At 39.1% G+C, this 72089-nt stretch overlaps 1 long non-coding RNA gene across 1 annotated transcript, besides 2 other annotated features; it reads left to right on the top strand.

Annotated features, from left to right (window-relative positions):
- The first annotated feature begins 8282 nt into the window (after nucleotides 1–8282).
- LINC01920 (long intergenic non-protein coding RNA 1920) lies at nucleotides 8283–27972 on the top strand. The gene is made up of 6 exons (NR_110241.1): nucleotides 8283–8341; nucleotides 9411–9440; nucleotides 9613–9688; nucleotides 10370–10922; nucleotides 23824–24838; nucleotides 27178–27972. It is a non-coding gene; the product is annotated as a long intergenic non-protein coding RNA 1920 (long non-coding RNA).
- Nucleotides 51284–51343: an enhancer, noted in NCBI's record as "active region_16628". NCBI's record gives its function as "activates an Ori minimal core promoter by ATAC-STARR-seq in GM12878 lymphoblastoid cells {active_cell/tissue: GM12878}" and the evidence as "EXISTENCE:reporter gene assay evidence [ECO:0000049][PMID:35858748]".
- Nucleotides 51354–51433: an enhancer, noted in NCBI's record as "active region_16627". NCBI's record gives its function as "activates an Ori minimal core promoter by ATAC-STARR-seq in GM12878 lymphoblastoid cells {active_cell/tissue: GM12878}" and the evidence as "EXISTENCE:reporter gene assay evidence [ECO:0000049][PMID:35858748]".

Here is a 72089-nt window from a genome sequence, read left to right as displayed (position 1 = left end):
GATTGTTACCTTTATTGTTATTGATTTTTAGGATTTGGCAATTTTTTTTGTGGCCAAGATTTGTGATAGTTCCATGGTTACCTGAAAATATGTTCTGCCTTCAGAGTAGAAAATCAAGTAGAAGAGCCTTGTTAATTATATTATTTAGGTCTCCTACATTCTTATTTTCAAAACTTGATTAAACATAAAATGGGCCAGGCACGGTGGCTCACGCCTGTAATCCGAGCACTTTGGGAGGCCGAGGCGGGCGGATCATGAGGTCAGGAGATGGAGACCATCCTGGCTAACACGGTGAAACCCTGTCTCTACTAAAAATATAAAAAATTAGCTGGGCGTGGTGGCGGGCGCCTGTAGTCCCAGCTACTCGGGAGGCTGAGGTAGGAGAATGGCGTGAACCTGGGAGGCAGAGTTTGCAGTGAGCTGAGATCGCGCCACTGCACTCCAGCCTGGGTGAAAGAGCGAGACTCCGTCTCAGAAAAAAAAAAAAAAAAACCTATAAAATGATAGTGATATGGTTTAGATCTGTGTGTCCACCCAAATATCGTGTAAATTTGTAATCGTCAGTGTTGGAGGTGGGGCCTGGTGGGAGGTGACTGGATTCATGGAGTGGATCCTTCATGAATAGTTTAGCATCATCCTCTTAGTGTTGATAGTGAGTGAGTGAGTTATCGAGTTATCACAAGATCTGGTTGTTTAAAAGTGAGTAGCATCCCCCCCACCTCTTTCTTCTGCTTCCACCATGTGGGACGTGCCTGCTCCTGCTTTGCCTTCTGCCAAAGCTTCTGCTTTGCTTCCTGGGGCCTCTTTCCTATACAGGCTGTGCAACTGTGAGCCAATTAAACCTCTTTTCTTTGTAAATTACCCAGTCTCTGGTATTTCTTTATAGCAACATGAGAAGGAACTAATACAGAAAATTCATACTGAGGAGTGGAGCATTGCCATAAAAATACCTGAAAATGAAGCAAGTTTGCAACTGGGTAATGGGTAGAAGTTGGAAAATTGTGAAGAGTTCAGAAGAAGACAAGGAGATGAGGGAAAGTTTGGAACTTCTTAGAGACTTGTTGAATGGTTGTGACCAAGGTGCTGAAAGTGATATGGACAATGAAGTTCAGGATGAGGAAGTCTTAGATGGAAATGAGAAACTTATTGGGAGCTGGAGTAAAGGTCACTTTTGCTATGCTTTAGTAAACAGCCTAGCTGTATTGTGTCCCTGCTCTAGGGATCTGTGGAACTTTTGAGAGGAATGATTTAGGGAACTTGTCAGAAGAAATTTCTAAGCAGCAAAGCATTCAAGATATGGCCTGGCTGTCTCTAACAACCTATGCTCATATGCGTGAGCAAATAAATAACCTAAAACTGGAACTTATATTTAAAAGGGAAGCAGAGCTTAAAAGTTTGGAAAATGTGCAGCCTGGCTATGTGATAGAAAAGAAAAGCCCATTTTCAGTTGAGGAATTCAAATAGGCTGCAGAAATTTGCATAAGTAAAAAGAAGAAGCTAAGTGCTAATAGCCAAAAAATGGGGAAAAGGTCTCAAAGGCATTTGACATTTTGTGGACCAGGCCCAGGCCCTGCCTCCCTGTGCAGCCTCAGGACACTGCTCTCTGCATCCTAGTCACTTCAGCCATGGCCCAAAGGGGCCCAGATACAGTTTGGGCCACTGCTTCACAGGGTGCAATCCATAAACCTTGGTGGCTTCCATGTGGTATTAAGCCTGTGGGTGCATAGAGTGCAAAAGTTGAGGCTTGGGAGCCTTCATCTAGATTTCAGAGGATGTATGGAAATGCCTGGATGTCCAGGCAGAAGTCTGCTGCAGGGGTGGAGCCCTCATGGAGAACGTCTACAAGGAAAGTGCTTAGTGGAACTGTGAGAAGAGGGCCACCGTCTCCAGACCCCAGAATGGTAGAATAACTGGCAGCTTGCACCCTGTGCCTGAAAAAGTTGCAGACACACAATGCCAGCCCTTGAGAGCACCTGTGGGGGCTGAACCCTGCAAAGCCATGGTGGCAGAGCTGCCCAAGGCCTTGGGAGCCTACCCTTGCATCAGAGTGCCCTGGATGTGGGACATGAAGCTAAAGGAGATTATTTTGGAGCTTTAAGATTTAATGACTGCCCTGCTGGGTTTAGCACTTGCATGGGGCCTGTAGCACCTGTATTTTGGTCAATTTCTCCCTTTTGAAACAGAAGTATTTACCCAATGCTTATGCCTCCATTGCATCTTGGGAGTAACTTATTTTTTATTTTACAGGCTCATAGGCAGAAGGGACTAGCCTTGTCTCAGATGAGACTTTAAACTGTGGACTTGTGAGTCTGTGCTGGAACGAGTTAAGACTTTGGGGGACTGTTGGGAAGGCATGATTGTATTTTGCAATCAGGGAAGGAGGTGAAATTTGAGAGGGGCCAGGGGCAGAATGATGTGGTTTGGATCTGTGTCCCTGCCCAAATATCATGTCGAATTGTAATCCTCAGTGTTGGAGGAGGGGCCTAGTAGGAGGTGATTGGATTCATGGAGTGGATTCTTCGTGAATGGTTTAGCATCATCTCTCGGTGTTGTTATTGTGCTGGAATGAGTTAGACTTTGGGAAACTGTTGGGAAGGCATGATTGTATTTTGCAATCAGGGAAGGACATGAAATGTGGGAGGGGCCAGGGGCAGAATGATGTGGTTTGGATCTGTGTCCCTGCCCAAATATCATGTCGAATTGTAATCCTCAGTGTTGGAGGAGGGGCCTAGTAGGAGGTGATTGGATTCATGGAGTGGATTCTTCGTGAATGGTTTAGCATCATCCCTTGGTGTTGTTCTTGTGATAGTGAATTATTGAGTTCTCACAAGATCTGGTTGTTTAAAAGTAGGTAGTACCTCCCTCCTCTCTCTCTTCCTGCTGCTCCCATCATGTGAGGTGTGCCTGCTCCTACTTTGCCTTCTGTCATGAGTAAAAGCTCCCTAAGGCCTCTCCAGGAGCAGAAGCCACTATGTTTCCTATATAGCCTATGGAATGAGCCAATGAAACCTCTTTTCTTTATAAATTACGCAGTCCCCGGTATTTATGGCAATACCGGGGACTGCGTAACAGTCTGAGAACAGGCTAAGTCTTTTTCTCATAGTATGATTCTTTTTTCTTTGTGTTTCCTGTGCTATTTACTTTATGATTATTAATACTACATTATTTGGTATATGGCTATTCCTAATTATTAAACACTATCGTAAATTTCATTCTTTACCAATCTAAGTTGACTATAATTGTATCATCAAATGCCTTTTTTTCCCCCTACTTATTTTTCTTTTTCTTTTTTTTTGAGACGGAGTCTCACTCTGTCGCCCAAGCTGGAGTGCAGTGGTGTGATCTCGGCTCACTGTAAGCTTGCCTCCCGGGTTCACACCATTCTCCTGCCTCAGCCACCCGAGTAGCTGGGACTACAGGTGCCTGCCACCATGCCTGGCTAATTTTTGTATTTTAATAGAGACGGGGTTTCATTGTGTTAGCCAGGATGGTCTCAAACTCCTGACCTCGTGATCCACCCGCCTCGGCCTCCCAAAGTGCTGGGATTATAGGCGTGAGCCACCGTGCGCAGTTCCTATTTACTTTTTCTAATACTAAGGTTGTAACCCCTGCTTTCCTAATTGTTTGCTTGCATTTTTCTCACATGCATTTTCCCATAATTTAATTTACAACTTTTCTTATTTTGTTTTTTTGTTTTAAGTATCTGTTGTATAAAGCCTACAATTAAATTTAGCTTTACAATTTCCAAAAAAAAAAATCTTTTTTTGGGATTTTGAATAGGCAAATTTGTCCATTAATACATTTATTAATGTGAAAATAATGTTTGATCTTAGAAGTATGTAATATTTTACACCACCTTCATCTCAGTTTTTATTCTTACTTTGTATGGTTTTCTATAAGATCTGTATTTTCTTTGCTTTGTGGCTATCTTAATTCTTATGACTTAAAAGGTTTTCATATTTGTTCTGTATGATTGACATTATACAATGTCCTTAATCCTGTATTTCTTTTGAAAGACTGTTAATTCCTTACTATAAGCAATGACAAAATACATATTGTTCCATTTCTCATTCCTTTCCCTGGCACCATCCAAATTTTGGATGATTATGTGTTTTGTCCTAATATTTGCCTTTCTGTCTTTATGCTTCACCTTTTGTGACTTAACTGTGCAGACTAAAATAATGTTGTAGCTCCACCCGTCATGGGTTGAGAGTTGCCCCTGGTAGCTTAGCTTTCACTGCAAAGCTCCCCCACACTCGCTTTCTGAGCTGACTAGGCTGCCCTGACTTTGATGAAAGCCCTGAGGCAGAAGAGCAAAAAGCCTACATGGAACTGTCCACACAACTGCACAGGATTCAGAAGGGGGTCCAGGGATGTAATGTGAGCACCAAAAGCATCTGTTCCAGTATCCACAGAAGAGTGAGTGTTACTTCATGCAGCATCAGTTGGGCATTGATATCATGCTTGAGCCTCAGGTTGCATCACCTCTGTGATACCAGCAAGTGTGGGAAAGGCTGTGAAGAAGCCTGTTCAGTTCACACAGTCTATCTTTTGGGCTTATCTTCTCTTTTGTGTTCTGAGCAACAGCTACTGTTCTTGCTGTTCTTGTTCCTATGAGCACAAACACAGGCCATGTGAATTATGAAGGTACACACTAGTTAGGGCCTGATCAGGCTTCTGTTGGAGACAGACACTAAAACTAGATGCAGTCAATAAAAACACAAGTCAAAAGTATTACAACTATAGTTGCCAAAGTAGCTGGTCAATAACAGCTTTCATAAATCAGGTTGTTAAAAATGGATTTCTCTGTGTCTCTTCCTGGCCTAAAATACACAAGATGAAACAGATCAATTTATTAAATTGCTTAGCTATGTCTGTTTTTCTAAATTCCAGTTACTAAGTGCGTGCACTTTTGGGCCTCACATCTGGATTAAAATCTTGCCTTTGCCACATACTGACCATGAGAACTTGGGCGAGTTACTGAACCTTTCTGGGACTCAGTTTCTTCATCTGTTAAAATGAGGTAACAACAGTACTTACTGCATAGTGTTGACAAGTAGATTTATAAAATCATTTTAAAAATGATATATGTAAAGTGTTTTAAACAGTGCCTGGTCCATAGTAAACACTGTACAACTGTTATCTCTAATCATTATTATTGTTGTTACTATATTCCCACTTACTAGGTGAAGGGTCTCTTCTTGTGTGTGTCTATAATGCCTTTATAAAACTGATCTTACGGTGGCTCGGTGATTCACGCCTGTAATCCCAGCACTTTGGGAGGCCGAGGCAGGCAGATCACGAGGTCAAAAGATCGAGACCATCCTGGCCAACATGGTGAAACCCTGTCTCTACTAAAAATACAAAAATTAGCCAGGTGCGGTGGCACGTGACTGTAGTCCCAGCTACTTGGGAGGCTGAGGCAGGAGAATCACTTGAACCTGGGAGGCAGAGGTTGCAGTGAGCCGAGATCATGCCACTGCACTCCAGCCTGGCAGCAGAGTGAGACTCTGTCTTAAAAACAAAACAAAAAAAAACAAAAAAACAAAAAACAAACTGATCTTACTTACAGTTACTTATGCAGTGCTCATCTTACCTACTAGACTGCATGCTGTGAAAACAGGGATCCTGTTTATCTAATCCACAGTTTTTTCTAGCTCCTGGTAAATAATGTGGAACATGGTATGGTTCAATAAATACTTTGTTGCTTAAAAGGGTGAATTACTCAGTGAATCATTCAATCAATCCTCCTCATTTAGCTCCCGTATGTGCCAATTTTCTGAGGTAAAGCATATATTTTGAACTCTCTCACTCATTATAGAAAAGCATTGTTCTGATATAAGCTTTGAACATACCTCTTAAAACTATATTTATATTTCCCCTTCAGTGATAAAATATAGATCAGACTGATAGATCAACCTAACCCATAACTCTTCTCCCTAACCACCGTACACAGATTGACTTAAATTACTCGGATACATGATTTTTTTTTTTCAGTGGATTATATAGACCCTATGGTGTGACCATTCAGGCATAATCTTGAAAAAATTCTCAGTCCTGACCCCTAACCCATCCTATTCCTGTTACCCTGGAAAATAGTCATTAATACCTCTGCTGCCATATGGGATAAAAATGGGTTAATTTCTAAATTGTCTGATGTAGGTAATTACCTTTTTGTCTATCTTTCACTCTTTTTAAATTGTATACCCCCAAAGCTAGAATTAGCTTCAAAGTGAATGGAGAGAAACTGACCCCAAAATTTCTGATTTCCAAGCAGTCCGAGGTGGTTCAAGAGTGTAGGTCCTGGATGGGGGAGCTAAATGAACAGGATTGATTGACTGATTCAGTGATTATTCATTCGTTTATGCAACAAAGTATTTATGGAACCAGCTTCGGGTGAGATAAAATTGTCCTTTGTCAGGGGCCTGAGATTTCTTCTAACATGGAAACACTGCATTCCACTGACACATTAGGAATACTCATTGGTTGGACGTGCCTGGTACAAAACCATGAAGAGGAGCAAAAGCGGAAGGGAACTAACATTAATTAACCCCCAGTTGTGTCAGATGCATCATCTTATTTAATCCTCACCGCTATGAATCCTGTAATTAAACCTCTTTTTGATGGGAGGAAACCGAGATTCAGAGAGTTGATGCAACTTGCTCAGGGTCCAGACAGAAAGAAACAGCGGATCATTGATTATTTTGATTATTTGTCATTGCTGATAACTAACATTGGCTCACTCAGAGTCTCAACTGCCTAATTAAGTGGGTCCAGGGATGTGATGTGAGCACCAAAAGCATCTCCCCACTCCCATCTTCCCCTCAATTGTATGAGATCTCACATTGCAGGGAACACCTCTTTTGCTGCGTCTATTGCTTCTTAAACCCTACCCACCCCCAGACATTGGTCTTTCTGTCAAACAACCACTGTTTACATGAAGTTTCCCTATCTTTGTCCCACTCTGGGGCCTGCTCAGGTAGAAAGTGATTTACAGAAAGTAATTAACAGCATGTTTTGTGTTTGCATTTTAATTGGTGCTTAGATTCCAGTATATACAATCTATTATTTTCTTGACTTGATTACTTTCTTCCTGAGTTCTTCGAATTCTATTTTTACTTCTCCATCTCCCTTGCTGACTCCTGCCCCCAAGGACCTGCCCTTATTCTTTTTTGTGAGCTACACAATGTTCTCTTCTTAACTAAAGTCACACCTTTACAACTTTCAGTATCATTTCTACTCACATGAATCAGATAGCTATTTCTGACCTCTCTGTTGAGACCAAGATTTGCATTTCCAACACCCAGTTGGACATCCAATAGATGTTTGCTCAGGTTTGGACATGTTGATTCTGATGCAGGCCTAATGTCTATTAGAAGACTCCCATTCATGTCTGTATTTATTTGTTAATCTCTAAAAGGATGCCAAGCTAATGCTTCAAAATCAACAAGCCCAGACTTCTCCTTGCTCCCTGGTTTGATGAATGTTATCACTTAGCCACCTAAACTTAAAACCTAGTTACCTTTGTCTTGCTGTCTTCCCTGAACACCCACGTGAGTTGGGTCACCAGATTTTGTGGACTTTACTCAATCCTTATAAGGTCGCTTTTTATTGATGCTTCATTAGGATCCTAGTTAATCTTACCACCTTTTGCTTGACCGCTTTCTATATTCTCCCAATTAATCTTCATCCTTGCACATCTTTCTCTGCAAGTTCATTGACACTGACACTAGAGTTATTCTTCAAAATCACAGATCTTATCTTGTTTCTCATTTATCCAAAACCTTCTAGTTTCACTTCATTGCCTCCAGAATATCAATACAAATCCATAGTGAGCATTTTAGGCCCCCTAGAAAATCAGTTCAACCTACGTTTCCCACCAGTCCTAACTAGCAATGTGCTGCCCTAGAGCCAGACCAGACTAATTCATCACGTACTGAAGGCTCTGACTTTCCCTCTATGCCTGTGCTCATGCCACACTATTTTGCTTAGAAAGGCTTTTCTTCCTGCTGTGTCACACTCAGCCCAAATTCAACTTTGTCTTTCAATATCCCAGTTCTCTCTGATACGGTTTGGCTCTGTGTCCTCATACAAATCTCATCATGAATTGTAGCTCCCATAATTCCCACGTGTTGTGGGAGGGACCCAGTGGAATATAAGTGAATCATGGGGTGGTTTTCCTCATACTGTTCTCATGGCAGTGAAAAAGTCTCACAAGATCTGATGGTTTAATAAGGGGTTTCCTTTTTCACTTGGCTTTCATTCTCCTTATCTACCACCATGTAAGACATGCCTTTCGCCTTCCACCGTGATTATGAGGCCTCCCCAGCCACGTGGAACTGTGAGTCCATTACACCTCTTTTTCTCTATAAATTACCCAGTCTTGGGTATGTCTTTATCAGCAGTGTGAAGATAGACTAATACATTCTCCAAGTCAGAGTTTATTGCCCCCTCATCTATTTTCCCATTACTTAATTGAAATAATATCAACATCTATCTTTCTTTTTTTTTTTATTTTGAGACGGAGTTTCTTTCTTTCTTTTCTTTTCTTTTTTTTTTTTTTTCCACTCTTGTCGCCCAGGTTGGAGTGCAGTGCCATGATCTCGGCTCACTGCAACCTTCGCCTCCTGGGTTCAAGTGATTCTCCTGCCTCAGCCTTCCAAGTAGCTGGGATTATAGGCACATGCCACCATGCCCAGCTAATTTTGTATTTTTAGTAGAGACAGAGTTTCTCCATGTTGGTCAGGCTGTTCTCCAACTCCTGACCTCAGGTGATCCACCCGCCTCGGCTTCCCAAAGTGCTGGGATTACAGGCATAAGCCACCGCGCCTGGCCCACCATCTATCTTTCTATGTTTGTTTAAGCTTTTTGAGCAGACAGAACTTTTCATAATCATTTCTGTAATTATGCTACCCTTAGTAATTCAATACAAGTTGAAATTAACTTCCAAATATCTTACCTCTTAGATTAGAAATCTATCAATAGGACATTTATATTGAATAACCTTGTATTTAAATCATATTATGTCACTAATGTTTTTACTTAGAGACTATGAATTGTAAGCACCATTTTAAAGACAGGAAAATAAAATACAAAGGAGATATTTGGTGGAGATCAGCCAATGAAATTGTGAAAGATTTTAGAGAAGAATTTGGTATTCCTCATCTTTAGTGCTATTTTTGAGACAGGCTAAGATAGAAGTACTAGCCAAATGTAACTAAGTTTAAATTCACTAAAATTAGAGAAAAACGTAAAATTCAGTTATTTATTCACATCAGAAACATTTTAAGCACTCAATAGCCACATATGGCTAGTGACTACTGTATTGAATAATGTTGGTGTAAACATTTTCATCATCACATAAAGTTTTTTCAACAACATTGTTCTATTTCCCTTTTTTTCCTTTGTAGCATACACTTAATAATTCATTACCTATTAAGGTAAGATTCTACTCCTTTTTTGGTGTTTTGTTCTTTCTTTATTTTTATTTGCTCCTGCATTGTGAAATCCGGTGTTTGGTGTGTGTCAGAATGAATAACTATATGATTTTCCAAATACCTCTTATAAACTAACTGCCATTCTTCCATGTCTTTGGAATTTCTTTCAATCCAGCTTCTTCTCAGCTGAGGTCATGCAAAAATGACTCACTTGCATATGATACTTTCCTTGAGGAATTAAACCATAAACTGTATCCTTTTGTGCAAATCCCTTACACATCTCAGTCATGAATCTGTATGGCTCTCACTTCATTTATTCTGGCTTAGTTATCAGCATAAGCCTGTAAAAGTCAAATTTTGCTAACAAATGGAAGTAATAGCAAAGAAAGCTAAGGACAATTTATTTCCCTTAGGAGATGGGAAGCAGAGGTACAAACAACTTTTGTTCCACCACCCTTTTCACTTAAAACACACACACACACGCACACACACATGCACGCACACACACACACATACACTATCTTACTACTTGAAAATGAGGGCATTAGAGTCTAGATAAAAGGGACAGAGGGACAGAGTACACTAATGTGAAGATCTCTTGTCAGTTGTACATTCTGAATAAACATTTCATCTTACCTTAATGCATAGGAAACTCGAACTTGTTTTCAGAACAATGAAGTCATTACTCCTAACTCAGTATTACTTCTAAATTCTGGGCCTAGTTCAAATATTATTGTATATATTTTATTTATTTGCAAAGTCATCTACTTGCATGTAAAGCTGACAAGACTGTAAGTAATTAAGCCAGGTGTGTCCCCTCATCTTTTTATCCCCAGCATATATTAGGAATGAGCTGATACAGCCCATTCCTCAAATCCTGAGTAGTCCGGCCTTCCATATCCCTGGCCATATTCCTCATTCACCATTACCAGCCCTCCTTGCATTGTGTATTGAGGGAGAAGATTCCTAGAAGCAACATTCATCGTCTCTCTTTTCAATGATGGACAACTCTCTGCTGTGCCAAATATACTAACTTTAACCACCCACTGCCAAACTCACACCTCCTTGTTCAACAAGCCAGTTACGGGCAGTGAATGAATCTACGATGCTGAACAGCCCCGTGGGCATCTTCTCACTGGGCACTGGCTAGAATGCAGTTGGATTAGACTTTCACAATTGCTTTGTTTTCAAGCCAGGAAGGAGAAATTGAAGGCAATTCACCACCTTTCTATATCCAAGATGAAAACACAGCACTCTCCTAAACTTCAGAAGTATAACTCAGTGGGTTAGTACTTCAGATCTAGCCTGAGGCAAAATTATGATTTTTCCAAAAGATTTTCTTTTTTTAGCATTCTTTTCCTTACACGCAGGCCTTTGATCAAGCTACAGTTTTGAACTGATTACAGCTTTTGAAGCCTCAGAAGATTTAAAGACCCACATTGTTAACAATGGTGTTTTAGGTGTGTGGCGTATTAGAGGAGTCGGGTAAGTGCAAAATCCTGAAATTTACACAAGGGTTGCAGCTGCCTCCTCCACTAGTCATGAGTGCAACCTGCTATGGTGGGTCTCAAATAAAGAAAAATCCTAAAGATAAAAATAATTAATTTAGCTTTGAGATCAGAGTCTAAAAGCTGCAGAAAGAATTTCCTATTTCCCTCCAGAAAGGAAAGAATTACAGTCTGCTCAGTTCCGATCAAGCCTTTCTATGACATATGGAACAACTAACTTCTTTTTTCCACAGAGAACAGCTTTCATTAATCAAGTTTCTCAACTTCTATAGAAGAAAGGCTGACATATAACTTAAACAAGTGGTTAAACCAAAAATATGTGTAGTTTTTATTTGGTTAATCAATGATTTAATAGCTTAAGCTGGACTTTTAGGACTTCATTTATTTTCAGTTTTCTTTATCAATAGAATTAGATCTAATTGACTACACAAAATTGCTCATTAAAAAGATTGGTCAACAAAGGAAAAAAAAACGAGGGAAAGTCAATTAAAATGCCAGCATAAAGACAGAGCCATTGATACTGGGAAGCTCCAGAAAGCTTATATATCATGTAGAGATTTTTCTTTTTTCTAAAGCTTCCTTTTAAAAAGGTGGCATTGATCTTGTTTTGGACAAAAGCAAATATATTTTCCCCAGGCTCACCCTATGTTTTCTAAAGTTATCAGATTTATTTCTTTAAATCTTCTTTCTTTGGTCTGTTAACATAGCCTATCTGGGTAACTCATAAACAATACACAAAACTGTGTCTCTCTACTGAGACCAGGCTAATGCTTCTCTATATTAGCTTTGTTCTCTTTGCTCTTCCTTGCTGTGCCTTTCCTCATCCTTTCATATTTACAGCTTAATATAAAAAAGCAAAAAAATTTAAAAATATGGCAGAGGATTGAGGATGGGGAAGAATATCTAAATCTCAGCAAAAAGGTACATGGGCCATGCATTTTTATCATCCCCATGTCTTGTCAGTATTGCATAGTCAATTTAGGGTGTCATTTTTTCAAGCACAATATTATGAAACAAGACGCTGTATCTCTGCAGAGTTTGGACACAGGGAAGGTGATCACAGTACGGTGCTGAAGAAAACTATGTATCAGATGACTTTGCTCTGGATTCATATATTTGATACCCAAATTGACATCCTTGAAGCTCTGGGTATTTTCTGAACAGAACATACTGGAAGCTAAATGCCTAGTGGGAAGTACCTTGACAGCCAACTAAAGAATTGACATTCACAGCATACGCTTTGGAGCATTAAGTGATTGAGAACAGCAGATAAGCATTCAGACTTGAGAGTCCATTTTCCTTTTAAGCTGCATAGACGCCAATAATAATAGATCAAGGTTACCTTTTTACACTTTTGGCATCTGTCTTAAGCTACAGGATATAAATGCCCCAGACAATGCATACTTAAAATTGACTTTATACAGAATTTGGAGAGGGAGAGTAGTGATTGTGCAACCAGATTACAGAGGCCAGCCACATTCCAGCAAATGCACATTTACTCAGCATCTGGGATAGTTTAAAGCTTACAGAAAATGGGAATGAATGTTGACAAAGGTAGAATAGTATACATTAAGTTCAAAGATAATACAAACAAACCATATAACCAATGACATTTTCCATGAAGAGAAGCCTTTAACAGGAATAGCGAGAGGTCGGGCTGCACACCCCTTCGGGTGTCTAGACATTTGGGTGGAAGGAAACTAACCAAATTGTTCCAAATCCTTCTCTTTTGCACTGATTGAATCTGGCTGCAATGACTCAGCCTGTGTCTAAAACAGAACAACCCAGTCTTCCTCTTCTTCTTCCTCTACTCTTTCATGTTTCAGAGTTGGTAGTTTGGGTCAAGGAGGCTACAGACAGCATATGAACCTATTTATAAAAACCAGAAAGAGTTCACTGATCTTGAACCTTCCTAAGTGTTTCCTTGGATTTACAGACACTCTGCCTTTCCTGAGTTATCAACCTTTAGGTGCTCAAACTAGACACATCTATAATGGACATGGCTGACCTCCACCAGGGAGGCCCTGCAGTCCTTAACACTGAGTACACTTGAAGGCAGGGGCTTCTCTTGACTCTTTTTTTTTTTTTTTTGAGACGGAGTCTCGCTCTGTTGCCAGGCTGGAGTGCAGTGGCGTCATCTTGGCTCACTGCAACCTCCGCCTGCCCCAGGTTCAAGCGATTCTCCTGCCTCAGTCTCCCAAGTAGCTGGGACTACAGGCATGCGCCACCACGCCCAGCTAATTTTTGTATTTTTAGTAGAGACAGGGTTTCACCATTTTGGCCAGGATGGTCTCAATCTCTTGACCTCGTGATTTGCCCGCCTGGACCTCCCAAAGAGCTAGGATTACAAAGTGAGCCCCCATGCCCAGCCTCTCTTGACTCTTAAATCTTTGTTGACGTCTCTGTAGGATTCCAAAACTAACTTCTAGTAAAAAAAACCAAACAGACAAAAAACAACAAAACAAAACAAAAAACAAAACAACAACAACAACAACAAAAAACAATGCAGGATATCTTTAGCTTTTTTTCCTTCTTACCAGATATTTGGACAGTTGCTGCTAATTGACTTGGTTGAAGATGTCCATTCTTGAGGTAGTTTATGGCCATGCTTCTAGGGTCACCTTTATCTAAGGGTCAAGGATTAAATTGGGATCTTGAGAAGGAAAGTGAGTATTGACATATATGTACACATTACAAAGGAAGCAAAAGAGCCTACTATCATTTAATTAAATAGAAATAAAATAGATAAGATTTTAAAGTGATGGTATTTTAAAATCTACCCACTACAAACAGGAATTGGAAGACTTTCAAAACAGCGTCTACTAAGTGGAGAGAAAGGTAAACATTTAAGAAGAGAAAAACTGCCGCACTAAGTCAGACTACCTTATATCTAGAAAGTTTTTTTCCTCTTTCAACAAGGGACTTTTTGTAAGAAAGTAGTTACTTCCTACATTTAACTCTGAAAGATAGAGATGTGCCCCGAACACATAATTTACTGTAATCAAACTTGGATGATGTTAAATTCTTCCAAATCACTGCTTGCATTAGTTTATTATGCCCAATTGAATGACGTCATCAGTGCAGACAGCCAGAGAAAAACCATTAAGAACAAATACTATTTAGTAGTCTATATTCACTGGAGCATCTGAATTCTTAAAAGGGATGCTTGGCTAACCTCTGGAAGCATGGAATAGTCCTCATCTTCCACCTGCAGAGTTAGCCTGCCTGGGACCAAACCTGGCTCCACCGCCATACTACTGTGTGACTGTTTTTGTCAGGGTTCTCCAGAGAAACAGAACCAACTGGATTTACAGAGAGAGAGAGTGTGTGAAAAGAGATTTATGTTAAGATATTGGCTCACATGATTGTGGAGGCTTGATGAGTCCAAAATCTGATGGAGGAGGATGCAGGCTGGTAACTCAGGAGAGAACTGCAGTTGGAGTTCATAAGCAGTTTGCGGGCAGAATTCCCTCTTACTCTGGGGATGGCAGTCTTTTATGCTATTGAGGCTTCCTTCCAATTGACTGGCCGAGGCTCACCCACATTATGGGAGCAATCTGTTTTACTAGAAGTCCACCGATTTAAATATAAATCTCATCCAAAAACACCCTCATGGAAACATCCAGAAAGTTTAACCAAATATCTGGGTATTGTACCCCAGTCAAGTTGGCATATAAGATAAACCATCACAATGACCTTGGACAGGCTACTTAACCTTGTTTTGCTTCACTATGCTCGTCTATAAAGGGAGATTGTTTAACGTATGGGCACATACTTCATCGGGTGATTGTGAGGATTAAATAGGTTCATTTCTAAGTGGAGTGCTTAGCTCCAGTGCATAGCTCATAGTAGGCACTTTATTGCAGAACACTGGAACAGAAGGGAACTTTCAAGATATCAAGTACACTCTGAGATTCAGAGTGGTGAAACGACTTCCCTCAAATTGCAGAGTTAGTTGTTTTAGGGATGAGATTACAATTCTAATGCCCCAGCACCAGTCCAACCACTATTGTAGAAAGCTTTACTGCTGCTTCCCTTGACTTGGGTAGACTCAACAACAGTGTATCACATGAAATGTATTACCACTGGAATTTGGAATCCTTTCATTTCTGAGATGTTATTAAAATAAGTACTTGGTAATCATTATTGCAGAAATGTATGTTTGATTATTTATATCTACAGATTATTGAAAAAATAGCTCTCTTGTCCACTGCATGATTTATTGAAACTGGGATTCCTTTATCCTTCTGCTGTTTCACATGAGACATTGTATTCCCTTGGGACAGACTGAACTAACACTAACACCTGGTGTTTCCACAGAACCTACCCTCTAAGGTTCAGTGAGAGTCAAGATACAACTAATTGAAAATACCTGCCTAATTTGAGTTGTTTAGGTTTTTTTCTTTCTTCAAGGCTTAGATCTGCATTCCATCCCAGGCTGCTGAGAAGAGCTCTCTTTCGCAAAGCCTTTTCTTCCTTCCTATGCGAAATGTTACTCAATCTGAGGTTCTAGATCAGTGTTTCTCAAAGTGAGTTCTACCAAGATTATTTGGATTATAATTACCTGCAGAGTTTGATAAAAATATAAGTAATTGGTCAGCACTACAGAATCACTGAATTTGAATTTCTTGAGGGGAGATTTGGGAAAAGATACTTTTTATAAGGTCCTCGTGTTGATCCTTATGCCATAAGAGCTTGAGAATCACTGCCCTCGATTACCTTGATCTTGCTAATAAACACTGCTTCGCGGAATTTCAAGGCTGTAATAATGTCAATTAAAGTTTGTAGGTGGATCAATCTCCACTTAATTATGTTGCATTATACATTCCTTCTAGCTGAAAACAGTTTAGTTCTTCTGCATTAATGAAGTGTAGCTGTGCTTACACAGTATTTCCTGATTTGAACTGCTAGGCTGGTGATTATTGTTAGCTGTGCCTTATAGAAGCTCCAGAATAGGTATTGTGTGTTTTAATGCTGACTGTTAACATTCACGATTTATTACATTAAGTGCCAAATTTTTAATCACTGAGTGTAAAAGTTTCCATTTTCAAAGCACATTAAATCCCAATGATATTCTCGACTGAAGTCATTCACATCCTTAAGAAACGGTGTGGTAAGTATATTTGAAGGGCCAGTTGGTAACAGGTAGAAAGATACATGTGTAGGCCAGGCGCAGGGGCTCACGCCTGTAATCCCAGCACTTTGGGAGGCCTAGGCAGGCAGATTACGAGGTCAGGAGATCGAGACCATCCTGGCTAATGCAGTGAAACCCCATCTCTACTAAAAATACAAAAAAAAAAAAAAAAATTAGGTGTGGTGGTGGGCACCTGTAGTCCCAGCTACTCAGGAGGCTAAGGCAGGAGAATGGCGTGAACCCGGGAGGCGGAGCTTGCAGTGAGCCTAGATAGCGCCACTGCACTTCAGCCTGGGCAACAGAGTGAGATTCCATCTCAACAACAACAAAAAAAAAAACAAACAAACAACAACAAAAAAAAACATGTAGATGTTGGTACTGATGATATAAACTTACATTGAGGAAAGAAGTCTTTGCAGCCTCAAGGCGAAAATACCCACTGGAATTGATTCTTGACCCCTGCCTGACCAATTATCACTGACAATACTAAGATCAAGAACAATTTAACATTCAGTGAATGTTCACTACATTGAGGGACCTCTATGCATTATATTATTTAATCCTCCAACAAAAATTAATTAGATAACTTTATTGATCTCCATTTTTCAAAGATGAACTGGGGCTTGGAGCAGTCATGGCTCTTGCCCATAGTCAAACAGCCTGTCAGGGAAAGAGTGAGGATTTGAACACAGGTTGATCTGACCTCAAAGCCCTTGTTTTAACCTTGTCTTTCAGTAGACCAGCTCCCTGCTTCTGTTCTGGTCTGGCGTTATTCATAAAGTGAAACAGCAGACAAAAAGAAAATGGGATTTGGCCTTTGAGAACAGTGTCAGGGCATTTTGAACATGCTGCCACTCCAAAATTAGAACCATGCCATTTTCGTTTTACTGCAGAGGAGTATGGCGCTGCCTGGGGCCCAGCTGAGCCAAGCTGAGGTTTGGAATAGCTCAATTACTAGTTAAATATGGACTCTGTGCAAGTCATTTATTTCTGTGGACTCCATTGATCATATGTAAATCAAGGGAGCTAAAATCACATGCCTTCAAGCTTTCGGTATTTTACAAATACTGTGATTTTTGTATATTTTCACAGAACTTTGGAACTAGCAGGGATGATCTGGTCAAGAATCATTTGGCTATCAGGAAAAGAGATCCACTCAAGCTTGCTTAGTTAGGTAAAGGAAGTTTATGGTAAGGAAAATGGCTTATCTCATAGAAACAAAGTTAAAGGATACAGCCAGGCTTCACAGGAAAGAAAAGTCATCATTTGTCTTCTGTTTTCCTTTTCTTCTGTATGGGGATAAGGGATGTTCATTTCTGTGTGTTGTTACTTTGTTTCTCTCCAACTCTGAAGATTGGCTTTCTTTCCTCATTTGCTTATGGCCAGTCAGAGCTGCCCAACTGGAAGCACTCAACACTGGCTCACTTCAGTCTCTGGGTATGAATTCCAGATTTTAAGACAAGAGCATCTAACTGGTTGAGTGTGGGTTCCATGTCTAACATTAATTATTCAAGCCAAAGAGATGGGATGGGAGTGTTTGGTATTTGGTGCTGTACTTTCAAGAAATGATTTTGGTAATTCATGCAGAGATTGATTATACAACCTTTGTGAGAAATTGAGAATGAACCTCTAATGGATAGGATAGACATGGTTTGCACAAGGAGAAGCAACAGCGTTTTTTACTCTCTCTTATTCTAATTCTGTATCTTTGATGCTATTTTATTCTCATTCTTTCTCAGTGCCTTCATCTTACCTTTCATCCTGGTCTTTTCTGATCTCCCTGGTTCCTTTCCTTCCTCTACTCATGAAATTTCTCATTTCTTTGAGGTGCTGCAGTTAGGTCTTTGAGGTAGCAGCAAAACGAATCTGATGAAGTAATTTCTGCCTAGAGTTAAAATAAATACATGTTCATTTTTCACTGAGTGATTATTATGTGCCAAATCTAGTGCTAAGCCGTTCACATATACTATTTTATTTATTCCTCACTATAAACTCTCAAAATAAACATTAACTTATTTTTCCATCTGAGAAACTCAAGGTTCTGTGTAGTTAAGTAGTTTGTACAAGCTCACACAGCTAGTAAATGAAACTGCTGGGATTTAAATTCACCCTCCAGAGCCTGAACCACTATATGCTATGGCTGCTATTGTCATATGTTATCCAAGCATGTGAAGCAGCAGGCTTATCCTGACTCACAAGGGCCAAGTGTTACATTTGCAGGAATTTTGAGAGCTGATTATTAAACGTGACCATTATAAAAATTTAAATTATACCACCTTACAATGAAATTAAATTTATTTTAAAAAAGTAACACTTAAAACACATCACTAATTATGTTACTCTATTTGACCACTATATATGCATTTGAGTTTCTTTCTATGACATCTGTATGGTAGAAATACTGCACCTCTCCCAAACTCTAGAGTATTTACACCACAGAAACTGACAACTGCCCATCTAAAGGCAATTAAATTTTTTAAAAAAATGAATAAGTAGACAGCCATACAGGCACACAAAGTCCATCTAAAAGCTAAATAGGACTGTGAACCACCAGTTTCTGACCTCTGGTTTTTTTGTTTTGGTTTGTTTTTTTGTTTTTTGAGATGGAATCTCGCTCTGTCACCCAGGCTGGAGTGCAGTGGTGCAATCTTTGCTCACTGCAACCTCCGCCTCCCAAGTTCAAGCGATTCTCCTGCCTCAGCCTCCCAAGTAGCTGGGACTACAGGCATGTGCCACCACACCTGGCTAATTTTTTGTATTTTTAGTGGAGATAGAGTTTCACAGTGTTAGCCAGGATGGTCTCCATCTCCTGATCTCGTGATCCACCTGCCTCGGCCTCCCAAAGTGCTGGGATTACAGGTGTGAGCCACCGTGCCTGACCCTTGACCTCTGTTTTAAAGAAATGCATCTACAATGAATGAATCTCAAGCACTCATGCCAGAACACTCTTTTAAGTGTGGGCATCTGACACGACTACACATCTGCTCAATCATGACTGCCTCAGGAACCACTTGTTGTCCAGACCAAAAAAAGGAGTTAAATTAGTGCTAGCCAAAGGTTGTCTGTTGCCTAAGCTGAGGACTTTTTGAGGCCTGGCTAAGGTTTCCTGTTCTGCACAGCCAGGTATTTGCATTGGCAGATGTGGCATCACCACAGTCTCTGCAAAGAGCTGGCTGGACTTCTTGACTAAAGCAGTAGTAAGCAAGAAAGAGCTGACCCAGAGATTGCATTTTTGCTTACCCACAGCAGTGTACTTTTTATGCAGACACTGCCTTTGCATCTGTTTTAGACTTTATTTATTCATTAGTTCTTCTTTCTAGGTCAATGAGAAGCCAAAGAGAAGAGGGTCTTGCAGCTGGAGGAGATAAATATGTGATGGGGTGTGTGGGTGGTCATTTAATGTTGCTTTCTGGGCTGAAATGATGCTGGTTTCTTATGTTGTCTGTGGAAGTAGCAATTATCCTTTTCTCTTTGACTGAAGTAGTTATTTTTGGTAAAAGCTATTAAGTCTTTTGAGTAAGAACATTTTGGGTACCCTGTGGTTGGTTGTCTATGTTTAGATCACTTGATCTGTGACCTTGGACAAATCTCCCAGCCTTTCCACTTCTCTCTTGTTAAGTTGAAAATGATAGAGTGACTTGTCAGTAAGTAGACAATTAAAAAAAGGTTTTAAAGAATTTTTAAACTTCTAGAATATTATTTCAATTCAATTATGATTTAATATTATTTCAATTTTTTAACTCCTAGAATGTTATTTTAATTCACATTTTAGCAGAGCAAAAATGTTATTTATGTATTTACTTAAACAATTACACCAGTTGCCACTAATTCATTTTGTGCTTTGGACACCATATCATATCCGTAATGTATCCAACATTTGAATGCAGGAACCATAACCTTAGTTTCCTAAAAGTTTCTGTGGTATGATTGTCTCAGTCCAAATTATGGTATATTGTTTCAAGTTATAAATCTTTGGAGTATTTCTCTTCTAGGTAGCTCTAAAAAGCCTCTTCACTTCTACCTTGCTATTTGAGTGTAAGGACCAAAAAAATTTAATGAATACTATATATATAACTACATATATATTCTGTAAAATATCGCTGTGCTTTGCTATGAGGAAGACCCTGCTTTGCTATGAGGAAGACCCTGCTTTCCTATGAGGAAGACCCTAAAGGAATTGTAAACAGTGTCTCTGGAGTCAACGATAGCAGTTTACATGAGAAAGATAATTATCGCCCAAAAAGCAGTATATAATCAAAGTCGAGTAACGGTCTCGACTGTAAATATAAATGAGAAGAATCTCTCTTCACCATCCACTTAACCAATACTCTGGAAGAAATTCAGCTCTTCATTCACCCCATCAAATACGCTGACCTTTGTCATAGCATACTGTCTGCTCAGAGCTAGCGTGCACCCCTCTGCTAGAGCCACTTGAACAGTGTGAAGCCCAAGTGTGTTTATTCCAAACTGTGAGTGGCACTTGTTATTAAAATCATGTAACATAAATCAATGAAATATCGTACAGAAAGTGAGGTATGGGTTTTTTTGGTATGAAAACTAAATTGATTGCATTATGAGGACTTTTAAATACGAATGGCTAAAAACAATTACTAATGAATTAAATATTGCAAGAAAACTTTTTTTTTTTTTTTTTTTTGAGACGGAGTCTCACTGTCGCCCACGCTGGAGTGCAGTGGCGCGATCTCGGCTCACTGCAAGCTCCGCCTCCTGGGTTCATGCCATTCTCCTGCCTCAGCCTCCGGAGTAGCTGGGACTGCAGGCGCCCGCCACCACGCCTGGCTAATTTTTTTTGTATTTTTAGTAGAGATGGGGTTTCCACTGTGTTAGCCAGGATGGTCTCGATCTCCTGACCTCGTGATCCGCCCGCCTCGGCCTCCCAAAGTGCTGGGATTACAGGCGTGAGTCACCACACCCGGCCAAGAAAACTTTTTAAAAATTAGGGGCAGAAATCAGAAAAATTTATAGGAAGACTTCAGACTCACAATACTTGGAAGGTTCTTGCTCTATTTTAAATAAACCAAGACTGGGAATCATGGAGGATGCATTATGGGTGAATTGTATGCAAGATGCTGTAGGATTCCTATTAGCAGACTCTTAATCACAGGAAAACATGCCCCTGAATCAAAAGCTTAAGGAAATAATGTACAGTTTTAAACATTTTAAATTGGAGTATTTATAAAGCATATGTATCATTGTTAAGATTCCTTCTCTGATCATTTTTTTTCTTTTTTTTTTGTTTTTTTTTTTTTTTGCTGTTGTAGCTGATTGGCAAATCAACTACTGGTCTTGCTTTCATCAAATTAGAGAACTTCTACTATATTGAGGATTTGGGAAAAGATAAAATCAGTTTTGTTGAATAGTTGGGAATTTGACTGTAAAATTATTGGTGTGATTTTCTCACTATAGAAGAACAAAGCAAAAACAATTTTTTTTTTTGAGGTGGAATCTCACTCTTGTTGCCCAAGCTGGAGTGCAGTGTCATGATCTCAGCTCATTGCAACCTCTGCCTCACAGGTTCAAGCGTTTCTCCTGCCTTGGGCTCCTGAGTAGCTGGGATTACGGGCGCGTGCCACCACACCCAGAAAATTTTTGTATTTTTAGTAGAGATGGGGTTTCACCATGTTGGCCAGACTGGTCTTGAATTCCTGACCTCAGGTGATCCACCTGCCTTGGCCTCCCAAAGTGCTGGGATTACAGGCGTGAGCCACCACGCGCGGCCCAAAGCAACATTCTTAGTTAAGAATAAACACACAAATGGCAAGACAATGCAAACTTCAGAGTGGGAGAGGTAAAAATCCATGCATAGGAGTAAAGAAAAGAGAAGAAAAGGCCCAGAAGAAGCTTTTGGAAAGATCTGGAAGAGCTAAGGGACCCGATTATAAGTAGTAGGCAGTATTGAGCCATTGACTAATTTTGATCAGAACAATGAAATTATGAAAGCAATATTTTGAGGGAATTCTTCTGATAACAGTGTGCAGAATGAGATGGATCTTTAATGGCAAATATGTTTTTGAGGATTGTGCAGACTCAGATTATTGGTAATGCTGGTCTGGAGCACTGTGATGAGAAGTATGAGGCTGAGGCTATTCTCTATAAGACGTGCTGTTTTCTACTAGTGATGCCTGACATGAGCAAGGGAAAGCAGGTTGCAGCACATCTATGCCTGATGTTTGTAGGCCTCTGGTCAGATTAAGGGTAAAGATAGTAGAAGCATTTATGCCACCACAATAGCACGAGAGATTATAGAAGAAGGTATAAAATATTTTTTTTCAAATACATGCTAATTTGGTTCCATGGATAAAATTATGTCATAAGTAGAATTTTTAATTTCCGTTTTGGAGTCAAGCAAGATTATGCTTTTCCTTATTATTCACATAAGGGAATCATTACAATATAATCATGAAGAGCAACACAGGATTTCGAGTAAGACAGAATTTTGTTCAAAATCCAGACCTGCCATTGGCTAGTTAAATAATTTGAGACAAATTTCCTGAACTCCTTAAAAATTTATTAAATTGCTATAAAACGGGAACTAAGTTACCTAGCTCATAAGGATCCAAAATATTAAGTTTATTGGCTAATATTAAAGGCAGTTAGCATACTGCCTATCACAAGCATGGTCAATGAAATTCTGCTTAAAAATATTTTACCAATTTTTTTCTCATTAAGCCTTAAAAATAAAAATCTGTAAGATTATTATTCTAATAGTTGGAATTTTCTAGCTTCTGAGCCCCCAAATGAAACTGAATTAACTCTAGATAGAAAAATAAGTTAAAATATATTTTTCCAGGTTTTTGGAAAAGAGACACCATTTCTTTTTCCACGAGAAACTAGATATTATGAAATTCCTCCTCTATCTGAGCCACTGTTTGCCTACTCTTTAAAGGCTTTATAAATGAGGGATCATCATGACTTTGATGGTCTGAACTGCAGGATGTTGGTACACTCATATACAGACATTTCAATGTATTTTTTTTCTCCTACTTCTATCCCGTGGGCAGTGATTTCTTGGCAATTCACATGCAAACACTGGGCATCCATTCACAGAATTTCTCAGTTTGTTTAGGAGAAGTTGTGATGTTCATTTGCAATAGGGTTTTGGCAAACTCCTGACAGAGAATTTCTTTATAAAAAAGGACAGAGCACTTAATTTGGCATGGTTCTTTCATGTGTAGGTTTGTATTTCCTGTCTTCTAGTTTCCTTAAAAATATGCAGAAACACACACATACCCATTCATTAAGCACTTTGAAGCAGCAGTTTGTAATATTTCCAAACAAAACAGTACTTTACCAACATGGTTCAGTGTCTCAAACATCTCTTTTCTATTGAATTCTACCAACTGATATTTGAGACAAAAAAGGAAGCCAAAAATGTAGGTTCTGGCTAGTTGCATAGTGTGTTGCTTGTGGTAAAGGAAGATTCAAATCAATTCTAATCCAAGAGAAATATCAGGAGTCATCATATTGTTCAGGGTGTGAATATCCTAGAACTGATTTCTTTGCAAAGCCTACTTCTTCCCTATGAACTTTTCTTTTGAAGCAAATGGTAAGCTTTTTTTGTAATGTAAAAATGATAATTTTTTTTCTTTTTGAAACAAATGGTAAGCTTTTGTTTGTAATGTAAAAGTGATAAAGCTGTGATATATTAAACATATATTATTTATAACAATGGCTTGAATTACTATAATCATTACCTCTATCACTGTTAATCATTCAAACACAGCTAATTCTAAGTCCTCAAGTGCTCAGAAAACAACATTAAAAAGTCTGACATTTGAAAAGTATGGAATTAAACATCATGGAACTGGCTTTAAGAAGGTATCCATTCGTGGCATGAAAATGTGAAGAACTTTCTTTCTTTGCAATGTGAGTTCAAGGAAACGCCCAAGAGTGGATGTTCCATCGTAAATGCTCTGCCCCCAGCTTTTCAAAGGACACAGAAATTGCACCCAGCAAAGATGTCCTGTCAAAATGATTTAAAAGAAGAAAAAGAAAGTTGCTAGAGGGGAACTGGTACTCCAGATCAAAAAACAATTTTAAGTGGTCTATTTTGGTGGTCTGTGTTGAGACATATAACAGCCCAGGCTGCTGTTTTTCCAAGAGGTTAAATTTCAAAAAGAGGAAACAACAGCAAACAGGCTGCCAATTTACTCAACAATGTCACAACTGGCTGGAGCTCTGTTCAAAGCAAAACCGCTGATTTACAAATTCCTGGATTTACTCTTAAATATTAACACTTCTTAGGAAACTTTAGACCTTACATGTCACATTTATGACTCCTAGGCAGACACAACCCTCTCCAAACACATGGTCCTCATGACAACTCTTTGCCATGTATTTCAGCCCCACTAAGGGAAGCCACTGTCAACTCAACCTGTGATGCCAAGAAGCAGCCCAGGTACCAAGGGACATAGACTGGAGTCAACATTAGATGCGTTTCTGTATGGTGTAGCTTGGAGGAGGATGTTTACAGCACAATTCCGCAATAATATGCTGTAGCAGACAGAAGTTTCCCTTCTATCAGACAAAGAACTAGTCAGGGAAGGCAAGCTGGCTAGACCACGGTTCAGTTTTTCTCATCTCCTTTCTGCAAGTGGAAAATCTGCTGGCTGGCAGTGGAAATAATAGGGAAACCACCTCAGAATGTTGGAGAAGAGGATGGGGGAGGAGTTGCAGCTCAGGAATCCTTCAAAGAAGACATGTGGGGAGAGGAAGACAGCACACAGAAGCAGGGAGAAGTAAGTGTTAAATAGCCAGTAACTAAAAATTGAGAGAGGTGTAACAGCATTTAAACATTCTGTATCCCAAGCAGTGCTTCCTTCTAGAAAGCAGAAATTTCTCCAGGTTCTTCAGCTGTAAGAAGGGTCCAGGCTCCAGTCAGAGAATAAATTTAAAGTAGGTCTGGTGAAGGTTGCAGGACTGCATATATAAATATACTAATTTAATTTTTTTTCCTTTCTTTTTTTTTTTTTTTTGAGATGGAGTCTAGCTCTGTCACCCAGGCTGGAGTGCAGTGGCGCGATCTCAGCTCACTGCAAACTCTGCCTCCTGGGTTCACGCCATTCTCCTGCCTCAGCCTCCCGAGTAGCTGGGACTACAGGCGCCCGCCACCACGCCCGGCTAATTTTTTGTATTTTTAGTAGAGACGGGGTTTCACTGTGTTAGCCAGGATGGTCTCGATCTCCTGACCTCGTGATCCGCCTGCCTCGGCCCCTCAAAATGCTGGGATTACAGGCGCGAGCCACCGCGCCTGGCCTCTAAATGTATTTTTTAAGAAGAGAAACAATGTACACTCCTTTTTAAGAAGGGAAATGCATACTCCTTTAACTAGAAAAGGATTCAAGTTGTCATTCAAAAAAATATGTGTGCAAACAACTAGAAAAACATAAGACACTCCACTAAAAGTTGCATGACTATAAATTGTACTGTATGCATTCATTTTTATATATTTATGTGTTTGTTATTTCATCTGTGTCTATTATCTATCTCTATCTATCTATCTATCTATCTACTTATCTATCTTCATGATCATCATCTGTCTCCTTGTTAGTTTACCTAGTTATCCTTGGAAAAGGAACAGCTATAAGAAAAATTATTAGGGGAAATAATAGTGTTAATCATAACTACATCCAAAGTTTCTATGACATCACTAGGTGTTTTTAAATAAATCTCTGTTATTCATCTAGAAATGAAAACACACAAGGTGATAGAGCACACATTAAACACCTTATTGCTAACTGAGTTATGTCTATCTTCTGTAAGTACATAAGTAGTAGCTAAGATTTATTGAGTGGTTCTCACCTGCCAGCCTCTGTGCAAGGCACTTCACATATATCATGCATTTCCTTATAAGAATTTTAATGAGATAGAGCCCATTATTATCATCTTTTTCAGTTGATGAGACTGAGGCTTGGAGAAACAACTTGGCAAAGGCCCACTAAGTATAGCCAAGTGTCATGTTTCAGGGGATAAATGATTTGACTCTAGATTTATCCAAGTTTGTTCAATAATTAGTAATGTTGTAAATGGATCTTCATAGTTCCTAAGAAAGAGATCTTAGAGGATCTAGAGAAAAAAAATGCATGAAAAAGCCTAGTGGGCTGAAGAGTTAATGGACTTTGGAAGCAGATGGCCTGGGTTTATATTCTGGCTCTACCACCTTTTAGCTGCGTGATCTTAGGCAACTTATTGATATTTTGGAAAGTGAGATTATCTTTCATTGTTTAATCTTGCCAAATGAATGTGTAACTTTAGCACTGACTTTACTGAATCCCTTTAGTTCTTTATGTAGGTGATGGTCATAATTAATTTTATAACTATATTTCTTAACCAAAAATAAATAGAGCTAGTAATTCTTTTTTTTTTTTTTGGATCTTTCATAACAAGCAGGTAATGTTTTTCAAGTAATATTTTCAAGCTGTCATACCAGGATGACACTGAAAAGTACCCACCAGAAAGACTTACTTGGGTTATTGTCCACAGCTAGATATAATTCACTCTTGCTCTTAGGTTACAATAAGGGAAACTCGAAGTTTCAAGAAAATATCTTATGAAAGATGGTTTCAATTTTAAATAATATTTACCAGGAATAATAAAATCCTAATAACCCTGTAACTAAGCTTTGGGTTACTTCTTATATGATTCACTTTAATCAAATGTGTAACCTCATGTATCATTTTTTTAAAGAATTTCCAATCCCAGCACTTTGGGAGGCTGAGTTGGGCACATCATGAGGTCAAGAGATCAAGAGCATCCTGGCCAACATGGTGAAACTCCGTCTCTTCTAAAAATACAAAAATTAGCTGGGCGTGGTGGCTTGCACCTGTAGTCCCAGCTGTTCGGGAGGCTGAAGCAGGAGAATCACTTGAACCCAGGAGGCAGAGGTTGCAGTAAGCCGAGATTGCACCACTGCATTCCAGCCTGGTGACAGAGCGAGACTCTGTCTTGGAAAAAAAAAAAAAAAAAAGGAATTTCCACTCTCATTTTGTTAGTTCCACAAAAACACTCAGAAAATGTTGCTAAAAATGCCTCTTTATACTGAAAAGATTAATTTCAGATATCTTTTTATTTACCCCAGGTTAAGAGTATGAACCTTACCAACAGGTAAAAATGTGTCATATTAATTTTTTCAACATCAACAAACACGTCAAAAGATGGAGCACTGAAAGCTGCATTTTAAACAAATGCCCCAGGTAATGTATACTGAAAATGCAATCCTGATGTCCTAGGTGGCAGGATTATTGTTGTTGGAGAATGCTCCTGTAAATTTCTTTTCCAGTCTTCTCTCCTCACTTTCCATGCCTAAGGAGTCTAAGTCCCACTGCCCCTGCTAATTGTCCCTGGTTAATTAGAATGGAGAATGACCCCTGAACCAACATGGGCCCATGAGCCGCACTGGTGAATTGTCATTCAGACCCAAAGGCTAGTCAGTCTCCCTGGGCATTGAGAAGCAACAGAAAGCAAGTATGTTCTTTGATTACAGACTAATTTTCTAGCCCCAGAGTTGGAACTAAAATATGCAGATAGGATAGTGGCAAGAGACAGACAAATGCCTAGGCAGATAAGGGGTGTCCCTGGAGAACCTCTGACCTGCCCAGGTCATTGTGCACCAGGGTTTTGCCTAAACATGCCCATGGTGAAAAATTTCATCCCTTAACACATGCAGTGTACAGTGGCTCAGACTAAGGGCCTGCAGGCACATTGGAAAGACAGGGTAGAGCCACCAAAAATTCGCTCCTTATGCAGGGGAAGAGCCTGGCCTCCAGCTTGTGTGTGGTGGCCTGGTATTCAATTTGTGAGATGGAAACCTGTGTCCAGGACCCCTCTCTTTGCTGACAGCTTTCCTTTCGCTTAATAAATTCCATCCTCCTCACCTGTCAATGTGTCCACATGCCTAATTTTTCCTGGTTTGAGACAAGAACCCGGATTTAGCTCAACTAACAAGCAAAAAATCCTGCATCAGATCTACAGATAGATAGACATAGATCTAGATATAGATACAGATACAGGTGTAGACACAGATGTAGATACAAATACAGATAAACGTATCTTTACAGAGAACACACCCACATAGTATGAGTAAAACAAAAAATTAACACCACTCCCCACGCCAAGTGTGTAAAAAGAGGACACTAGCTTAAGAGAAATAAAGTCTTGTGGCTTATTTCCCAGGAAGATGATAGTGTATGCCAAAAATGGATGTAATATTTAGTCTCAGTTGAGATTGCCTGTCTTACATTTAAGGCAGATGGGCTTCAACTACTATAGCAGATAGTTGGTGACCTAAGGCAGAAAGCTTTGTTACAAGGTGGCAGATGGAAGGAGAGAGGTACAAACTCCCAAAAATGACTCTCCCAGAGTCTCTTAAAATACTCCTGGACAGGGATGATCATCTTTGGCCCATTTGCCAAGAAAAACTGAGAACAGATTCCATAAAGAAAAAATTAAACAGATATGAGTAGAGAAATGTGTCCTGCCCTTGGTTTGTATGAGATATCATAGATTCCTCCTAAAAAATCCCTTGCCTTGATTTTTTTTCTTGATATCACATGTGTAGTTTTCTGTTCTTTGTAATGAATTAATTCCTAACCAAGATAGCCACAATAGGCAAACAATTAGAAATATTAGACATGAATTTACAGGGTACCTTGGCTATTTGTTTCATTGATGCCTGAAATTCCATATTGGGTTTTTATTTTTTATGTCATTTTTAATTTCATGTCATTCTTTTGGTTTCCACTCATTCAAATATAAATATCTCTGAGAATAGCAATTACTCCTAAGTCCATACATTGAGTATACCCTCAGAATTATATCAGAAATTTTTCTTGTGAACACTTTTTGGTAGAGAAAAAAGCACCTGATGTGGTAGGAGGGGTGGAAGTGATGCTACTGTCCTTGCTGCCAACTTCCTCTACAGTGACTGCCCCTGCCACTGTGGGCTTCCTAAAGATGGGGGTCTTCGTTCCTAAAGGATGATTCGGAGAGCCCCTTCTTACTGTGTTCTACCTGGCAGGAGTTGAGTTAGGCATTTCAGATGTATTCAGGCAGGAATTTCTCACAATAACCCTATGATGTTGGCATTATTATTAATGTTCTACAGATGAAGACTTACAGACTTAGAGGATCAGAGTGGTAAAGAAACTAGCTCAGAAAGAGCTGAATTGGAATCCAGGTCTGTCTGCCTGACTCAAAGTCTGTGGGTTTTTTTGTTTTGTTTTTTTTGAGACGGAGTCTCGCTCTGTCACCCAGGCTGGAGTGCAGTGGTGCGATCCTGGCTCACTGCAACCTCCGCCTCCCAGGTTCAGACAATTCTCCTGCCTCGGCCTCCTGGGTAGCTGGGATTACAAGCAAGCACCATCACGCCCGGCTAATTTTTGTATTTTTAGTAGAGACAGGGTTTCACTATGTTGGTCAGGCTGGTCTCCAACCTCTGACCTGCTGATCCACCTGCCTCGGCCTCCCAAAGTGCCGGGATTACAGGCGTGAGCCACTGCGCCCAGCCAAAGTCTGTGTTTTTAACCATGGATATAACAAAAGAGGAGACGTGAGTAAATATGGGACATAAGTAAAAAAGGAAAGTTTTGAATGTCTATGACATTTCTACAATTTAACTTTTTGCCCAAGAATCTCGTTAATAGAAAATTAATATTTTTTAACATTTATAACCTATAACAAGATGCACTATGTTAACTGTGAAAATTGATCGTATTATTACATATAGATACGTACAACACCACATTTTCCTAAATTTATCATTCTCTAGTTCCAGTTTCCAGTAACTCTCCATAAATAATCACAATAAGAGGTAGTTTTGAAGGATTTTTGATCACAAGAATGTTCATGCTTGCAGTGTATATAGGTAATTACTAAAATGTATAAGATGGACATAATCAAAAACTGCTTAAGAAGGATAAAACTTTAAAATGTTAGATATGTGTAATTCATTACTTTTAAAATATCAACAAACTGTCTGTACCATAATTTTAACTGGAAGATGCTATCTTTTTAGACACTTTGCATAGAGGTAGCCATTAAGGGCAAAAACTCCAGTTGAAGACCCTTTGCCCTATATAGTGGGACATTTCTGTAAGGTTACAATTGGAATATTTATCTTGCTTCTTATGTATAGGTTATATGCTACTTTAACTTACCTTTCAACACAGTGATTAAAAATAAGCTTGTCCATGTTTGATAAATACTCTGTGAAGTGGCAATCTCATGCATGAAGTCCTTTTAAGAATGAAAATAAAATGACTTTTCTCATAACAATGCCTGGTAGAGACAAAAACTTTATTAAGTCAAGTTCTGTACTTTAAGAAATGTGATGAACTCCGAGTTCATTAGCACAGCCTAATACCCTACGTCATGAAATATGAGCATTTAGAGAAGCTTTTTTCTAAACTTTAATTAGAAAATGAATAAATTAAAAATAAATATAATTCTTTTGACAGTTGAACAACAAATGCATATGATCACAAGATCTATTTGGTGAGAGAATAATCCATATTGCAATGATATGAAATGGTCAGATAATTGCTTGTCGGCCTCTTGGTGAGGTCAAGTGAAATGGTCAGATGGTCTGGGCTATATTGTGTTCTCTTCACCATTTTACTTGCTGCTTCTTGGATTCTAGTTTTTAAACAGAAAAGAATTACTATCCTCACTACTTGGGTTCATACCCACTTGGTAGAATAAAATAGCAAATTGTCAATTGTTCAGTCTACATACAAAGTACAGATTTTCTGACTGGATAATGCACAGTAAAAGCAGAGTGCTGGCATGACTGGTTAAGCTTTTGTATTAACACAATTGACTACACAGTTGCTCACTACCTTAGGAAGTTCCGCTGACAAGTTCTGGCAACTTGCCCACAAAAATTGGAGTCAACATCACCAACATAGTTATAAAGCATTTTAAAAATAAATATATACAAACATAAATTTCGCAGACAAGATAGATTAAGATATGATTATTTACCTTACAAATAGTGATCACTCTTCCTTGATTTATTAAATAATGCTATTGTGCAGTGTATTTTAAAAAGTTACATTCACAAAAGTCTCCTTTATCCACAACTTTCAAGGAATACAATTATTAAAAAGATATTTGTGTTAATTCTTGTAAATGGGTTCATATTAGCCATTTTATTTAGACAAGATGGAGACATAATAATCTTCAAATAATATAGGGATGCTAAGATTTGGCTCCTATCCCACCTTTAGGCATACGGTGTGAGAGAATAAACAATACCTTACTATAGGCTTTCAGGTAATAAAAAGAAATAAGCCCAAACTGTAACATAAAACTAGGTAATGGATCTCACATGTTTACAGAGATTATTCCTGCCATAAAGTTTAAAAAAAAAAAAAGGAATGGCATAAGGTAATTCCCTCCTTTGTAGCTCCTGGGTTGGTTTACCATAGAAGATGACATGTTGCACTCACCACCTAGGGCATTCATCCATTCTGAAATCCAAGCCTGACAGAGTAAAGGGGGAGAGAAAGAGCAACTCAGACTTCTCTGTCCCACCTCCATAAACTCTCCTTTTGTGCTTCCACTTTGCTGACTGAGAACCCATCTTTCTCCAGTGGTCCAAACCATCCCATATTGAGTGGTGTGGCCTCTTAGGTTTTAGCAACATTACTACTGCCTTCAAACAGCGCCACCCCTGCTCATGCAGGAGATATGAAGCTACACAGTCTTTAATGGCTAAGTCTGGCTTTGTTCCTTGTTAACCATAGGAATGTGGCAAAATCAGAGCTACGCTAAATTTCACATGCTGTGCTGATTGTGTGTGTGTGTTTACAAGTTTGTGCAATATTAGGATATATACAAAATGCAGTATTACAAAGAGAACTCACTTAAGAAATAACATTTTGTCTAAATAATTGAAGGCCCTGTGTACTTTTTTCCAATTATACCAACTTACTTCCCTGCCAAGAATCACCATTTTAAATTTGGTATCTCTCATTGCTTGCATTTATTTCCTGCTCATTCCTTTTATGTGGGCTAACAATACTCTTAACATGTTTTTCTTAGTATGATTGGTTATTTTATTTTATAATAAAATAAATGAAGTAAACTTTGGTTAAAAATGAAAAAGATATTTTTATAGAGAATAACATCAGGGTAGCTTTACTAATAGTCATAAAATGGACTTATTTTGAAGATGTTATTATTTTATACTAAACACACTTCCCCTTATACCACAGCACTTATTCTCTTGATCAAATTTGCAATTTTAGCACCTGTTGGATACTGAAAATCAGACAAATATTAAGAAAAAGTCTCAAGGCCAGGCGCAGTGGCTCACGCCTGTAATCCCAGCACTTTGGGAGGCTGAGGTGGGCGGATCATGAGGTCAGGAGATGGACACCATCCTGGCTAACACAGTGAAACCCCATCTCTACTAAAAATACAAAAAATTAGCCGGGCGTGATGGCGGGCGCCTGTAGTCCCAGCTACTAAGGAAGCGGAGGCAGGAGAATGGCCTGAACCCAGGAGGCGGAGCTTACAGTGAGTGGAGATGGCGCCACTGCACTCCAGTCTGGGCGACAGAGCGAGACTCTATCTCAAAAAAAAAAAAAAAAAAAAATCTCATTTCTGAAATGAACTACACTATATAAAAGGGGAAAATTAAATAATCTAGAATGAGAGGAACCCAAACATAGAGAGATATATGGAATTTTACATTTAAAAAAACTAAAGCTATTTAGTAAAATATAAGAACAGAAAGCACGAAATTCAAGCTAAAATTCAGTTGGTTTAAGTTACAACTATGGTGACTATTAAGATATCTAAACTATAACATAGATCATTAGAACTCTTCAGTTTACCTTAGCAGCACTCTTCCAGATGGTTTTATAAAATTAGGAAATAGAACAAAAGAAATCAAATACAAAATAAGTATTTGTCAATACCCTTCTGGACTCATAAGGACAATTTCTTCCCAACCTTCATTTACATTTTCTCATGAAATATTCAAAGAATAGACTAAGAGTTATTGAAATCATTTATCACTTTTCCCCTTCATGAAAACTGATGCCATTTTAGAGGTGTTGTGTATTTCTACCCATTGGAGCTTGAAAATCATAATTTCTAAACTGGGTTTTTCCTTTTAATAAACCACTCCATATATGGTTAAAGTGTTTGTGTGTATACTTTTTTAAAAAACGTTTTATTCTACAAAAATTCAAAACAAGACAAATTAACTATCTGTATTTCAAAAAAGAACTCACTTAAAATGAAAAGGTTTCCTAAAATATTAAATGTATGTTGAGGCCAGGACTTTGAGATCAGTCTGGGCAAAATAGTGAGACTCTGTCTGCACAAAAAAAATTAAAAATTATCCAGATGTGGTCACATGCCCCTGCAGACCCATCTACTCAGGAGGCTGAGGCAGGAGGATCTCTCAGACCCAGGAGTTGGAGGCTGCAGTGAGCTATGATCATGCAACTGTACTCCAGCCTGGGCAATAGAGAGAGCTGCTGTGTCTAAATAAATAAATAAAACAAATATATGTATGTGTCTTTATTTCAGGGTTTTTTTTTTTGAGATGGAGTCCTGCTCTGTCACCAGGCTGGTGCAGTGGCAAGATGTTGGCTCACTGCAACCTCTGCCTCCCAGGTTCAAGTGATTCTCCTGCCTCAGCCTCCCGAGTAGATGGGACTACAGGCATGTGCCACCATGCCCGGCTAATTTTTTTGTATTTTAGTAGAGACGGGGTTTCACCATGTTGTTCAGGCTGGTCTCAAACTCCTGACCTCAGGTGATACGCCCGCCTTGGCCTCCCAAAGTGCTGGGATTACAGGCGTGAGGCACCGTGCCAGGCCCTTTATTTCAGTTTTATAAAAATATAGGTATGTTCTTAAAACTGAACTTCAGAAACAACCTCTTCTGTCTCTCTTTTTGTGACAATTGGTCTGTACATATTTAAAAATGCATGCTGTATTCAAGGTACTGTCCAAAGCCTGGAAATCCTCCAAAGTTTTATTGTTGTATTTGTACCTACTATTTTTTCTAGTCACATTCGTAAAAGGTTCACATTCCTCCAAAATTATTGCTCTAAGAGTCAAGAAAATTGACTTTCTTAGTGCTCAAGTAAGAAACGATACTGGCAGTACTGTGCCTTCAGAAAGGAAAACCATAAGGCCTTGCTCTGATATTTGAAACAATGGATTTCAGCAACGATGTAGGTCAGCCACTGTTTATTCACACACAAAAAAATATTTCTAATTCTTCTCTTAGAAATGAAGAGGTCACCAGCAGGTATGCTTCATTCTACAATGATCTTTTTTGGAAAACTTGTTCAGATAAAATCTAGAGATAAAATTCTTGCCTTCTCAAAAACAGCTGGTTCATTGGCACGGACATGAGCGGATAGGGATATGTAATAATATTTAAGAAAGAATTAAACTTGACTTAGCAGTTCTTGGAAAAACTGATTTAAGCAAACAGTTGACCTTAAGGATTTGAATTCTCTGAAATTTTTCCTTCAAATTTTAATCTTTCATAGATATTTAGAAATATATATTCAATAGAGAATAAAAATGCCATTAGATAATATGAGACAGACAAACAGTACAGGTAAAAGGAAAATGATACATTCTAGACTATTTCCCTGGGAGTTCCAAGTTCTAAAGTTAGCATACTAGTACAGTGGAGGAGAACAGACATGTTTGTGTACAACAAATCAATTGCATAGAATTTTAATCTCAGAGACTGTGGAAATACTAATCTTGCTACTCAGAGGGTCATAGTAAGTTGAGAATTGGCCTGACCACTTTGGAAGTAACATCTAGTCAAATCTTTTAGCCTGGAATAAAATACAAGTCATGATTTTCAACTTTTAAAAATGTCTAAATTGTTCAAATAATGGTGTCAAAGTGTTATGGTAGAAAAGTGATGGAATTTGGCTTAAATTTTTTCAAGTAATTGCTTTTCTTTTTTAAAAAATACGCCATCGGTTTTTTCTTTTAATCAGAGTAATACATGTACATTATTTTAAAAGCAAGCCAGTTGTAGATGTTATCTCTTGCTCTGCTATTGGGAAAGTTAAAAATTTAGCTTTCTCAACCTATATGCTATTTCTCACCTCACCAAAAAATCAGATGCACTTACCTTACCCTGAAACAAAATTGTTGATATAATGGAAATACTAGTCACAGATGTTACTTATGATTACGCTTCTTTTTGTGTAACTTGCTTTCCCTGGAGTTAAGTATTACCTCTTTTTTTTTTCTTACTTTTTAATGTACCAATTGCTAATTCATCCCTAAACTTTCTGCCAAAACTGTCCTAGGTATTCCAACATATTGGTTATTCCATCTGGAGCCCTCCAACCTCCTCACCAGTCTGGACTGGTTTCTCTCAGACCACAGGGAGCTGATGTTCTAGAACTTTTCTTCATCAATATCCTGGGAATTTTCTTTATTTTCTGTTTCTCAACGCTTGTTTCCTGTATCCTCTAGCTACTTCTGTTTTGGGTTATTCCCTCATGTTGCTTAATCACATCCTCCAATAGCTCTTAAAACATGGTATGTGGAAGTATTTTTTGAGATCTTGCAATTGAAAATACTTATTTTCTACCTGCAGTTAACTATTTTCTTTTATTTATTTATTTATTTATTTATTTATTTTATTTATTATTTTTTTTTGAGACGGAGTCTCGCTCTGTTGCCAGGCTGGAATGAAGTGGCACGATCTCAGCTCACTGCAACCTCTGCCTCCCGGAGTCAAGCGATTCTCCTGCCCCAGCCTCCTGAGTAGCTGGGACTACAGGCACCTGCCACCATGCCTAGCTAATTTTTTGTATTTTTAGTAGAGACGGGGTTTCACCATGTTGGCCAGGATGGCCTCAATCTGTTGACCTCGTGATCCACCCAGTTTGGCCTCCCAAAGTGCTGAGATTACAGGCGTGAGCCACTGCGCCCAGCCTCGTTCACTATTTTCTACCCTTATATTTGTCTTTTAAAATTTCTTGGCATGGAATTCTAGGCTGGAATCATTTTCTCTCAGGTTTTCAAAGCAATTTGTTCATTATTTTCTACTTTCTAAGGTCGCTTTCTGACCTTAGAAATCTTTTCTAATTTCAATCTTTTCAAGTGACCCTTCTATTCCTGGCATTTTAGCATTTTATATACATGTGCCTTTAGTTGAGTATTCGAAGTTCATTTTTCTGAAAATCTGAACCGATCAATCTAAAAATTTATTCATTTCCATTCTGGGAAACATTTCTGTATTATTTGCTTGACAATTTTTTTTTCATTTTTATTTAATTCTCTCTTCTTATAACTCACATTATTACACTTTATTCTTTATTTTTCTTAAATTGTATCTATAATTTTCCTGTTTTATCTTGTCCTACATTGTAAAGTTTATCCTGAACTTTTTTATATTTCCAGTTTCCTGTTAACTTTTTAAGATAAGTTAACATATTTTTAATTACAAAGATTTTTCTCCGTATGATCCTTTTCATAGCCTGCTGCTCTTGTTTCTTTTAAATATTACTTTTTACCTATTTTCCTACCCTCTAAATATTGTCTTTATTTTCTCCAGATTCTTTTGTTTGTTTGTTTCTTTAGGGCATTGCCCTTTATGTAAGTTTTTTCTGTAATATCTATTGATTTGGTTGTCAGCTGACATTTTAAATGCAAAGTTGTTTTTGTTTGTTTGTCTTTTTTTTTTTTTTTTTTTTTTTAGATGTAGTCTCATTCTGTTGCCAAGCTTGAGTGCAGTGGCGTGATCTCAGATCACTGCAACCTCTGCCTCCCGGGTTCAAGCAATTCTCCCGCCTCAGCCTCCTGAGCAGCTGGGACTGCAGGCGTGTGCCACTACACCCGTCTAATTTTTGTATTTTTAGAAGAGATGGGGTTTCACCATGTTGGCCAGGATGGTCTCCATCTCCTGACCGCGTGATCCACCCACCTCGGCCTCCCAGAGTGCTGGGATTACAGGCGCGAGCCACGACCCCAGGCCTAGTTCTTCAATTTCATACCTGGAGATTATGAACCTCGTTGCCAACCTTGAAAGAAGAAAGTTTGGGTATCTCCATTCAGTATGTTAATCTTCACTTAACTCCCGTTTTCAGTACAGCATGTCAGACTAACTAACCCTCAGTAACCCTGGCATACCACACTTTACAGCCTATCTTATTAAACTCTCTTATCTGCAGATTATGGGAGGAAGGATCACCTGACTGGGTGTGGTAGTTGAGGGGTTCTAAGGATCCAATTTCTTCTTTAATGGACTTTCAACCTTTCTTCTTGCTTTCAGTCCCACTGAGAAGTGACAGCATGCTGGCAGCCCTCGCAGCCCTCGCTCGCTCTTGGCACCTGCCCTTGGCACCTCCTCGGCCTCAGCGCCCACTCTGGCCGCGCTTGAGGAGCCCTTCAGCCTGCCGCTGTACTGTGGGAGCCCCTTCTTGGGATGGCCGAGGCTGGAGCCGGCTCCCTCAGCCTGCGGGGAGGTGCGGAGGGAGAGGCATAGGCGGGAACCGGGGCTGCCCGCGGCACTTGCGGGCCAGCTAGAATTCTGGGTGGGCTTGGTGGGCCCGGCACTTGGAGTGGCCAGCCGGCCCCGAGCAGTGAGGGCTTAGCACTTGGGCCAGCAGCTGCGGTGGGTGCGCCGGGTCCCCCAGCGGTCTCGGCCCACTGTCGCTGCGCTAGATTTCTCGCCGGGCCTTAGCTGCCACCCCGCAGGGCAGGGCTCGGGACCCAAAGCCCGCCATGCCTGAGTCCCGCCCCTCCCCGCCCCCCCGCCTCTCCCCGCCCCCCCGCCTCTCCCCGCCCCCCCGCCTCTCCCCGCCCCCCCGCCTCTCCCCGCCCCCCCGCCTCTCCCCGCCCCCCCGCCTCTCCCCGCCCCCCCGCCTCTCCCCGCCCCCCCGCCTCTCCCCGGCCCCCCGCCTCTCCCCGGCCCCCCCCCGCCTCTCCCCGCCCCTCCCCGCCCCCCCCACCGTCCCCATCCCCCTGTCCCCCCACCAGACCTGCTGTGGGCTCCTGCACGCCCAAGACTCCCCTACGAGTACTGCTCCCTGCTCCAGGGCGCCCAGTCCCATCAACCGCCCAAGGTCTGAGGAGTGTGGGCGCATGGCACGGGACTGGCAGGCAGCTCCACTTGCAGCCCCTGTGTGAGATCCACTGGGTGAAGCCAGCTGGGCTCCTGAGTCTAGTGGAGACTTGGAGAACCTTTATGGAGAACTTTTATATCTAGCTGAGGGATTGTAAATACACCAACGGGCACTCTTTATCTAGCTCAAGGTTTGTAAACACACCAATCAGCACCCTGTGTCTAGCTCAGGGTTTGTGGATGCACCAATGGGCACTCTGTATCTAGTTAATCTGGTGGGGACTTGGAGAACTTTTATGTCTAGCTAAGGGATTGTGAATGCACCAATCGGCACTCTGTATCTAGCTCAAGGTTTGTAAATGCACCAATCAGCACTCTGTGTCTAGCTCAGAGTTTGTAAATATACCAATGGACACTCTGTATCTAGCTAATCTAGTGGGGACCTGGAGAACTTTCGTGTCTAGCTCAGGGATTATGAACGCACCAATCAACACCCTGTCAAAACGGACCAATCAGCTCTCTGTAAAACAGACTAGTCAGCCCTCTGTAAAATGGACCAATCTGCACGATGTGGGTGGGGCCAGATAAGAGAATAAAAGCAGGCTGCCCCCCCCCCCCCCCAGCCAGCAGTGGCAACCCCTTGGAGTCCTTTTGTACACTGTGGAAGCTTTGTTTTTTCACCCTTTGCAATAAATCTTGCTATTGTTCTCTCTTTGGGTCCATACTGACTTTATGAGCCGTAACACTTACAGCGAAGGTCTGCAGCTTCACTCCTGAAGCCAGCGAGACCACGAACCCACCGGGAGAAACGAACAACTCCAGACGCATCACTTTAAGAACTGTGACGCTCACCGCGAAGGTTTGCAACTTCACTCCTGAGCCACCGAGACTACGAACCCACCGGAAGGAAGAAACTCCGAACACATCCGAACATCAGAAGGAACAAACTCCAGACACGCCGCCTTTAAGAACTGTAACACTCACCGCGAGGGTCCGCGGTTTATTCTTGAGGTCAGTGAGACCAAGAACCCACCAATTCTGGACACACCACCTTGCCCTTCTACTTTTCACAGGTACTAAGGTCTCAAACTCATAAGTTTTTCCAGGGTTTTCTGCATTGAACAACTTTTTGTTTGTTTGGTGGTGGTAGTGAGGAATAGACCTTCCCCCTTTGAAAGCTTCCCTTGTTTCCTTTAGTCTGATAAATCAGTTACCACTTAAATATCTGCTTCCTAGCTTCTGAACTCATGCTGATAATGCCCATCTGCTGTCTTTACATGCCTGGTGTCTCTGATGGCCATTTTTCTTAGGGGCTTGTTCAGTGCAAATAAATGACTCTCTATGGAAAAAAAGAAAAAGGGAAAACTGATTTATAGCATTTGCCAATTTCTAGTGGTGTAGATGCTCTTACTATATGACTGTCTTCAAGCTACCAATAATTTAACAGGCTTGCAAGAGTCCTGAATACTTATCAGTTATATCTCAGTAGCAGGTAAGTGCTATCTCCAGCCCAGCACTGTTTATGCCTTTGTTAGTTTTACTGTCTCTTTAGTAAGGCTTTTGGAGAGGGTTGAGATAAAAGTATATCTCTCCATATTTAACTGGAAGTCTCAATTTCTTGCCTATTTGTGTAGACATAAGCTGACTTGGAAAATTAGCTACTTGAGTGGAGTAAATTTTAAAAATGGAAATTATATGGAATATATGTGTAGGGCTTTGCCTCAAACAATGACAAATTTGTTTTTTCTATAGCCCCGGCTATTCAGGGGACTGAGGCAGGAAGATCCCTTGAGCTCTGGAGTCCAGCAGGGGCAACATAGCGAGCCTTAAGGAAAAACAAAACAAAAAACAATGTTTCTTCTTCATTCAACGTCATTGTCCTAACTTTCTTTAAGTTAATAAGGCCTCTTCCTGCTCATTCTTTCCCTAACATTCATAAACACATATAAAGTGACTAAGGGATTTAAAAGAAACAAAACAAAGTTCACTTCCTTAAACGAAACGAGTTTACTTAGGAAGATGTGCTTTAAAACACTGAGAGGGGCCGGGCATGGTGGCTTGTGCCTGTAATCCCAGCTGACACGGGTGGATCACGCGGTCAGGAGATCGAGACCATCCTGACTAACACGGTGAAACCCCGTCTCTACTAAAAACTGCAAAAAATTAGCCGGGCGTGGTGGCAGGCGCCTGCAGTCCCAGCTACTCGGGAGGTTGAGGCAGGGGAATGGCGTGAACCCGGGAGGCGGAGCTTGCGGTGAGCCGAGATGGCGCCACTGCACTCCAGCCTGGGCGACAGAGTGAGACTCCGTCTCAAAAAAACAAACAAACAAACAAAAAACACTGAGAGGGTATTTAGGGCTTTAATGTACTAACACCAACTCATAAGCATCATCAGTCATTTATATCTTGGAGGTGTGGAACAAGTAAACTGAGGTAATGAAATAATATTTGCCTTCACATTAGTCACTGCTCAGTCACTTAGAGATGTAAATTGCAGAAGATATACAACTTGTAAAAATTATCTCATTCTTTCTAATTGGATTGTGAAATATCTAACACCAGCTCCATTTTTAAGAAATGTTAATGCAAACCTGAGAGACTGCAAATACTGCCAGTGTTGCCTTCTATAGAAACGGGATTTGGCTGGATGATATCCCTGGACTAATCATCTACAATGTGGAAATACTAAGAATCATGGCACAGAGGTTAATACACTTAGGCAAACAACATAGTGAGTAAATTAAACTCGCATTTCTTTTAACGAGATAAAGTTTGTCACATACCCACAGAATTCATGAGGAAGTTCTGAAAGGATCATACACTCCCAAAATTTGCAGTGAAAACGATCTTAGATAATGTCTTTTTCATAGCACTCAATTATATGTAAGGAAACTGAGGCCCAAAGTGGTGAAGCCAGTGAGAGAGTGGACTAAAGAAAGACTCATTGTATCTACCTCGCACTTGCGAATTTCCTATCTAAAGATTTCTGTTAGCCCCCAAACATCCCCCAGGATCAGGAGAAAATAAAACCAGGATATTTACATTTCCCATACTTCTCATATGGAAGAAATGCTTTTGGTTCCAAGTACTGTTGTCCACTGAAATATCAGCATACATGTTTGGAAAGTTTTACTTGTGTGAAATAATTAAAATCCATGGTTTCGAGGGTCATGGATTTGTTTTTGTTTATCCCATGACTTCCGCCGCTGCTCATCACGAGACTTTGCATGAGTAATGTGAGTAAGGAATATTGCCTTTGGCTGTCTTATATCCTGTGTCTAAAATACAGACAGTGTGACCAAAAAAACAGACTGAAAACCTAGCAATGCTGAAGGCAAAGCAAAAGATGGTGATTTTGGTAAGTGCTCTTTGTTTCCTGTGAAAATAACCCCGGCTTTTTGTTTTCTTTAATTTTAATGTCTTTTCTCAAATGTTTGAAGTATTTCCCATGTTGGACACCAGTCAAATTGTAGCATTTGTTGTCATGTGCAGCATGTTCAGAAAATCTGCTTTGGTTTATTTTGGATGATGTCATGCTACGTGCAACCATCTTAAAATGTTACTTTTCCTGAGGGAGTTGATGAGAAACGTGACAAAATGTGCACATGGCTAGAGTTAACTTTTAGAACTTAAAATCTAGATAATAAAGACAACATTCCCCTTTAAGTTTTAAAAATGGCCCAAAGATATGTAGAGCCTAAGTGAGTTTTGATGGGCAATTTCTGGACCATTCCAGACCATCACTGGCAAGAAAACATCCAGATTTTACCTTCAATGAGTCATCCTTTGGGAGAGTCAATGTAGGTATGGCTTGCCAATCAAAACTGGAGTCCATCCTCTATGAGTATTTAACCCTAATGCTCATTGTCTACATGCTTTGGATAGCATTTCTTTTTAAAAATTTATTTTGGGCAGGCGCGGTGGCTCATGCCTGTAATCCCAGCACTTTGGGAAGCTGAGGCAGGCGGATCACGAGGTCAGGAGATCGAGACCATCCTGGCTAATACAGTGAAACCCCATCTCTACTAAAAATACAAAAAATTAGCCAGGCATGGTAGCATGTGCCTGTAGTCCCAGCTACTCGGGAGGCTGAGGCACAAGAATCGCTTGAACCAGGGAGGTGGAGGTTGCAGGGAGCTGAGATCTCGCCACTGCACTGCAGCCTGGGTGACAGAGTAAGACTCCATCTTAAAAAAAAAAAAAAATTTTGAGGGGTAGAATGGGGTCTCACTATGTTGTCTAGGGTGGTCTTGAACTGGCCTCAAGCAGTCCTCTCACCTCGGCCTCCTAAGTCATTGGGATTACAAATGTGAGCTATTGCACCCAGTCTGGGTAGCATTTCTAAGCTATTTTTAAATATCTTGTCCCAGGGAGTTGAGGGCCACCATTTATTTTATTTAATCACAGGTTGACAAGAGTAGATGGCCTTATGGAAGTTTAATATCCTCTTAACATTTTTTCGGAATTTCAGCTCTTTTTGTACTTGATGACTTATTGTTTACTTGGTGTCATAATTGTTATAGAACAAGTGGAAGAAGTTTTTTCATTATAAGTCCCTGTTGGAGAAGAAGGGAATTCCCACAGGCCAAGAAAAGGGAACAAGAGGATTAACCCCTGGCATTGTGGCTGATATGGTTTGGATGATCTGTGTCCCCACCCAAATCTCATGTTGAATTGTAATCCCCAGTGCTGGAGATGGAGCCTGGCGGGAGGTAATTGGAACATGGGGACAATTGCTAATGGTTTAGCAACATTCTCCTGTTGTAGTTCTCTTGATATTGTTCTCATGAGATCTGGTTGTTTAAAATTTTGTAGGACCTCCCCCACTCCTCTTCCTCCCGCTCCTGCCATATAAGACATGCCAATTTCCCCTTCACCTTACACCGTGATTGTAAGTTTCCTGATGCCTCCCCAGAAGCTGAAGCTGCCATGCTTCCTAAACAGCCTGCAGAATCTTGAGTCAATTAAACTTCTTTTTTTTTATGAATTGCCCATTCTCAGGTATTTCTTGATAGTGGTATGAGAACAGAGTAATACAGTAATCCATCAGTAGACTGTGATTTACTGGGTAAAAAAATTAAAAGCATTTTTTTAATTTAAGGAAGTCAGTATAATAAACAAATAAAAATATTTTACATAAGATCCCCTAGTTCCATCCATGTTGCTGCAAATGATAGGATTTCATTTTGTTAAGTGAAATAAGCCAGGCACAGAAAGGCAAATATTGCATGTTCTCACTAATATATGGGAGCTAAAAATAAAAACTTGAAGTCATGGAGAGAGAGAGGAGAATGATGGTTACCAGAGGCTTGGAAGCATAGTGAGGAGGGGGGATAAAGAGGGAATGGTTAACAGGTACAAAAATAAAGTTAGAAGGAATAAGATCTAGCATGTGGTGGCACAATAGGGCAATTATGGTTAAGAATAATTATATATTTCAAAATAACTAAAAAAGTGCAATTGGGATGTTCCTAACACAAATAATATATGCTTGAGGTCATGGATACCCCAATTATCCTAATTTGATCATTAAACATTGCATGCTTGTGTCAAAATATTACATGTACCCAATAAATATGCACAACTAGTATGTATCCATAACAACTAATAATTTTTAAAAGAATATTTAAGGATTCATTCCTTCTTTAAAAATAATTCCAGGGAAGCTCAAAAAAAGTAAAATTAAAGACATGTCCAGAATCCTTTAACTTTCTGATTGCTGCCATTCTAAGTTGTTCTTGAGAGAGAACTAGAAAATTTGAGATGAATAAGCACATGTGTGCTCCTACACATCACCACACTATCACAACTGCAGGAATTCTAGACGAATAACAATTAGACTTTTAGAAAAATATTGCTAATGATGTGCTATAGGATATCTGTTTACTCCCTGTAATTATTTGGGGAACTCCTTGTAAGTTCTTATATGGATGTGTCTTTATTATGATCATTATGTCCAACAATTTACTTGCATCCATGCTGGTCTCATTTTTCTAAGAAGAATCTTTACCACTCTCTTCTGGAGAGCATTTTATTTCTGTAGGGCAGGGGGCTTCTTCTTTTGTATTGCTCTTCTGTCAGGACGTTTACCTCTTGACTCGTTACAGGACACACCCCACAGACATTTGGAACTTAATTGGCCTTTCTGGTTTGGTTATTCCCAAAAAGTCACATGAAGGGTTGAAAGTTCCCTAAAAGCATGTAACTTCTTTCCTATTCAATTATAAGTGGTTTCCTTCCACCCCACCTATTTTTTTCTCAAAAAAGGCAGAGGAAAATGATCAAAAATTTCTGCTGCTTTGATTATCGTGGCTTTTGGTCAGCAGATTGTATAAAGGTGAATAACTTCTGATTTTTTTGATGACCTATGACTGTCATTGGATATGTAGAGTTTGGTTATCATTGCAAGGCTCTGATTGGGAGGAAGGGAAGCTCCATCAACCAAGGAAGGTGACAAAAGAGTTGGTTTTAGCTGGAGATCCACAGTTGATTGTACCTCACTGGTTATTGGTCAAGAAGGCTTATTCTAGGGTGTAGAGAACGATGCAGACAAATTGCTGGCTTTTTTATGGAACTAGAAAGCATAATAATCCTACAGTGTAGACAGATGCCAAGTATCTGGGCTGGTGAAAAGCAACATATTTGACAGTATCTAACCTAGCACAGAAATACAGAATGCTAGGCAGGAGCCAGCGAGACACTACAGACATCAGTGAGGGAGCAGCTTCCTTCTGTGACCCCACAACCTGGCTTTTGGACCTGGGATTATTGTAGTGGCCAGAGGGACAGAATACCTTTACAAATTACCAAAGATTTACTCTTTAGCACCAATGATATCATGTAGATTAAATAACAAAATAGAACAAAAACAAAAGCAGTCAATGTTGCTACCTTTGAATCATTTCCTGTTGAGGATAGTCAACCTAACGAAGTGTTAAGAGACCAGTTGATCAAACAACATGAATCTCTGATGCCTTTTTCCATTTTTACCTGGTTTGTTGGTAGTAGGTTGAGACAAGTTTAGGCAGCACACTCACTTCCATACAAAAGATAGAAGATAGTTTGTGAAATCTTGTAAGAGAGACAAAAACAAATATTTTAAATTTTTTCCTCAGGAAAAAATTAAGCTTACAAAAATTGTACTGCTTTACACATGACAGGCTTTTCTTTTATAGCTGTACTTCCCCAGCCTTAAAATCATTTCATAAGTTATTACACAAAATTCATTGGATTATTTTTCTCCTGAGGCCCTCTCCTGCCCATGCCAATCAATCTGCCTTCTTCTGAATCCATTCACTATCTTACAGGAAAAAAAAAATTTATATATATATATATATATACACATACACACACACACACATATATATACACATATATATACACACACACATGCATATAATCTTTATACATATGCACATATATAACCCCACCCATTTTTTGTAAATAGAAATATTTTAAAAATTTGTACTACATTATAAAATCTAAATGTTGTTATATTATATAAACTTGAATATCTCATCTATAAAATGGGTAGGGCCAGGTGCAGTGGCTCACGCCTGTAATCCCAGCACTTTGGGAGGCCGAGGCGGGCAGATCACAAGGTCAGGAGATGGAGACCATCCTGGCTAGTATGGTGAAACCCCATCTCTACTAAAAATACAACAAATTAGCCAGGTGTGGTGGTGGGTGCCTGTAGTCCCAGCTACTAAGGAGGCTGAGGCAGGAGAAGGCGTGAACCCAGGAGGTGGAGCTTGCAGTGAGCAGAGATCGCGCCACTGCACTCCAACCTGGGCGACAGAGTGAGACTCTGTCTCAAAAAAATAAAAATAAAAATAAATAAAATAAAATAAAATAAAGTGGGTATAATTACACCTACCTTTAAAAGATATTGTAAAGATGAGAGGAGTTGTGTAAAGCACCTAGCCCAGTACCTGATATGTGGTAGATGCTAATAAATCACAGCTCTTATTATTAATATTTTTTAAATGTTTTCTAATGTGCAAGTAAGCCACATCCCATAAGGCATTACATTTAAAACTGTAGGTTGTGATCATTTCTAGGTCATGAAGTCAGTTTTGTGGACCATGGCAAGAATCAAAGGAAAACAGAAAAAAAGAAAAAAAAATCTCAGGGTATGTTACTATAAAAAGGTTAGGAATGGGCCAGGCACGGTGGCTCACACCCGTAGTCCCAGCACTTTGGGAGGCCAAGGCGGGCGGATCACGAGGTCAGGAGTTTGAGACCAGCCTGACCAACATGGTGAAACCCCGTCTCTACTAAAAATAAAAAAATCAGCCGAGGGTGGTGGCGGATGCCTGTAATCCCAGCTACTCAAGAGGCTGAGGCAGGAGAATTGCTTGAACCCAGGAGGTGGAGGTTGCAGCGAGCCGAGATCGTGCCACTGCACTCCAGCCTGGGGACAGAGTGAGATGCCATCTCCCACCCACCCCACCAAAAAAAAAAAAAGGTAAGGAATGTTTTCTGAAACTATTATTCTGGTGTTTACAATATGTGGTCAGTATTTGTGTTTGTATTTGTGCTAGGCCAAAATTTCCACAGGGCATGTTCAAAAAATGTTGTGAGCCATTGATAGAGAAAGGGGTGGAGAAGTGACAGGAGATGTGACAGGCCTGTCTAGAATCTCACAGCTGGGAAGCTGGTAGTCCTTCTAACTTTGCCCTCTTTACAAGACTGGGAGACCATGCTGTTCCAAGGCCAGGAGTTTATTCCTCTGCAGACATTCCTGGGGCTGATGACTAGGGAGAACTGGGCGAAAATCACCCTAGGATGCAATGGACAGTGGTGCCAGAAGCTCAAGCCCAGGAATTCCCTGGCCATACATGGATCCCTATGTCCTAGAGCATTTGGGATGGGAAGCCTGACTGCCAGGTGCTCATGGTGATCCCATTGATATGGTGGTGATGAAGCTCTGGCATCTATCTACCATGGTCTTCTGCTAGTCTCCAGGGACTTGGACACCATTGCCCCCTCTACTGGAATGGAAGCTGGGATGAATAAAAATCCAGGTCTGTGGGTGGGATGCAAAGTTTTGCTTTCCTCCCACCTGTACCTTTAAGACTGTGGTGCTAGCCTCTTTATGCAGCCAATGCAAGAATCAGGCCTCTCTATTTTTGAGTGAGAAAAGAATGAAACAAATGTTTTGTAAATTCCAAAACCTTGTTATTTAAGATCAGATATCTTACAGTGTTCTGAAGAAAGAATGTATAATCAAGATGTGAGCAATAGAAAGTGATTAATTCCTGGCATTATTACAAAAATGTTAAGTTATGATTCAAGAAGATCTGACTGTACTTACTAAAGAAAAATACTCACCCAAGTGAAGACTGAACAGAGAGCTTTCCACTAGAATGTGGAAAAGAGTTCATCTGTTCTTCGTGGTCATGGAGGTGCTCTGCACCTCATGGACTCCAGGGAAGCCTGGATCTCAGAGGAGCCACATGCAGAGAAAGAGGTAGTTTGCTCACAAGCATCACGGAGACAGTGATGTCAGAGATTGCAATTTCTATTCTGCCCCAGGCTCAGGTTCAATTTTAAGACCACTGGAGTCATCTCTGGGCACAATGCTATAGCATCAAATACTTGGAGGCTATGGGGAACGTAAGGCAGGGGCCTCATGCTTTGGGCCACCTTCTGATTACCTGGTCCTCCAGGTAATCAAGCTTGAGGACCACCTATCATGTGCCACTGCCCTCTTTTGAGTCTTATTTTTGAATCATCTCCTCCAGTCATCCATCCATCCCTGAGGCTGCTCAGTGTCCTCCTCCTGCCTTGAAGGAGATGGAGGAAAGAAGGATGATGCACTTTGGTTCCATGGAGGCTTACAAGAGCACCGTGGAACTATTCTGCTTTGAGGAACTCTGCATGTAAATTTGTGTGCATGTAACGTATACACAGACTCACTGCTCTTTCAGAGAGCTTGGAATCACTCCTACACGGGCTACAGGTGAAAAGGAGCAGAGCAGGGAGGAGAGAAACCTCACAAACAATGCCACTGTCTCTACGTGAGAGGGAGAAGGTGCCCTCATCTCCTCCTTATCCCCTTCCAATGGCTAAGATGTGCATGCCTACCTCTCAGGAAGACTATCATAACATGTTAATGAGGTATACAATTGAGTAACACTGCACATGTAAGTGAAATTATGCAACTACATCAGAAAATTGGTATGAGAATGCATTATTGAGATGCAAGTGCCCTATTTCTAAAAATATGTCGCTCGCTGTTTTACACACACACGTGTGCACACATGCTCCATTTCTACCACCCCCCACCAACCCCAGCCACTAGTAAGGGGTTTTCCAAGTCACATGTTGGAAATCCTACATTATTCAGGGTAACAAGGAAAGTGACAAAGGAGTTAGGTTTTAGCTGGAGATCCACAGTTGATTGTACCTCACTGGTTATTGGTCAAGAAGGCTTATTCTTATTTGTAAGAGTGTATAACCGGCTGCCTTTTGAACCAGTCCACACATTTAACACAGAATTGAAGTTTTAGCAAGGACGAGTCACTCCAGGATGTGGCTGTGTGTTTCCAGAATAGTCCTAGACATATTTGAGTGAGAAAGAAATTCAATGTGTTGCAGACTCCATATATTAAATTTTTCTGTTGCCCACCTTTTTGTGTATTTTTCAGATATGTTTTATACTCTAAATCAGGAGCATTTTGCCAGGAATTTCCCTCAGAACCTCTTAAAAAGTCTGTACATTTGGAGATAAATGAAATCCATATGTTCCTGATTTATTCTCACTTTCTTCATCAAAACGTTACTTTCTACAAGGCACTTGATCATCAATAAGCTATATGAGATTTTTAAAGGCCTTTTTTTCCCTAGAAAAGGGAAAACACATTTGATCAATAACATAGTTATAAAGTCAAAGTTACACAAGAATTTATAAAGATATATTGTTTTACTATTTAACTTTAATAACTTAGGCTATAGATATTTGGAAACTCACCAATCATTGTCAGAAAAATGCACATTTTTGTTTTTTTCTTCACAGGATAAACACACTTTTTTATTTATCTTTACAGTGACTTTCTAAAAAATTTGGTTCAAGATCTAGAAATGTACTTATCTTACATTTCAATACATCTAAATATAAATACCTTTTACAGAAAAATCCTAAATCTGTAAACATGAACATATAGTCATAATACATAGTTCTATGCACATAATATAATAGAAGACAATACTTCTCTCTCTAGACACAGAGCTCACTGAAGACGACAGGGATGTCTTCCTCATCTTGGTATCTGCACAAAGTAGGTCCTTGATAAATATTTGTTGACCAAATGAAAACATTAAAAATAACACTAAGGAACACTTTTATAGAAAAAAGTCTGCTGTTTCAGACCTCAAAGGGATGCCAGTTGAACAAGAAAGACTGTGTCAACAAGACAATACACTAACTCATACTACAGTCTTATTTTAAAATTGATTAAGGCCAAGTGCGGTGGCTCATGCCTGTAATCCCAGCACTTTGGGAGGCCAAGGCAGGCAGATCACAAGGTCAGAAGATCAAGACCATCTTGGCTAATACAGTGAAACCCCATCTCTACTAAAAATACAAAAACAAAATTAGCCGGGTGTGGTGGCGGGCACCTGTAGTCCCAGCTACTCGGGAGGCTGAGGCGGGAGAATGGGGTGAACCTGGGAGGTAGAGTTTGCAGTGAGCCGAGATCGCACCACTGTACTCCAGCCTGGGAGACAGAGCGAGACTCCATCAAAAGAAAACAAAAACAAACAAACAAAAAAATGATTAAAAGTGCATGGCTGAGGGCAGGAGGGAGTGGGGGATGTTCTCAATCATACAGCTGTTTAGCTTTTCCCAGCATAGCTCCTTTTTGAGAAGAGGAGTTGGGAGTTGGAGTTGGTTACAGGGCTGGAGATTAATTTACATTCAAACTTTTAATGTTAACATGATCATTATACTTCAGAAATAATATTTTTGTCTATGTAGCATTTTATACATATATACACACATACATACACATATAAAATATAAATATATACAACAAATATGTATTTGTTTTGTGTATTTGCTCAGCTATATCTAATTCTACATGTAAATTCGTGTGCATGTAACATATACACTATATATGTAATATGAATTTATATATTATTTATAAAGGAGAATAAGGTAAGACAATACCATTGCAGTTCATATATTCCTTTTACATCACATATTATTTACCTAAAGAACATTATTTTCTTTTGGACCCTTCAAGGAGGCTGGCAATGATTTCTGATGTCTGAAGCTTGTTCACACTCATAATTTTATAGGAATTACCAAAGAGTAAAACATGAAACTCCCTAGAGACACTCAAGAAACTTAAAGCCTTCCTAATTGATATAATCAAGTTTCTAGAATCACAAAAGAATAAAGAAAACTTGTTTGAGGCTACATTCCCCATCAAAGATTTTCACTGGATTATTTTTTAAGCTGCAAAGACGATGAAATGGAGACCAAAAAGATCTGAACAGCAACATTTTCCCACATACCAGCATTGCTGACTTCTAAACATAAAGCCATTCATCAGAGTTTCAGGCTCACAGAATTCCCTGTTTCCACAGAACCCACATTCACCTTTATGCAAAAATGCTGATTCAGAACAGACATTGTGAGGAATATTTAGATGTGTGGCAACTCTTTCAGTTCTAAACACTGGATGTGGAGTATAAACGTGGAGAAAGGAACTTGTGAAAGCAGGAACTGGTATAATTCGCTCTGGGGCAAGACTTCAAAATGCAAATAACAGAGGAATAATAATGCTATTAGTCATTCAAACCTTAGTGGATATTAGTTTAGTCAAGGCTGCTGTCATTCTCATTAAAATCAGCTGCTGCTTTTAGCCTTTCTCATCACCCACCCCTGCGGAGATTTTATGGTGAAAGTATAGAACAGAAAAAAGGCATTGTGGAGGTAGGGAGTGGGAGTGGGGAGCAAGTAAGCACAGCATGATTTGAGAGACAATTGCCAGTAATAAAAAATAAATAAAATGTGAAAGAATATCCCAAATGAACTTGATCTATTTTGGAATTTTGACAAAGCCACATCAGGTACCAGAAAACTGTCTTCTTTCTCTTGTCTTCTTCCCTCCCACACTATACCATGACCACCTGCTCCTAGAAGACAGTTCCCTACCCCACACTCACAGGACGAAGTCCAACACAGCACTGTGGTGACTTCATCTCCATAGATGGTTTATGGGTTTCTGTTTCACATAACCCCAGAAGTGATTTCTGTAATAGAATCGGTAGAAGTTAGAGACTTCCTGTTATAAGCTCACAGTGGTTTCCAAGTGATTACAGAAACAGGGTTTTTTATCAAACCAGATAGGGGAGAGGAAGCTCTTCATTTGTCAGTTACTGGGCATATGTAATACACTGTGCACTGATCAAAGCACAGGGCAACAAACTGATGCATCAATGGTTGTCTCTTCTAGGAAATCACAGTCTTGTAGGTACTGCAGATGTTCTTACAGTTTGATGTGAGTGGTGCAAACAAGCAAGGCCAATTTAAAATTTGTTTGGGTGGTAGAAACTTTTTCCAGTATTCCATATTCACAGGCAAAGTGGATTGATAAAATCCAGTGGTGTTTGCAATGACTGACTAGTGACAATGGAAGATTATCTAGATGAATCAATAGCAATGAATGTCTGCATTCACATCCTGATTACATGTGAGGTCCTAGGATCTGGGTCCCAAAGTCGAGTAGCTCCAGCTCATGCATGTAAATGTGCTGAATGGGTAAGAGTGGGCAAAAGAGACAAGCCAAAACGTTTCTCAGGCTAAAGGAGATTGGACATGAGAACGAAATAAGACACATCTAAGTGCAAAAGACTAAAGCCAGTTATTAGCTCTCTCTTTAGCTCTCTCTCTCTCTCTATATATATATAATATAAAACATATTTATATATGGTATATATGTATGTGTATATATAATGTATGTATGTATGATATATATGTATATATTTATATATGTACGCATATATAAAATATTATATAATACATATATATAAACTACTCTCTCCTAGTTTGCTTAATTCAACACGCTCATGTTCTCTCTACGTGTGTGTGTGTGTGTGTGTGTGTGTGTGTGTATGTGTATTAGGAGATTTCCTATGCCTGATTATCATAGCACAAGGTGATGATGTGCTATGCCCCTGGGCATGGGGAAAGTGGGGTTAAAGGTACCCTCTGAGTTTAGACATTTAACATGCTGTCTTAGATGAACACGTATTAGCATTTTAGCAAAAAAGAAGCTGGTGAAGGAATGATAAAAATAGAAGAGCCAGTGAAGGAAAAGCTAATATAACCTATTAATGTATAAAATATTTTTAAAGTTATTTTTGTTTTTTGTTTGTTTTTGGTGGAGACAGAATCTCGCTATGTTGCCCAGACTGGTCCAGAACTCCTGGCCTCAAGTATTCCTCCCACCTTGGCCTTCCAAAGTTCTGGGATTACAGGTGTGAGCCACTGTGCTTGTGGAATTGTCAGGGAATGATTTATAGTGAAGTTGTGTCAATAAATGTAATCTGAAGAGTGATGTGCAAGTTCTTATGCAAAGAATGACAGCCAGCAAACAAAATACAAAATGATTTTTGATAAAATGTTCAGATAAGAAAATTAAAAAATTAGTTTGACTGCATGATCTAGCCATAGTTTTCTCAGACCCTTATCTTCCTATTTAATAGGCAAAAACTATTACAGAGACCTAATTTAATAATCTCTAGAACAGCTTTAATATATTTTTACATTTAATCTTGTTTTTGAAGAAAAGGTATAGTACAAAGCAATAGTTTCCACAAAAGAAAAGAAGAACACTTCAAATCACTTGAATTAAAAAAAGAAATAAGTATATATATATATATATCTTCTGTAGGAGATGCAAACTGAAGATAATGAATTAAAATTAACTGAAAGAAATATAATATTCCATCACATACAATACGTAGATATTGTTCTGGTGTTAAAATAATTTATTGAAATATTTTTCCTTTCTCTGAGTTAAAAATAAAAATTAAGTTGTTCAAAATGTCATTTTTTATAGTGCAGAATATCAATAATATGTCCAAAAGATACCTGTGATGAAAATATTATATAGGATTTGCTAAATGCATGCAACTTATTTCAAAATGATTTCAGAAGAATTCCACTGTCACAGTTCTGTTTCCCAGCAGCAGTGGCACCACCAGTAACCAGGCAGATACTGGCTTTTCTGGTTCAGAAGAGCAAAGAATGTTGACAGAAAGCACCACCCAGTGATTCATGTGTCACAAGAAGGTTTAAATCATTCTTCAGTAGAAGAATTTCCAAGGTTATTCCTTCCCACAAGCTTTGTATATAAGTCACTCTGCTATTCCCATGGTTACCAAAAGGGGAGAAAAAAACAGTATACTTCAAATTTCAACTGCTTTGCTGTTCAATCCCAAGCATAAAGTGACCTTCATCTGAACACTGTCTCCTAGAAAGTTTATTTTTTTCAATTGATTTGGATATGACCTGTCCCTTTGAAAACAATGTACAAGTATCCCAAACAGACAACAATAACATTTATCTTCTATACACATAATAAAAGCTAGAGTTTTGCATCCAGCTACACTGCTTAACTTTAAATAATCTGAGAGGATTGGACAGCAAGGAAATTACCCAGAAAACTATCATCTGGCAAAATTTTATAAACGAAGCAAAATGGAAAGATAGAAAAAATGATTCTTTGAGTTGGGTTGTTGGGCCCAGTAAGCCATGTGAAGGATTCCCATTAGCTCCAGTTAAAGGGACTATTTTAAGCTTTGTAGTTAAAAGGAGTTATTAAGATACAAAAGGACAAACCATCCAGGTTACATGGCTCATGAGTCCTACTAACTCCTTTTTCCTCAAGGAAATATAAGAAAGCAAACAAGCAAAACAAAACAAAAAGATTTGTAAACCAAAAATAAAATTCTAAGGCCCCCTCAACCATCTGAATAGACTTTCTCCTTGGCAGGGCCTCTTTTAAAATTTAACCTGAGAGACCGTTTCAGGCCATGAAGGGAAATGGGAGTTGGACATGTCTCATTACACCTCTCCAGCATTGACATCAACACAGACCTTAAGTCTCATAAGAAGCATTTTACAGTCTCTCCTCTCTGAAGCCTGCTACCTGGAGGCTGTATCTGCATGATTCAACTTTGGTCTCCACAACCTCTTATCTTAACCTAGACATTCCTTTCTATTGATCCCAGGTCTTTAGGTGAACTCAACCAATTGTCAACCAGGAAATTTTTAAGTCTACCTGTAAGCTGGAAACCCCCACTCCACCCCCAACTTACACCCAGCTTCAAGTTGTCCCACCTTTCTGAACGGAACCTATTTATTTATTTATTTGTTTTAAAAAAGGAGTCTTGTTCTGTCGCCCAGGCTGGAGTGCAGTGGTGTGATCTTGGCTCACTGCAACCTGTGCCTCCCAGGTTCAAGCACTTCTCCTGCCTCAGCCTCCTGAGTAGCTGGGACTACAAGCACGTGCCACCACGTCTAGCTAACTTTTTAAAATTTGTTTACTAGAGACAGGGTTTCACCATGTTGGTCAGGCTGGTCTTGAACTCCTGACCTCAAGTGATCCACCTACCTCGGCCTCCCAAACTGCTGGGATTACAGGCATGAGCCACCACACCCAGCTGAACCAATGTATTTCTTAAGTATATTTGATTGAAGTCTCATGTCTCCCTAAAATGTATAAAAGCTGCACCCCAGCCACCTTGGGCACATGTTCTCAGGACCTCCTGAGGGGCTTTGTCATGGTCACTCATATTGGGCTCAGAATAAATCTTTCTAAATATTTTACTAGAGTTTGAATCTTTTTGTCGACAGACTGCAAACAGCAATGAAACATATATCTTGCTTCTGCTTAATCTGTAGTCTATAGTGTTAGAGTCTGCTCAAGCCTCATTATCAGTCATAGAGGAGATGATCTGAGATTGGTGTTTCCAGCAAAGTTCTTTCCTATTCTTGTCCAGAAGCAACATCACAACAGAATGAACACAATAAATTCAGTACTTTGACTGTGTCCTCGGTATGAGCCCTAGACACTAAATAAGATTCACAGATACTCCAATTCTTGTTCTCAGTGAACTTACAGTCTAGTGGGGAAGCTAAACACCTAATTTTACCTTTTATTATAATTTGATTTCCTCTTTTGTGCTTGTACAAGGAAATGAAATGAGAGTTCAAAGGAGGAAGAATTAATATCTCTTTGGATTCAGAAATTGCTTTCTAGAGGCTGACCGTGAATGTGTAAAAAGGGCAAGATTTGAATAGGTGGCAATTGAAGGGAAGATTATTGCATGTAGAAAACGTACCATCAGCAAAGGCATGTAAGTTGTATTTCAGTCATAATTAGTTTAGAATTCGTGTTACAATGAGGCTATAGACTGCAGGGCACAGACCAGTAGCAGATAAGTAAGTAGGATCATTCTATGGTCGTCCTAAAATGCTAGTTTAATAAAAATTCACTTCACCTTGTAGACAATTAAAAGTCATTAAATATATATATTTAAAAAGTAGTAGTTGAGCTTCGTAAAGTGCAGTTCTGACCATATCCATCCCTTGAAGCATTGTATAGACCAAGTGCAAGGAGGAGACATATTTAAAGGGAAGCATGGTATGTTAGTTCTCACACTGCCATGAAGAAATACCCAATACTGGGTAATTTATAAAGGAAAGAGGATTACGGAAGGGGACACAAACACATCCTTCTTCACCTGGTGGCAGCAAGGAGGAGTGCCAAGCAAAAGGGGGAAAAGCCCCTTATAAAACCACCAGATCTCATGAGAACTCACTATCATGAGAACAGCATTAGAGTAACAACCCCCATGGTTATACTACCTCCCACCAGTTCCCTCATGTGACATGTAGGGATTATGGGTACTACAATTCGAGATGAAATTTGGTTGGGGACACAGCCAAACCATATCATTCTGCCCCGGGTCCCTCCCAAATCTCATGTCCTCACATTTCAAAACACAATCATGCTTTTCCAACAGTCCCCCAAAGTCTTAACTCATTCCAGCATTGACTCAAAAGTTCAAGATCAAAGTCTCATCTGAGACAAGGCAAGTCCCTTTGACCTATGATCCTGTAAAATCAAAAACAAGTTAATTACCTTCTAGATACAATGGGGGAACAGGCATTGGGTAAATACACCTGTTCCACATGGGATAAATTGGCCAAAACAAAGGGGCTACAGTCCCCATGCAAGTCTGAAATCCAATAGGGCAGTCATTAAACCTTAAAGTTCCAAAATGATCTCCTTTGATTCCATGTCTCACATCCAGGTCAAGCTGATGCAAGAGATGGTCTACCATTCTGGGGCCTGGAGGATGGTGGCCCTCTTCTCACAGCTCCACCAGGCAGTGCCCCAGTGGGGACTCTGTGTGGGGGCTCCACTCTCACATTTCCCTTTCACACTGCCCTAGCAGAGGTTCTCCATGAGAGCTCTGCCCCTGCAGCAAACTTCTGCCTGGACATCCAGGCATTTCTATACATCCTCTGAAATCTAGGCAGAGGTTCTCAAACCTCAAATCTTGTCTTCTGCACACCCACAGGACCAACACCACATGGAAGCTGCCAATGCTGGGGGCTTCCACTCTCTGATGCAATGTCCTGAGCTGTACCTTGGCCCCTTTTAGCCATGGCTGCAGTGGCTGGGATGCAGTGCTGAGGCTGCACACAGTAGTGGGTCCCTGGATCTGGCCCAGGAAACCATTTTTCCCTCCTAGCCTTTCGGGCCTGTGATGGGAAGGACTGCTGTGAAGTTTTCTGACATACCCTGGAGACATTTTCCCCATTGTCTTGGTGATTAACATTCGGCTCCTCGTTACTTATGCAAATTTCTGCAGCAGGTTTGAATTTCTCCCCAGAAAATAGCTTTTTCTTTTCTATTGCAGCATCAGGCTGCAAATTTTCTAAACTTTTATGCTCTGCTTCCTCTTGAACACTTTGCTGCCTAGAAATTTCTTCCACCAGGTACCCCAAATCATCTCTCTCAAGTTCAAAGTTCCACAGATCTTAGGGCAAGGTCAAAAAACCACCAGTCTGTTTGCTAAAGCACAGCAAGAGTCACCTTTGTTCCAATTTCCAACAAGTTCCTCATCTCCATCTGAGACCACCTCAACCTAGACTTCATTGTCCATATCACTGTCACATTTTGGTCAAAGCCATTTAACAAGTCTCTAGGAAGTTCCGAACTTTCCCACATCTTCCTGTCTTATGAGCTTTCCAAGTCTCTTGGAAGTTCCAAACTTTCCCACATTTCCTGTCTTCTTCTGAGTCCTCTAACCTGTTCCAACCTCTGCCTGTTACCTGGTTCCACAGTTGCTTCATTTTTGGGTATCCTTATAGCAGCACCCCACTCTACTGGTAATAATTTGCTGTATTAGTTTGTTCTCACACTACTATGTAGAAATACCTGAGACTGGGTAATTTATAAAGAAAGAGGCTTAATTGACTCACAGTTCCACAGAGCTGGGGAGGCCTTAGGAAACTTATAATCATAGTGGAAGGCAAAACAAAAATGTCCTTTTTCACATGGCAGCAGGAAAGGGAAGTGCAAAGCAAAAGGGGGAAAAGCCCCTTAAAAAACCATCAGATCTTGTGAGAACACACAATCAGGAGAACAGCATGGGGGTAACTGCTCTCATGATTAAATTACCTCCCATTGGTTTCCTCCCATGACATATGGGGATTATGGGAACTGCAATTCAAGATGAGATGTGGGTGGGGACAGAACCAAACCATATCACATGGTCTGTGGTTTCTAGAAAAGCCAGTGATGCCTATTACCACCATGCTGAGACTATCGTCTCTCCACTCTTCACTGGGTCTGCCCACAACATTTCATTCCTCCCCACTCTCCCACAACTTTCCTGTGCTGGGAATCCAGATAAGCCCACCGCATCATCAATCCTTGTTATATCGGGAATGTTTCATAAACTGCATATGATGTGCAATGTCTCTGTATCACTAAATATTTAGATAAAGAACCAGGCAACAATCGGCCTGAGGTCAGGAGAATGCTTTCGGGATAGTACGGTGGTTAACTCCACAATAATATTGTACACCTGTTATTTTTGCACCACTCTCATCTCCACTACAGCCCTACCTCTGGACCCAGGCAGCCCTATGGATATCTCTGATGCTTCCCAATGTTGAGGATACAAAGTGAAATACACTAGAGTTGTAAGAGTGCAGTGGGATGGTGTGCACAGAACATCTCAGGTAGGCGGCCTAAAGGCTAGGGACCTTGGTTATACCAAATTCATTGTCAGCCTTACCTTAGCCATACCAAAAAATCCATAGACCATGCATTTAATGGGGATCATATCACTTCCAAGAGGTGAATATTGGTTCTTGGAGGGGTCAAAACGTCTAACTTGTGTTATGTATAAAACAGAGATATACATATCGTACATAAGCAGATACATAGTACATCTGTGTTATTAAATTGTTACGGGGAAATAACTTGGTACTACTGTGTTAGGAAAAACGTCTAAAAAGGCTGAGAGCAATGGTGAGAAAAAAGGTTGAGAAATGCTGTCATAGGAGCCTCAACCTTGCCCCGGTGGGTTTACAGGGGAAGTGGAGAGGGGGAGGGAAAAGAAAATCTCTGAGCAAACCCCACCTTGACTTTTTATGCCATGAGCCAAGGTGGAACTGTTTGAATACTTCAGCATCTACTCTGACAGGCTAAAGGTAGCTATTCAGAGAGCTGATGACAGAATATGAGATATGGCAGGTCTTGCCAGGGTAGAGAGAGAGCCAGGGTAGAGAGAGAGGGGCAGCAGGGGAAGAGGCAGGCCCTGCCAGCTTCAGTGTAGTGCATTAAGCTTGAGGGTGGGGATTTCCCATGGCCTTCCTTAGAGCTCAGGCTTGTAGGGACAGAGCTGGAGTTCCCCGAGTATTGCTTTGCATTCCAGAACACACTTGCAAGGCTGAGCTTAGCCTTAATGCTGTCTCTCCAAGGTCTGGAAGTCTCTCCCTTTTTGTGGACTGTGGTGGTGCTCTAAAGGGAAGTGTTTTGGCTACACTGGACCTTTGGTAAGCCAGTGGACTGGCATGGAAGGACACTTTGGCAACCAAATCCTGCTTAGAGTGATGCCATATTCTCCTCTTTGCAACTGAATGATAAACAGGTGGAAAGAACCAGTCGTGGTCTAGGACCATTCACAACCTCAGACGGAATCTTCTGTGTTTCTGTTAGAGTTTCTATGTAATTGTTTTGTCCACCCACAAACAGTTGGAGTATTGCCCAGTATCTGAGACTCGGGAAGAGGGTGGAAGAGTGAACAGAATCAGAGCAGGAGGAAGGAGCTGGCACTGCAAGGAAGGCATAAAATGTGAAGCATGGTAGGGGAGAGTCAGAGGAGGGCAGTGGATGAGAGAGTAACTGCAGAAGGTGAAGGTAGGATTATCAAGGCCATTTTAGCTAAGGAGAAAGAAAATATGAAGAAAATTGTTCTGATGACTAATTGGTTAGATACATAATTTTCTGTAATTATGTTGTACGAGAAAATTATGCATATTTATACATATATCAGAATATGTATAGCCTCACACAAACATGCAAACACATGCATATCTCATCTTATTATGTATGTGTGTGATATTTAAGCATGTAATTTTCTAATTTGATAATTGTTTAATGAAGTTCTTCTTCCAAGGTACCTTCCTTTGAATTTCTTTTTGTGCTCCTGTATGTAAAGGAGAAAGTGAGAGGATACTTCCAAAAATGGAAAAGCATCAAGGTGGGCAATGAAAATTTAATGAGGCTGTCACTCTTTAGATCTTTAAGGGATTTCTTGTAAAGGGTGAATAATACTCAATAGAATTAGCTGCTAAAGAATTAGGGTATATTTTTTAATTATAAGTTTATACAGGTAAATGTTGATGGGCTTGCACTGACAAGCTTCAAGAGAGGTAAAGAAGTCTTACGTACTGTGGGAGGAGAAACAGGTCCACAAAAGGAAGTAATATTGTTATCCCACGTCATTTCATGTAAAATCAGCTTTGGAATTTATGTTCATACCTTTTATGGTTAAAAAAATGAAGACTTGATTTGCATTTGTAATATGTACTCGGGTTCACATCCAGTTAAATCCAACTAAGCTCACACGCCCATGTCATTTTGACAAGACTGAGGTGCAGATGAAACTAAGGATTCTCTGAGTTGTTCAGACCAACATTTTTTCTCAGCCTGCCAAGTGGAGAGGAAGGACAGAGATTTTTGCCTCAAATTCAAGAAAGAAAGTGTCTTACCTTTCCATGTTTTTTATGTTTTGTAAACCCAAGTTGTCCACATCATTATCTCAATTCTGCACTTATTTCAACATACACACACACAAACACACAGAGATTTTGACAAAGCCATATTCACTACCTTGGTAAAACAGATTTCTGTCCAATCTAAGTTTCAAAAAAGAAAACTATTTAATTAAGTGAGGGTACTAATATGGCATGGAGAAAAAGAATTCTTAGTCATAAATCAAATATGCACTATTGAAACCACATGCTTTTAAAAAATAATGGTTTCCATCTTTACAAAAAAAATTACAGTATTTGAAAATTATAAGCCATTGTACCTAACTCCCTCCATCCATCCTGCTTAGATGGGGAAGAGCCACCTGTCATTGATGCACTAGAAATATGTCTATACGCAAATCTCTGTGCCTTTTTAAAAGACACTGCCAGAAGCCCGCTCATTCCTAACTGTGCAGGGGGTTCGGCTGCTTTAGAGTGCTGATTGTTCCCTCAAAGTTCATACATATTTTGGGATGAAATTTTGTGTGTGTGTGCATGAGCTGTGCCTTACAGCTTGGGTTTCTAAATATGTTTTTGTTTGCCTGGTTGGTTAGTTGGTTGTCATGAGTTTACTAATAACTCTATAGAATGTATGTGAAAGAGTCCAATATTGGCATTACTAAATTCAGATTCTAGACGAGTACTTAGGCATTACAAAACTGGAAAATATGAGAAAAGGATGCATTGTCCAGGCTCCATAAATATACTCTGTCATTTTATTTTAAACACTCCTAAAAGGATTTTTTTTTTTTTTTGCAATTAAGACCTTTTGCTCACAACAATTTCTCCATAAGTTATTTTACAAAAAAGCAAGGGTTAAAAGAGGTGAACAAATGCCAAAATTTGGGGAAGGGGGTTGCTGTGTTTCCTCTTTTGTTGTTTGAAGAATTGGGGGGTGGTTTTATTGTTCTTTTCTCTTTTCAAAATCCAGTTAATATAAACGCTTTTTTAATTGCAGAATCAGGCTTTGATGTCATTTAATGAGACATTCCTGAGGAGGTACAAAGTAAAAATAACATGAATAGTTATGCTGCAATCATTAAATCATCATTCCACCATAATAAAACCCAATACATGGTGAAATGAAAGTCATCTGTTCTGTAGGCAATGAGAGAAATTAAAATCCTCTAAAGTAACAAAAAAACAAGAAACTCCCACATGTACAATTATAATATTTGTGAATCTAAATACATGGTCATTCATTTCTTAAAGAAATTTTTGATGAAAAAGCAATTTTCCAGATAGAAATATATACATTAAGAAAGAACTTCTTTTCTGAGAAAATTTCAGCTTTGATCATGTAAATACCAATACTGATGAATTTCTTTTACTTAGTCACATATTTGCCCCTTCCTGAGAAGAAACAAACTGTATAAACTGTTGGTTTTCAAAACAGTCTACCTTAATTGGAATAGAAGCTAAACAGACAAAGATAAAAAAGATATCAATTGAAATAGTTTGGCCTTTGCTAAAACCTAAGTCACTATGGCCACCACAAATATAAACTCAAAAGATCCTGAATCATACATGAATGAATGCCAAATGCTGCTTCTCCACCGAGGAGACATTTGAAAGGGCAACAACAGCTTGCAAAGTACACCATGTGCCTGTGTAATCCTAGTAATGTGTTAAAATATTATTTATAAAAAACTTACTAAAAGGTTTTTTAAAAAAGCCAATTTCTTCCATACCAAAAATGAAAATGAAAAAAAAAATCCTAAAAGAAACACAGGAATCTCATTTTTTCTAATTAAACTGACTGAACCTATAAATAATTTTAATTTCTGAAAATGGCTAAGAAGTACTGAAACGTTACGAGAGCGGGAGAATCACTGGCATGCCAGATACAAGCAAGGCTGTTTGCATATCTTGTGGCTTGGCCATCTTCTATTCAAAAGCTATTCAGAATTGTTTTAACTTCACTAAAAATCCAACAGGAGTTTATTATAACCTCTGCAGTAGGAACCCACTCAGCTAAAACTTGTAAAATCTAATTTTTATGACGTTACTGAAATGTTAAGACTTTACATTTTGGTAGCCATGACCAAAAAACACTCTAGAGAGATGATTCTACCATGTTAGCCCTATGAATAATAACGAACCTTTAGCTGGCTTCTCTGATGAGCCTTACCATGTACTCCATAATATAATCTTTTAAATGGGCAACTTCTAAATATTGACACAACCATTAATAATAATGCTTATAGGGTAAAAGAAAATTTTTGAAGCACTGAATTCAGTAACCTGGGTCATGGTCCAATTTTGCTCACTACTTCATATCTTTTATGTAGATTATTCCTATAAACATGTTCCCTAAATTCCACATCAGTTTGTAAAGTCAATGGATTAAATTATTCAAATGTAGCTATTTAACGGTCAGTAACAATGCCTAGAAACCTATTTATTCATCTGTAATATTAGAAGGCTGAATTGATTGATCTTGAAAATCCTTTCCAGATTTACAACTTTTATTCTAACAGTAAAAGAAATACAGAAAAGTTCCAAACAAACTTGGATGGGAAGCTAATATTTGTAATGTCACACGGAGAGATTAGCTCAACAATTTCCATTAACAGCAGTCATATGGTGAAATCCCCCAGAGCTATTTAGAAACAAATCTCTGATTGCTTAGAACTACAGGTAGAGCCAATTCACTTAGACTTTTTTTTATTAGAAAATTCAGGGCATTCAAAGGTTATGCCCTTTCTTTATTGGGATGGAGTAATAGATGCTTGGAGACTAAATTTTGTGTTTTGCAGATAAATACTGATAAAAGACTGACCTGAGTAAGGAATGAGTGGAGAAGAATGGCAGATGCTATAAAGGTCATAGTAACAGAACTGGGCTCTGGACTGACATGTTACAAGTATTTCAAGACCCCATGGTTTCTTGTTGATAGTAAGGTAGCCTACCAATTTTACTGAATAACTTAAACAGTGAAAGAGGTACTGAGATATTATAAGCAGTGTGTTCACCATTTTATTTTAAGTTGTCTATGGGATAGATGATGCAAGACTAGGCAAATGCCAAAGTCAAAAAAAGGAGAAGCCGATCAAAGGAAGTTTTTAAAGATTTAAAAGAAACATTCTAACATGGTTTCCTTCTTTAAAAGTCAGTGTGTTTGGATGAAGAGGCTGTGTAGGGAATTGGGAAGAAGTGTTATTTTTCATAATCACATGAATTTATAAATTAGTCTTGAAAATTGAATGTAATTATTTCTAGAAAGGTGCTAGGTGTTTCATATTTCTGTAAATATGAAAAAATTTCAGATTATTGAAAAATCAGAGTAGAAATATTAGAATGAATGCTTGAAGAAAACAGAAGAGTTTGAGTGCGGTGGCTCATGCCTGTAATCCCAACACTTTGGGAGGCCAAGGTGGGTGGATCACGAGGTCAAGAGATCCAGACCATCCTGGCCAACATGGTGAAACCCCTCTCTACTAAAAATACAAAAAATTAGCTGGGTGTGGTGCTGCGCGCCTGTAGTCCCAGCTACTCAGGAGGCTGAGGCAGGAAAATGGCAGGGAGGCGAGCTTGCAATGAGCCGAGATTGTGCCACTGCACTCCAGCCTGGGCAACAAGAGCAAGAATCCATCTCAAAAAACAGAAAACAAAAACAAAAAAAAAAAAAAAAAAAAAAAGGAAAGAAAAGAAAACAAAGGAATTATCTTTCTCACATTCCTAACACTCATCCTTCAATTGCTCCTTAAAGATATATAATTTAATGGCATAAGATACATAGATTTGAAAGAATTTATTAAAATTTTTGAGAATACAATTTTTTAAAAGAAAAGTGTATGAAGGAGTTGTGAATTATATTTGATTCATACAATACAGGTATATACTAAGAATGCAACAGTCAAGTCAAATTGATGTGTATAAAAAGTTAAGAACTCATAGAAATAAAAATTATTTTTTCTCTGTGAGTTCTTCCCTGATAATCCATAGGTAGTTTAAGGTGTTCTTTCTGTCCTTTTCCCAATGTACGTTATGTTATAAACTTACTGGAGTAGAATTGTTTCTTTATAGGTCTATCTGCTTCTTGTACTAGATGCTGTTTGCAATCAGGATTGTCTTTTCGCCTTAGTGTCTTCTGTGATTACTGTACAGAGTAAGCATTCAATATGAATTTGCTCAATAGCTTGGTATTGCTTTGATTTATTTTTAATGTAAAGAGAAAGGTCACACAAATAAATAATCTTACCCAAGTGTTTAAAGCCCTGGAGGGTAATATTGGAATACTTATAAGTTAAAAACCTAAAACAAACAATAGCCTGGGAAAAAATACTTGCATCATATATAATAAAAGGAATATCCCAAAGAGACAAATAACTACACAATAACAAGAAAAAGACTAATAGCTAAATAGAAAAGTCATAATAATGGAGAGATACAAATAAAATACATAAATGACTAATAAACATATGAAAAGAAGAGGGAATTATTAGAGAAAGTCAAATTAAAACAACAGTGAACTAGCATGTTTGCCCATTTCATCAAGTAAAATTTTAAAAGATCGATAAGATCAGTGGTTGGTAAAGATACAGGGAAATAGCTACTCATATATTGTTAGTGGGCATGTAAAATGGTACCACCCATTTCAGGGGTTGAGGTTTTCCATTCTGTCTATTACAACTGAAAACATCCTTTGAACCAGCAATATGACATCCTTTGAACCAGCAATATGACATCTTGGAATTAATGTTAGAAAATACTTGCATGAAAAATCATGTGCCTGAATGGTTCTGGTAGCATTTTTGTTGTTGTATTAGTGAAACATTGGAGGCAAGCTAAATATCCATTAATAATATGCAGCTGTAATAAATTGTGGCCTATCTGCAGAATTCTGTACAGTCACAAAAAAGAATAAGTTGACTATGTGTTCATAGACAAGAAAGTGTATCTATGACATAAAGTATGAAAAAGAAAGTTGTAGATGAGTATCTATAGTATGCTCTAATTTTTTTAGTAGAATACATAATCACAAAAACTATGCATGCTAGTATCTGGAAAGGTGCATAATGTCAATGGCTATTGACTCCTGTAGCAGAGACAAGAGACAACCAGAGACTTTCATTTTACTTTTACATATTTTTGCAATGACTTTAGTTGCCACTTGATAATCATTTAAAACACAATGTTTTAAGGATGTGAAATGCAGAGCTAGGACTTTGTATGCCTAGAGTAAAATTTGTAACATTAAATATGATGTTTTTATCTTAAGTATTTTTAATGAATATAATACTTGCATGTACTTTAGAAAATCAAGCCATACGGGAGGACTTTATACATCAGTTTGGATGTTTTTGGCTATAAGGAACAAAAGACTTGATCAATAGAGAAAAAAATAGGCATTTATGATCTCAGTTTACAGTATGTCAAAGGGAGGGCAGGGTTGGTTGATTCAGCAGCTCACAGATGTCAGGAAGCCTGAGTTATTTCTAATTCTCTGTTTTATTATTCTCAGTGTGAATCTCACCCTTAAATGGCTACAGTGGCTCTCGGTGACCTATCTGGATATGGCAACACCATCAGGAAGAGGATAGAGCTTATCTCCCTATAGTTCTCTCTCAATAGCGAGGGGTACCTTTCTCAAAAACACCCCATTCCATACCCCAGAACTCTTCCTTTTGCATTCCACTGGGCAAACCAGCATCCCAATCAAAAGAAGTAGGATTATCCTTGGAGTTTTAGGTAGAACTGGCCTCCCTTGAGCTCCATGAATAAAAACAAAATCAGAGTTCTCTTGGGAGGGAAGGAGGGGTGGATAGATGCTGGATAGTCAACCAGCAATGTCCATTACTGTGCATTATAAAAAGGAGCAGCCCCTTTTTTGCTTCATCACTTCCTTCTCTAATCTCTCATGAAGGAACAACTTTTAACTCCTGTATTCCTTAGATAGTTAACCCTGTATTTCTAAGCAATATGCTTATACTGTTATAACTTGATTTATTAAGTTTAGGGTTTATTTTAGGGTTTATCTGTAGAATTTAAAAAGAATTTAGTATATTTACATTCTCCACCACCACTGTTGATCTTCTCCCAAGTATAATTACATCATTATTTTTGCTTCCTCTAAACACTACCTTTGCAACTCTAAGAAAAATTATATTTACATTTTTTATTTCTTATTCAACCAAAGACAGTAAGTATCTTATGACTCCACACTTTCTCAGCTGAGGCATTACTCATTTCCACCATCTCCTACAGCTTTTTTCCCTGGCTACAAACCTTCCAATTTCTATCATTTATAATTTCATTCTTACATTGACATGCCCATAATATCCAAAAAGCACAGGGAAGTTTATATTCTATAAGCCTAGTTAAGTTTTCTGTGCTGTGACTCTAGGTTTTTTCTAAAGGTTGAAAATCAATAATAGTTATTTATATTAGCACAATTATACATTTTTCATTGGAATTTCCTTTTGTGTAAGCTTTTCTATTGATACTTTTGCTTGTTTTGTTCTTGAACCATTTGCTTTTATCATATTTTCAATTGTTATCAAACTCTTCCTTTATCATTTATTCTCTGTAGTTTCATTTCTGCCCTTGTCGGAGTGATCCTATAAGAATTGTTTCCTCTTTCCCTCTGTCCTGGTTGCTCTGTGGGCCTGCTGAGCAGCTGTCCTTCTTTGACTTCCTTCAACTGTTCTCTTGCTTTGGATAGATTATTTACGTGAGTTCCCACCTCTTTTTCTTTGTCCATTCCCTCCTTTTGCTGAAGAGTATCCTCAAAAACTCCTAGGAAAGGCCAGGCGCAGTGGCTCACGGCTGTAATCCCACCACTTTGGGAGGCCGAGGCAGGTGGATTGTGAGGTCAGGAGACCAAGACCATCTTGGCCAACATGGTGAAACCCTGTCTCTACTAAAAATACAAAAATTAGCCAGGCGTGGCATTGCGCGCCTGTAGTCCCAGCTACGCAGGAGGCTGAGGCAGGAGAATTGCTTGAACCCGCGAGGCAGAGGCTGCAGTGAGCCGAGATCTCGCCACTGCACTCCAGCCACTGCACTCTGTCACTCTGGGTGACCGTCTCAAAAAACAAACAACAACAACAACAAAAACTCCTAGGAAAGTTTGCTTGGAAGGTTGACTCTCCTCAGAGTTTTATTCTGATACCATGTTTGATAGTTTGGCTCGTTTGTATATCACATTTCCAGCTTGGAAGGCATTGTTTTGTTGGCTTATAATATCCAGAGTGATCTATCTATCTATCTATCTATCTATCTATCTATCTATCTATCATCTATCTATCATCTATCTAGATATATATACATGTATATATGTGTATGTACAATTGACCCTTGAACAACATGATTTTGAATTGCATGAGTCCACTTATATGTGGATTTTTTTCTGCCTTTGCCATTTCTCAGACAAGACCAAAACCTCCTCTTCCTCCTCCTCCTCAGCCTACTCTATATGAAGATAATAAGGATGAAGATCTTTATGATGATCCACCTCCACGTAATGAATAGTGAATACTGGAATCATATTTTCCTTATGATATTCTTAATATTTTCTTTTCTATAGCTTACTTTATTGTAAGAATACAGTATATAATACATATAATATACACAATATGTGTTAATCAACTGTTTATAAGTAAGGCTTCTGGTCAACAGTAGGCTATGAGTAGTTAAGTTTTTGGGGAGTCAAAAGTTACATGCAGATTTTTGGCTGCATGCAGGTCAGTGCTCCTAAGCCTCATGTTGTTTCAGAGTCAACCGTGTGTGTGTGTTTGTGTGTATGTATATGTGTATAATATATACTTAAATTTACATATATTTTCTCTGGAAGCTTTTAGAGACTTCTTTTTAATCTTAAGTGTTCTGAAATTTCCAGCAGATGCTCCTACATATGTGGTTTTCACTGATGTTATTAGATGTTGTTGAGTTCCTTCAATACGAATGTCTATGTCCTTCTCTACAAGAAATGTGTTTGTTTTGATAATATATCTTCTCATCTGATTTTATTATTCTTTCTTTCTGAAACTCATTATTTGGATAATATATTTGCTGGGTTAGTTATCTTTTGTTAATCTTTTCACATATCTTCTTTCTTTTCCATATATAGTCAGTCATTTGACTGTTTTCTAAAAGATTTTATCTACTTAAATACTTCTTTTATAAATTTTGCTTTATTTTTTCTTTTCCTTTCAGCAATAATTTTTAAATTCCAGAAGCTCTTTCTTTTTCTCTGTCCATTTTCCTATCCTTGTGTTTTTTTTGATGGACAATATCATCTTCTTAAATATATCTAAGAATACTATTTAGAGATTTTTGTTTTATCCTTTTCTGTTTCCTGGATTCTTTTATTTTCTCTGAGGTTAATATTTTTATTTATTTCTTTCTCTTTCATGCTATAGGTTTTCCACAAAAACTTTCTTTCTTTGTTATCTTATATTAATAATATATATTATTATATTAATGAATAATATTATTATTATATCAATGAACAAGGCAACATAAAATTTCACTCTGGGTGATAGTATAGAAGCAGGGATCTTCTTTACAATCTCCATAACCAACAGCCTTCTCTCCAGGAAGAACTAACAAGGAATGAGCTATCATGCTTTGGTGTCCCTAAATGGCAGAGTACAGAGAGTTTTGATGTGGATTGTCAACTCCCACACCATCTACCCTAATTTCCCCCAAATAGTTACTTCAGCTTCTTTAGAGAAAAGTCCTTGGTTGCTGTGGTTGCAGTGACAGTGGTAGTGGCAGTGGGTAGATACCTTGATGCCAGGCATTTTGTTACTGGAGATCGACTGGGTTATACACAGAATTTAATTTTTCTTTTGTCATTTCCACAGCTTTTTCTTTACCTTTAGTAGTGTCTTCCATTTCTGAGGCCTAATCCTTTTCAGAGTTCTTAAGTGAGGATAAACTCCAGCCAGGGTCATGGATCTCTCCACATGAACTCATGGCTGTGTTGTCCACTGGCCAACTGCATCACCCACAACCAGTCCTTCATTTTCTGTTGGTCTTCAGAAATCTGTTACAAGTTCTTTGTCTGTTGATATCTACCCCTATCTTTTTTTTTTTTTTTTTTTACTGTTTGGGATTTTATCTTCTTTATTCTCTACTACTATTTTAGTGAGGTTTCATGGGGTGAGGGAGAGTGATAGGAGAGAGATAAACACACGTACTTGATCTGCTATTTGGAACCAAAAATCACAGATAAGCTTCTAAAGACAAATTTTCACCTCCAGTTTAGCATTATAGTTACAGAAATCTTTACCTTTTACAAGCACCTTGTCATGCAACATTTTCTTTAATCTTCACAACCTCATGAGATAGACAAAATTATCTCTAATTTACAAATAACAAAAATCAGATGCAGTAAGATTGGCTTCCTTAAGGTTAAACATTAATTAGAACTCAAAGTATTGTAATTTTATGATTTTGGTACCATCGCCAACAACATAACTATGTTAAGAGGTCATTGCTTTAGACATGTGCCTCAGTTGCTGACATTGCTTAGGATGAATGACAGTATCATATGAAGAGCCCTTGGCTGGAAGAGTCAGGAGGCTTAAAATCTAGTCTCATTCCTCTGAACTAATTAACCACAACTTCACAGGCTTTTATTTCCTCATCTGTAAAGTAAGAGGATCAAATGCAATAATATTTTCAAATTTCTTTTCAGCATTCATGTTTTATGTTTCTATAAACCTGGAGAATGTGATCCTCAATTATATTATTTGAGGCTTGATAAACCTCACTGTAGAAGTGTGTCCTGAGCATGTTACTTTGGATTTAAGCAGACAGTGCTCTGCCCTTAGTGGGATAGGCTTCAACAAGAGTTTTCCCAGGGCATCAAATTAAGTCTAATGATATTTAATAGTTAGGACTCTTGCCTAATTGGGACAGTCATGCTCACTTAATTGAGATGCCTCTAGGTAATTGTGTGGTATATCTACAGAACTTGAGGTGACCGGAGACTAGTCATCTTTTGGACTTGAATAATTCTTAGTGCCAATTCAGCAGAGCAAACGCAGAGTGAACTCTTCTTTAGAAAAATAATCTCTTCTAGATAAAAATAATCAATTTTCCTAGGAAGAAGATGACTCTTCAGTTGTCTGGTAAAAATCAATTGGTAAATGCCACTCTTGCTTCCAGAGAGGAGGCTAATCGTTGATAGGCTGGTCTAATATGTTGAGCACTCCTCATAGGTTTGTATCACAGCAGGCGTAGTGGTATGGTCTTGTCTTAGAGAATCTTATAATCCACATTAAAAGACAAACCCATATAGAGAAAAGAGGCAGGTGCTGACTCTGAGATGTAAGAAAAAGGAAGACTTCAAACATGTGCACACATACATGCACGCTTATTAGATAAATCAAAGGAAAGCACAGGGTCATAGATTCTTCTTTGTAATCTCCATAACCTCAACAGGAGGTGCAGAATTTAACACATGGCTGTTTTATCCATCAGTCTTCTTTCTTCAAGACTGAATGAGGTCTCTGGTTTCTTAAACAGTTGCTATATTGAGGTTTGTTGCCGTGGCCTATGAAAATCTTCATCTTTTCAATATAGTCCATTCTATCCTCTACTTGCCCTATATGACAATACTTTCCTAATAAGTAGCATTTAGGGAAGTTTCATAATTCAGAACTTTTTTATTTTATCATCTACCCACCTACTTGGGATGCTGAAGTGGGAAGATTGCTTGATCCCAGAAGTTTGAGGCTGCAGTGGGCTATAGTGGTGCCATTGTACTCCAGACTGGGTAACAGAGTGAGACCCTGTCTCTGAAAAATAATCATCACCATAAAATAAAACAAAAATTAAATAATTTTTAAAAGATCTAATATAAAGCACATTAATTTTTTTAAAAAAACACATAGACCTATAAACACATAGACCTATAAAGTATGATTTGATGCCCTTCTGGGGACACCTTTGGTTTTATCTGAGATAAGTTGATATCATATAAGAGTGAACATGTCTAGAAGAATCACAATATTTCCTGAGTAGTTGAACACTGCACACATAAAATTTGTTCTTAATCCAAATAATCTCAAACCACATGTCCCATGTAATCACTGTAGTTGTCAACAGCCGACTCACACTGGTTTATTTTTTTCCACAGGGGTGGAGCTTTTTAGATAATTGATTTAACAAAGTTAAAGGTGTAAGTTTAATTATTGCTTTTCAGCAGTTTATATGACATTTGGGCTCAGTAACACCACTGAGATTTTTTTTCCACCCAAAGCTGGAATGTTCCGTGCCCTTGCTCTAACCCCATCTGAACCAGGCACTTATCTACACTATTATTAGCAAAAGTATTTTACAACTCACTGTGAAAGCAGAGAGTTACCTTTCTCTGCTATCTCACTGAGGCACTCAGGCTGGGGTAAAAGACCAGCAGTGGTTAAGCAAATTAATATGCTAACATCAGGTGGATTTCAGCATCCCAAAGGACAAGCATTTATTTAGCATCCCTCTTTCCCTTCCCTTTGGTTCCACCTCACCCCTATGTCTGACTTGTACTGAGTAGTAAATTGGCAGTTTGCACTACAATGGTTTGGGATATAATAAAATATTCACTAGTTTTACAA

Source organism: Homo sapiens, chromosome 2 (genome assembly GCF_000001405.40).
Source record: "Homo sapiens chromosome 2, GRCh38.p14 Primary Assembly".
NCBI lineage: Eukaryota > Metazoa > Chordata > Mammalia > Primates > Hominidae > Homo > Homo sapiens.
This window is presented reverse-complemented; position numbering and strand designations above follow the sequence as displayed.